The sequence below is a fragment of the Mercurialis annua genome, linkage group LG3 (genome assembly GCF_937616625.2).
Source record: "Mercurialis annua linkage group LG3, ddMerAnnu1.2, whole genome shotgun sequence".
Taxonomy (NCBI): domain Eukaryota; kingdom Viridiplantae; phylum Streptophyta; class Magnoliopsida; order Malpighiales; family Euphorbiaceae; genus Mercurialis; species Mercurialis annua.
In genome coordinates this window covers 31,854,956-31,927,044 of record NC_065572.1, presented here as the reverse complement: position 1 = coordinate 31,927,044, position 72,089 = coordinate 31,854,956, and the positions used below count along the sequence as shown (strand labels likewise).

Below are 72,089 nucleotides of genomic sequence, written 5' to 3'. Positions count from 1 at the left end.
AAGTTGGCGTTGATCGGAAAGTTTTGTTCGTAATGTTTTTCAGTTTTATTCATTATCGACACCTCCGTATTTTGATCCGTTCTCAATCGTTTCAGAATGAAATTCAGAACCGTTTCGTCTCAGTCATTGTAGACTCGATCCCCTACATTTCCAAAGTTTCAGATTCGGATCTGGTAAGTTATCCTCTCTGTATTAGCCGCTGACGTTTTATCATTTTCGAACTATATTCTGTTTTGAATTCTAAAACGATACATTCGTTTTTAGATCCGTTTGCAGCCATTTTTAAATCGAATTCAGAACCGTCTCGTTCCCGTAGAAGTAGACTCATTCTTCTACAACTTTGCTTTCATTTTTTTGCTAATCGGTACATGAATCGCTTCGCTATCGTCGCTGCCGTTTCTTCGTTTGATGCCTATAATTTTCTTTTGTTTTTGAATGGTTTCTGCCGATTGTTGGGTTGGTTTTCTGAGATGATTTTGTGTAAAAAAAGTGATTATAATGTACGGTGTTCTTGATTTCTTGATTTATTGTTATTAATTCATAGTGTTATTTTTTAATGAATTGATGTTTGGTTAAACCTGAGATTATTTTTTGTAGTTCTGCATAAATGCATAATTGGGTTCATTATTGTTGAAGATGAAGATGTGTCATTGGCTTATTGGATGTTTTGATTTCTTATTGTTTAAAGGTTCTTTTAGGTCACTGATTTATTTTGCTTAAAACATATTGATTCCTTAACTTATTTATTAACTGTTTTATAATTGATTTTAAATTTTAAGTTACAGATTTATTTTCGACTATTACTTCGGCGATTTAAATTATTTATTTGGATTATATTCAATGGGAATTGGACATTATTATTTAATTACTATTTTAGAGAATTAAGCTTAGCGTGCCAACGTGACTAAATTTTTAATTTAGCTTTTAATTATTTATTAAATTATTTTATAGAATTAGGCTAGCATGCCAATGTGGTTTATAATTCTTGCATATTGGTTGGGTCGGGTTAGACTTGGGTCGCCCGACATTTGGGTTTAACTTGGTAGTTTTAGAAATTCGGCTAACCCAATTTATTTTAAGTTATCATTTATATATTATTTTAATAATATTTTCGGATTTGATTTTAAAGTGTGAATTCAATAGACTTGAATTGTTTTACGGCATTATAATTTATTTGAGAATTATGTTTCTCGGTGTAACTTTTATCTGTCTTATTATTTGTGCTAGTCCTACGTGATGTCTAGTATTCTTATAGTTAGGGGTTGGAGTGATTTTAACTTATGATTTATTTTTGGACTCTTCGACTATTCACGCTCAGGTGTCGAACCAGGGTTAGCTGCTTGTCAAAGATTCACGTGGATAAGCAAGCAGTGAGTTTGTAGTGCTATTTACCGCTTTATTAAGTACTGCATCTTATTTTAGTATTATAAATGTTTTTGAACTGTTTTAAGCGATTATGGATCTGCATTGAAACAAGCTGCTCGATAGGCTAGTATAGAGACTGTGTGCACCGGTAAGTACTCTTGGATCGGCAAACTAATGTCTTGCTTACACTCGTATATGACGAGGATTTGTTCCCGTCCACTCTGGGTTTATTAGTATGCTATGTTATACTTACGCTGGGATCATTTCAATACTGTTATTCCATAATCATATTATATTAGAATAAAAAGTTTTGATTTAAGGGTTATAAACTTAATTAATGTAAATATTATTGCGAACTCATCTCAGTATATCTGACCCGCTTTTTTCCCAAATTTTACAGGTTTCTGATTTGAAAGCTGGTCCACTCTGATCCTTTTGATTCCTCGGAGGTTTTAGGTTATTTAAATTAGTCACTGTTTTTGAATTCTTAGACCGCGGTAGAACTAGATTATATAGTACTTTGATTATTGCATTTTGGGATTGTCGGTTTGTCCGATTGATTATTATTGGCATGTTTACTCTGTATTATTTTATTATTATATTTATGGCATGCTGTTGAGATTCGGTTCAGTTGAGCATTTCAGATATTTAAGTTATTTATATTAGAACTATGATATAAATTGCTAGACTTAGGTTGGAGTTGTGGTTGCCCCTGAGCAACGTTTCTGCAGGTTTATATGTTTGTTTGCTTTCCGCAAGGCTTGCTAAGGATACTGGTAGAACCATACCTATACCCTAGCGCCGGTCACTATCATGGAATTGGGTCGTGACAACATTTCACCTTTTTAACAATTTAAACCAAATGCTTACAAACATAACGAAACTAATCCAAGCGTTTCACCTTTTTAGCAATGTAAGCCAAACATTTATAAATATTACGAAACAAATCCAAGCGTTTCACCTTTTCAACAATTTAAACCAAACGTTTGCAAACGATATGAAACAAATCCAAACGTTTTACGTTTTTAGCGATTTAAGCCAAACGTTTACAAACGTTTACAAAAGGTACGAAACAAATCCAAACGTTTCATCTTTTTAGCGATTTAAGCCAAACATTTATAAACTCTACGAAACAAATCCAAACGTTTCCCCTTTTTAGCAATTTAAGCCAAACGTTTACAAGCGTTACGCAACAAATCCAAGCGTTTCGCCATTTTAGCAATTTAAGCCAAACGTTTACAAACGGTACGAAACAAATCAAAGCGTTTCCTCTTTTTAGTAATTTAAGCCAAACGTTTACAAAGGTTACGAAACAAATCCAAACATTTCACCTTTTTAGCGATTTAAGCCAAACGTTTACAAACGATACGAAACAAATCCAAATGTTTGATCTTTTTAGCGATTTAAGCCAAACGTTTACAAACGTTACGAAACAAATGTAAACGTTTCGCCCTTTTTAGCGAATTAAGTCAAACGTTTACAAACATTACGAAACAAATCCTAACATTTCTCCTTTTTAGCAATATAAGCCAAACGTCTACAAAGGTTACGAAAAAATCAAAACGTTTCACCTTTTAAGTATTTAAGCCAAACGTTTACAAACGTTACGAAACAAAACCAAACGTTTAAAACGTTACGAAACAAATCCAAACGTTTCATATTTTTAGCGATTAAAGCCAAACATTACAAACGTTACGAAACAAAACCAAGCGTTTCACCTTTTTTAGCAATTTAAGCCAAACATATACAAACGTTACGAAACAAATCCAAACGTTTCACCTTTTTAGCAATTTAAGCCAAACGTTTACAAACGTTCCGAAACAAATCCAAGCGTTTCACCTTTTTAGTAATTTAAGCCAAACGTTTACAAACGCTAAGAAACAAATCTAAGCGTTTTACCTTTTTAGCAATTTAAGTCAAACATTTACAAACCCAAACGTTTCATCTTTTTTGCGATTTAAGTCGAACGTTTACAAACGTTACGAAACAAAACCAAACATTTCACCTTTCCAGCAATTTAATCCAAATGTTTACAAACGCTACGAAAGAAATCCAAACGTTTCACCTTTTTAGCGATTTAAGCCAAACATTTACAAACGCTACGAAACAAATCCAAACGTTTCCCCTTTTTAGCGATTTAAGCCAAACGTTTACAACGTTACGAAACAAATCCAAACATTTCACTTTTTTAGCGATTTATGCCAAACGTATACAAACGTTACGAAACAAATCAAAATGTTTCACTTCTTTAGCGATTGAAGCCAAACGTTTACAAACGTTACGAAACAAATCCAAACATTTCACCTTTTTAGCAATTTAAGCCAAACGTTTATAAACGTTACGAAACAAATCCAAATGTCTCCCCTTTTTAGAAATTTAAGCCAAATGTTTATAAAGGATAAGAAACAAATCCAAATGTTTCACCTTTTTAGCAATTTAAGCCAAACGTTTACAAACGTTGCAAAAATCCAAGCGTTTTACCTTTTTAGAAATTTAAGCCAAACATTTACAAACTTTCCGAAACAAATCCAAGCATTTCACCTTTTTAGTAATTCAAGCCAAAAGTTTACAAACGTTACGAAACAAATCCAAGCATTTAACCTTTTTAGCAATTTAAGCCAAATGTTTACAAACGTTACGAAACAAATCCGAACGTTTACCCTTTTTAGCGATTTAAGCCAAACGTTTACAAACGTTACGAAACAAAACCAAACGTTTAAAACGTTATGAAACCCCAAATGTTTCACATTTTTAGCGATTTAAGCCAAACCCTTTACAAACATTATGAAACAAAACCAAACGTTTAAAACGTTACCAAACAAAACAAAATGTTTCATATTTTTAGCGATTTAAGCCAAACCTTTACAAACTTTGCGAAACAAAACAAAGCGTTTCACCTTTTTAGCAATTTAAGCCAAAAGTTTACAAACGTTACGAGACAAATCCAAGCGTTTCACCATTTTAGCAATTTAAGCCAAACGTTTACAAACATTCTGAAACAAATCCAAGCATTTCACCTTTTTAGCAATTTAAGCCAAACGTTTACAAACAAGACGAAACAAATACAAATGTTTCCACTTTTTAGCGATTTAAGCCAAACGTTTACAAACGTTACCAAACAAATCCAAATGTTACACCTTTTTAGCAATTTAAGCCAAACGTTTATAAACAATACGAAACAAATCCAAACGTTTTATCTTTTTAGCAATTTAAGCCAAACGTTTACAAAAGTTACAAAACAAATCCAAGCGTTTCCCTTTTTTAGCAATTTAAGCCAAATGTTTACAAACGTTACGAAACAAATCAAAGCGTTTCACCTTTTTTGCAATTTAAGCCAAACGTTTATAAAGGTTACGAAACAAATCCAAGTGTTTCACCTTTTCAACAATATAAGCCAAACGTTTACAAACGTTACGAAACTAATCCGAACGTTTCGCCTTTTTACCGATTTAAGCGAAACGTTTACAAACGGTACGAAACAAATCCAAACGTGTCATCTTTTTAGCGATTTATGCCAAATGTTTATAAACGCTACGGAACAAATCCAAACAGTTTCCTTTTTTAGCAATTTAAGCCAAACGTTTACAAACGTTACACAACAAATCCAAGCGTTTCTCCATTTTAGAAATATAAGCCAAACGTTTACAAACTTTACGAAACAAATCAAAGCGTTTCACCTTTTTGGCAATTCAAGCCAAACGTTTACAAAGGTTACGAGACAATCCAAACAAACATTTCACCTTTTTAGCGATTTAAGCCAAACGTTTACAAACGATACGAAGCAAATCCAAACGTTTCACCTTTTTAGTGATTTAAGCCAAACGTTTACAAAACATTACGAAACAAATACAAACGCTTCACCTTTTTAGCGAATTAAGCCAAACGTTTACAAACGTTACGAAACAAATCCAAACATTTTTCCTTTTTAGCAATTTAAGCCAAACGTCTACAAACGTTACGAAACAAATCAAAACGTTTCACCTTTTTAGTATTTAAGCCAAACGTTTACAAACATTATGAAACAAAACCAAACGTTACGAAACAAATCCAAACGTTTCATATTTTTAGTGATTAAAGTCAAACCTTTACAAACGTTACGAAACAAAACCAAGAGTTTCACCTTTTTAGCAATTTAAGTCAAACGTATACAAATGTTACGAAATAAATCCAAGCGCTTCACCTTTTTAGAAATTTAAGCCAAACGTTTACAAACGTTCCGAAACAAATCCAAGTGTTTCACCTTTTTAGTAATTTAAGCCAAATGTTTACAAACGTTAAGGAACAAATCCAAGCGTTTCACCTTTTCAGTAATTTAAGCCAAATGTTTACAAACGTTAAGCAACAAATCCAAGCGTTTCACCTTTTTAGCAATTTTAAGTCAAATGTTTACAAACGTTACGAAACAAATCCAAACGTTTCATCTTTTTAGCTATTTAAGCCGAACGTTTATAAACGTTACGAAACAAAACCAACCATTTAACCTTTTTAGCAATTTAAGCCAAACGCTACGAAAAAAATCCAAGCGTTTCACCTTTTTAGCGATTTAAGGCAAACATTTACAAACGCTATGAAACAAATCCAAACGTTTCAACTTTTTAACGATTTAAGCCAAACGTTTAAAACGTTACGAAACAAATCCAAACATTTCACCTTATTTGCAATTTATGCGAAACGTGTACAAACATTATGAAACAAATCAAAACGTTTCATTTCTTTAGCTATTGAAGCCGAACGTTGACAAACTTAACGAAACTAATCAAACGTTTCACCTTTTTAGCGATTTAAGCCAAACGTTTACAAACATTACAAAACAAATCGAAACGTCTTCCCTTTTTAGCAATTTAAGCCAAACGTTTACAACGGTTAAGAAACAAATCCAAATGTTTCACCTTTTTAGCAATTTAAGCCAAACGTTTACAAACGCTGCGAAACAAATCCAAGCGTTTTTACCTTTTTAGAAATTTAAGCCTAACGTTTATAAACTTTCCGAAACAAATCCAAGCATTTCACCTTTTTAGTAATTTAACCTAAACATTTACAAAAGTTACGAAACAAATCCAAGCGTTGCATCTTTTTAGCAATTTAAGCAAAATGTTCACAAACGTTGCGAAACAAATCCAAACGTTTCCCCTTTTTAGCTATTTAAGACAAACGTTTACAAACGTTGCGAAATAAAACCAAACATTTGAAATGTTACGAAACAAATCCAAACGTTTCACATTTTTATCGATTTAAGCCAAACCTTTACAAACGTTACGAAACAAAACAAAGTGTTTCACCTTTTTAGCAATTTAAGCCAAACGTTTACAAATGTTGCGAAACAAATCTAAAAATTTCACCTTCTTAACAATTTCACCTTTTTAGAAATTTAAGCCAAACGTTTACAAACGTTATTAAATAAAACCAAACGTTTAAGCTTTTTAGCGATTTAAGCCAAACGTTTACTTACGTTACGAAACAAATCCAAATGTTTCACCTTTTTCGCAATTTAAGCCAAACGTTTACAAACATTACCAAACAAATCCAAGCATTTCACCTTTTTAAGCCAAATGTTTACAAACTTTACGAAACAAATCCAAACGTTTCACCTTTTTAGCGATTTAAGCCAAACGTTTACAAACGTTACAGAACAATTCCGAACATTTCACCTTTTTAGCCAAACGTTTACAAACGTTACGAAACAAATCCAAACGTTTCACCTTTTTAGCGATTAAAGCGAAACATTTACAAACGTTACGAAACAAATCGAAAACGTTTTGCCTTTTTAGAAATTTAAGTCAAACGTTTAAAACGTTACGAATCAAATTTCAATGTTTCACATTTTTAGGGATTTAATCTAAATGTTTAAAACGCTACGAAACAAATCGAAACGTTTCACCTTTTTAGCGATATAAGCCAAACGTTTACAAACGCTACAAAACAAATTAAAACGTTTCGCATTTTAAGCGATTTAAGCCAAACGTTTACAAATGTTACCAAACAAATCCAAACATTTCACATTTATAATGATTTATGCCAAACGTGTGCAAACGTTACGAAACAAATCCAAACGTTTCACCTTTTTAGCGATTGAAGACAAACGTTTACAAATGCTACGAAACAAATCAAAAAATTTCACATTTTTAGCAATTTAAGCCAAAAGTTTACAAATGTTACAAAACAAAACCAAACATTTCACATTTTTAGCGAATTAAGCCAAACATTTATAAACGTTACGAAACAAATCCAAGTGTTTCACCTTTTTAGCGATTTAAGCCAAACGTTTACAAAAGTTACGAAACAAATCCAAGCGATTCACCTTTTGAGCTGTTTAAGACAAACATTTACAAACATTACGAAACAAAAATAAATGTTCCATATTTTTAGCAATTTAAGCCAAACGTTACCAAACAAATCCAAACTTTTCACCTTTTTAGCGATTGAAGCCAAACGTTTACAAACGTTACGAAACAAATCCAAACGTTTCCCCATTTTAGCGTTTTAAGTCAAACGTTCATAAATGTTAAGAAACAAAATCAAACGTTTAAAATCGTTAACAAATCCAAACGTTTACAAACGTTATGAAACAAATCCAAACGTTTCCCCATTTTAGCGATTTAGACCAAACGTTTAAAAATAATACGAAACAAATCCAAACGTTTCACCTTTTTAGCGATTTAAGCCAAACGTTTCACCTTTTTAGCGATTTAAGCCAAACGTTTACAAGCATTACGAAAGAAATCCAAACGTTTACAAACATTACGGAACAAAAACAAACTTTTCAAATTTTTAGCAATTTAAGCCAAAAGTTAACAAACGTTACGAAACTAATCCAAATGTTTCCCCCTTTAAACGATTTACGTTTAAAACATTACGAAACAAACTGAAACGTTTCACCTTTTTAGCAATTTAAGCCAAACATTTGCAAATGTTACGAAACAAATCCAAACGTTACTCCTTTTTAGTGATTTAAGAAAAACATTTCTAATCGATACGAAATAAATCCAAACGTATTCCCAATTTAGTAATTTAAGCCAAACGTTTTGGAATTAAACAAAACATTTCAACTATTTAGCGATTTAAGTCAAACGTTTACAAACATTACGGAACAAATTCAAACTTTTCACCTTTTTAGCGATTCAAGCCAAACGTTACGAAACAAATCTAAGAGTTTCACCTTTTTAGCAATATAAGCCAAACGTTTACAAACGTTTCGAAAGAAATCCAAACGTTTCACCTTTTTAGCAATTTAAGTCAAACGTTTACAAACATCATGAAACAAATCCAAATGTTTTACCATTTTAACGATTTACATTTAAAACTTTATGAAACAAACCGAAACGTTTCACCTTTTTAGCAATTTAGGCCAAACGTTTACAAACGTTACACCTTTTCGGCGATTTAAGCAAAACGTTTCTAATCGTTACAAAATAAATCCAAACGTTTTCCAATTTTAGCAATTTAAGCCAAACGTTTTGGAATTAAACCAAACGTTTCACCTATTTAGCGATTTAAGGAAAACGTTTACAAACGTTATGGAACAATAACAAACGTTTCACCTTTTTAGCGATTTAAGCCAAACGTTTAAAACGTTATGAAACAAATCCAAGCGTTTCACCTTTTTAGCAATTTAAGCCAAACGTTTACAAATGTTAAGAAACAAATCCAAACGATTCACCTTTTTAGCGATTTAAGCTAAACGTTTACAAACGTTGCAAAACAAATCCAATCGTTTTCCTATTTTAGGGATTTAAACCAAACGTTTACAAACGTTACGAAACAATCCAAACTTTTCACCTTTTTAGTGATTTACGCCAAACTTTTACAAACGATACGAAACAAAACCAAACGTTTAATAAGTTACGAAACAAATCCAAACGTTTCACATTTTTAGCAATTTAAGCCAAACGTTTACAAGCGTTACGACACACAGCCAATCGTTTACAAACGTTACAAAACAAATCCAAGTGTTTCACCTTTTTAGCAATTTAAGCCAAACCTTTACAAACGTTACGAAACAAATCCAAATGTTTCCCCATTTTAGCGATTTAAGGCAAACGTTTAAAACGTTACGAAGAGAATCCAAACATTTTCCCTTTTTTGCAATTTAAGCCAAACTTTCACAAATGTTACGAAATAAATCCAAACGTTTCCCCTTTTTAGCAATTTAAGCTAAACGTTTACAAATATTACGAAACAAATCCATGCATTTCACCTTTTTAGCATTTTAAGCCAAGCATTTACAAACGTTACGAAACCAATCTAAACGCTTCCCCTTTTTAGCGATTGAAGCCAAATGTTTACAAACGTTACGAAACAAAGTCAAACGTTTACAAACGTTACGAAACAAATTCAAGCGTTTCACCTTTTTAGCAATTTAAGCCAAACGATACGAAACAAATCCAAACATTCAAAAAAAATTAGTAATTGAAGCCAAACGTTTACAAACGTTACCAAACAAATCCAAACGTTTCACCTTTTTAGCAATTTAATCCAAACGTTTACAAACGTTACGAAAAAAATCCAAACGTTTCCCCTTTTTAGCGATTTAAGCCAAAAGTTTACAAACATTAGGAAACAAATCCAAATGTTTCCTCATTTTAGCAATTTAATACAAACGTTTATAAACGTTACGAAACAAATCCAAACGTTTCCCATTTTTTGCGATTGAAACCAAAAGTTTACAAACATTACAAAACAAATCCAAACGTTTCGCCTTTTTAGCGATTTAAGCCAAACGTTATGAAACAAATCTAAGAGTTTCACCTTTTTAGAAATATAAGCCAAACGTTTACAAACGTTACAAAACAAATCCAAACGTTTAACCTTTTTAGCGATTTAAGTCAGACGTTTACAAACATTAAGAAACAAATCCAAATGTTTCCCCATTTTAGCGATTTACGTTTAAAACTTTATGAAACAAACCGAAACGTTTCCCCTTTTTAGCAATTTAAGCCAAACGTTTACAAACGTTACGAAACAAATCCAAACGCTACACCTTTTTAGCGTTTTAAGCAAAACGTTTGTAATCGTTACGAAATAAATCCAAACGTTTTCCAATTTTAGCAATTTAAGTCAAACGTTTTTGAATTAAACCAAACGTTTCACCTATTTAGCGATTTAAGTCAAACGTTTACAAACGTTACGGAACAATAACAAACGTTTCACCTGTTTAGCGATTTAAGCCAAACGTTTAAAACGTTATGAAACAAATCCAAGAGTTTAACCTTTTTATCAATTTAAGCCAAACGTTTACAAACGTTAAGAAACAAATCCAAACGATTAACCTTTTTAGCGATTTAAGCTAAACGTTTACAAACGTTACAAAATAAATCCAAATGTTTTCCCATTTTAGCGATTTAAGCCAAACGTTTACAAACGTTACGAAACAAATCCAAGCGTTTCACCTTTTTAGCGATTTACGCCAAACTTTTACAAACGATACGAAACAAAACCAAACGTTTAAAACGTTACGAAACAAATCCAAACGTTTCACATTATTAGCAATTTAAGCCAAATGTTTTGCAAGCGTTACGAAACACAGCCAATCGTTTACAAACGTTACAAAACAAATCCAAGCGTTTCACCTTTTGAACAATTTAAGCCAAACGTTACGAAACAAATCCAAACGTTTCCCCATTTTAGCGATTTAAGGCAAACGTTTAAAACGTTACGAAAAGAAGCCAAACATTTTCCCTTTTTTGCAATTTAAGCCAAAAGTTCACTAATGTTGCGAAACAAATCCAAATAAATCCCCTTTTTAGCAATTTAAGCTAAATGTTTACAAATATTACGAAATAAATCCAAGCATTTCACCTTTTTAGCATTTTAAGCCAAATGTTTACAGACGTAATGAAACAAATCCATGCGTTTCACCTGTTTAGCAATTTACGCCAAACATTTACAAACACTACGAAACTAATCCAAATGTTTCACCTTTTTAGCGATTGAAGCCAAACGTTTACAAACGTTACGAAACAAAGCCAAACGTTTACAAACACTACGAAACAAATCCAAGCGTTTCACCTTTTTAGCAATTTAAGCCTAACGTTTACAAACGATACGAAACAAATCCAAACGTTTAAAAAAATTTAGTAATTGAAGCCAAACGTTTACAAACGTTACAAAACAAATCCAAACGTTTCACCTTTTTAGCAATTTTATTTTAACGTTTACAAACGTTACGAAAAAATCCAAACGTTTCCCCATTTTAGCGATTTAAGCCAAACGTTTACAAACGTTACAAAACAGATCCAAACGTTTCCCCATTTTAGCGATTTATGCCAAACGTTTACTAACATTAGGAAACAAATCCAAACGTTTCAGCTTTTTAATGATTTAATCCAAACGTTTACAAACATTACAAATCAAATCCAAAAGTTTTCCCATTTTAGTGATTTAAGCGAAACGTTTACAAACGTTACGAAACAAATCTAAATGTTTCACCTTTATAACAATTTAAGTCAAACGTTTACAAACGTTAAGAAAGAAAACCAAAAGTTTAAAACGTTACGAAACAAATCCAAACATTTCATATTTTTAGAGATTTAAGCCAAACGTTTACATACGTTACGGAACAAAACCAAACGTTTCACATTTTTAGCGATTTATGCCAAACATTTACAAACGTTACAAAACAAATCCAAGCGTTTAACATTTTTAGCGATTTAAGCCAAACGTTTCATCTTTTTAGCAATTTAAGCCAAAAGTTTAAAAATGTTACGAAACAAATCAAAACGTTTCGCCTTTTTAGCGATTTAAGCCAAACGTTTACGAACGTTACGAAAAAAAACCAAACGTTTAGCCCTTTTAGCGATTTAAGCCAAATCTTTTAAATGTTACGAAATAAATCCAAATGTTTACAAACATTACGGAACAAAAACAAACGTTTCACATTTTTAGCAATTTATGCCAAACATTTAAAAATGTTAGGAAACAAATCGAAACGTTTCCCCTTTTTAGCGATTTAAGCCAAACGTTTACAAACATTACGAAACAAATCCAAACGTTTTCAAACGTTACGAAACAAATCCAAACGTTTCCCCATTTTAGCGATTTAAACCAAATATTTACAAGCCTTACGAAACAAATCCAAACTTTTCACATTTTTAGCAATATAAGCCAATCGTTTACAAACGTTACGAAACAAATCCAAATGTTTCATCATTTTAACGATTGAAGCCAAACGTTTACAAACGTTAAGATACAAATCCAAACGTTTCCCCGTTTTAGCGATTTAAGCCAAACGTATATAGAAGTTACGAAACAAAACCCAATGTTTACAAACGTTACGAAACAAATTCAAATCTTCATAAACTTTACGAAACAAATCCAAATGTTTTCCCTTTTTAGCGATTTAAGCCAAACGTTTACAAACGTTACGAAACAGATCCAAATGTTTCCCCATTTTAGTGATTTATGCCAAACGTTTTCAAACATTAGGAAACAAATCCAAACGTTTCAGCTTTTTAATGATTTAAGCCAAATATTTACAAATGTTACAAATAAAATCCAAATGTTTCCCCATTTTAGAGATTTAAGCGAAACGTTTACAAACGTTACGACATAAATTTTAAAGTTTCGCCTTTATAACGATTTAAGTCAAACGTTTACAAATATTACGAAACAAATCAAAATGTTTTCCTATTTTAGCGATTGAACCCAAACGTTACGAAACAAATCCAAACGTTTCATCTTTTTAGCAATTGAAGCCAAATGTTTACAAATGTTACGAAACAAATCCAAACGTTGCACCTTTTTTGCAATTTAAATCCAAACGTTTCACCTCTTTAGTGATTTAAGCCATACGTTTCACCTTTTTAGCGATTTAAGCGAAACGTTTACAAACGTTACAAAACAAATCCAAACGTTTCACCTTTCTAGCGATATAAGCCGGACGTTTACAAACATTACGAAACAAAACCAAACGTTTCATCTTTTTTGCGATTTAAGCCAAACATTTTCAAACGTTACGGAACAAATCCAAATGTTTCACCTTTTTAGCGATTTAAGCCAAACGTTTACAAACGTTATGAAACAAATCCAAACGTTTCACCGTTTTAGCGATATAAGCCAAACGTTAACAAATGTTACGAAACGAATCCAAATGTGTCACCTTTTTAGGGATTTAAGCCAAACGTTTACAAACGTTACGAAACAAATCAAAACGTTTCACCTTTTTAGCGATTTAAGCCGAAAGTTTACAAAGGTTATGAAACAAAACCAAACTTTTCACCTTTTTAGCGATTTAAGCCAAATGTTTACAAAGGTCACAAAACAAATCCAAACGTGTCACCTTTTTAGCAATTTAATCTAAATGTTAACAAACGTTACGAAATAAATCCAAACGTTCCACCTTTTTAGCGATTTAAGCCAAACGTTTACAAACGTTACGAAACAAATACAAACGTTTCATATTTTTAGCGATTTAATACGAATGTTTACAAACGCTACAAAACAAAACCAAACGTTTAAACCGTTACGAAACAAATCCAAACGGTTCACCTTTTTAGCAATTTAAGCCAAACGTTTACAAACGTTACGAAACCAATCCAAGCATTTCACCTTTTTAGCAATTTAACTCAAACGTTTACAAACGTTACAAAATTTTGAACGTTTCACCTTTTTTGCGATTTAAGACAAACATTTACAAATGTTACGGTACAAAACCAAACGTGTCAAACGTTACGAAACAAATCCAAACGTTTTATTTTTTTAGCGATTTAAGCCAAACATTTACAAACGTTTTGAAACAAAATCAAACATTTATACGTTACGAAACAAAACCAAGAGTATCAAAACGTTACGAAACCAATACAAACGTTTCACCGTATTAGCGATTGAAGCCAAACGTTTACAAACGTTACGAAACAAAACCAGACGTATACAAACGTTACAAAACAAATCCATGCGTTTTACCTTTTTAGCAATTTAAGCCAAACCTATACAAATGTTACGAAACAAATCCGAATGTTTCACCTTTTTAGCGATTTAATCTAAACATTTACAAACGTTACGAAACAAATTCATACGAAACAAATCCAAACGTTTCACATTTTTTAGCGATTTAAGCCAAACGTTTACAAACGCTACGAAACAAAGCCAAATGTTTACAAATGTTACGAAACAAATCCAAGCGTTTCACCTTTAATCCAAACGTTTATAAACGTTAAGAAACAAATTCAAACGTTTCCCCATTTTAGAGATTAAAGCCAAACGTTTAAAGCTTTACTAAGAAAATCCAAACGAAATAATCCAAACGTTTACAAAGTTACAAAACAAATCCAAACGTTTACAAAGTTACAACGTTTGTATTTGTTTCGTAACGTTTGTAAACGTTTGGTTCCAATCGCTAAAAAGGTGAAACGTTCGATTTTGTGTTGTAATGTTTGTAAACGTTTGGCTTTCCCCATTTTAGCGAATTAGGCCAACCGTTTCCAAACGTTTATACAAATCCGAATGTTTCACAGTTTTAGCGATTTAAGCCAAACGTTTACAAACGTTACGAAACAAAGCCAAACATTTACAAACCTTACGAAACAAAGCCAAACATTTCGCCTTTTTAGTGATTTAAGCCAAACGTTTACAAACGTTACGGAACAAATCCAAGCGTTTCATTTTTTTAGTGATTTAAGCCAAACATTTACAAACGTTACGAAACAAAACCAAACGTTTCACCTTTTTGTTTTGTAACATTTGTCAACGTTTGGCTTAAATTGTTTGGATTTGTTTCATAACATTTTAAACGTTTGGCTTAAATCGCTAAAATGGGGAAATGTTTGGATTTGTTAATAACGTTTGTAAACGTTTGGCTTAAATTGCTAAAAAGGTGAAACATTACGATTTGTTTCGTAGCGTTTGTAAACGTTTGGCTTCAATCACTAAAAAGGTGAAACGTTTGGATTTGTTTCGTAACGTTTACAAACGAATGGCTTCAATCACTAAAAAGGTGAAAAGTTTGGATTTTTTTCGTAACGTTTGTAAACCATTTGGCTTAAATCGCTAAAAAGGTGAAACATTTGGTTTTCTTTCTTAACGTTTGTAAACGTTCGGCTTCAATCACAAAAAAGGTGAAATATTTAGTTTTGTTTCGTAACGTTTGTAAACGTTTGGCTTGGATTTGTTTCGTAACTTTCGTAAACGTTTGGCTTCCATCGCTAAAAAGGTGAAATGTTTGGATTTGTTTCATAACATTTGTAAACGTTTGACTTAAATCGATAAAAAGGGGAAATGTTTGGATTTGTTTCGTAACATTTGTAAACGTTATCTTAAATCGCTTAAAATTTGAAACGTTTGGATTTGTTTCATAATATTTGTAAACGTTTGGCTTACATTGCTAAAAAGGTGAAACACTTGGATTTGTTTCTTAACGTTTGTAAATGTCTGGCTTAAATTTCTAAAAAGGGGAAACATTTGGATTTGTTTCCTAACGTTTGTAAACGTTTGGCTTAAATCGCTAAAAAGGTGAAATATTTGGTTATTTTCGTAACATTTGTAAACGTTCGGCTTAAATCGGTAAAAATGTGAAACTTTTGGTTTTGTTTCATAACCTTTGTAAATGTTTGGCTAAAATAGCTAAAAAGGTGAAACGTTTGGATTTGTTTCATAAAGTTTATAAATGTTTTGTTTAAATTGCTAAAAAGATGAAACGCTTGGATTTATTTCGTAATGTTTGTAAATGTTTGGCTTTGTTTTGTAACATTTGTAAACGTTTAGCTTAATCACTAAAAAAGTAAAACGTTTGGTTTTGTTTCATAACGTTTTAAACGTTTGGATTTGTTTTTTAACGTTTGTAAACGTTTGGCTTAAATCGCTAAAAAGGTGAAACGTTTGTTTTTATTTCATAGCCTTTGTAAACGTTCGGCTTATATCGCTAAAAAGGTGAAACGTTTGGATTTGTTTCGTAACGTTTTAAACGTTTGGCTTAAATCGCTAAAATGGGGAAACATTTGCATTTTTTTCATAACGCTTGGATTTGTTTCGTAAAGTTTTAAACGTTTAGCTTAAATCGCTCGGTTTATAAGCGTTTACGAAACAAATCCAAATGTTTCCCCATTTTAGCGATAGAAGCCAAACGTTTACAAACGTTACCAAAAAAATCCAAGCGTTTCACCTTTTTAGCGATTTAAGCCAAAACGTTCAAACGTTACGAAACAAAACAAAACATTTCACATTTAAATAATCATTTAAACCAAACATTTAAAAAGGTGAAACGTTTGGATTTGCTTCGTAACGCTTTTGAACGTTTGGCTTTGATCGCTAAAATTGGGAAACGTTTGGTTTTGTTTCGTAACATTTGTAAAAGTTTGGCTTAAATCGCTAAAACGGTGAAACATTCGAATTGGTTTCGTAACGTTTGTAAACGTTTCACATTTTTAGCTATTTAAGCCAAACGTTAACAAATGTAACGAAACAAAACCAAACGTTTCACCTTTTTAGCGATTTAAGCCATGTTTACAAACCTTATGAAAAAAATCCAAACATTTGGCTTAAATTTCTAAATGGTGAAACGCTTGGATTTGTTTCGTAGTGTTTGTAGACGTCTGGCTTAAATTTCTAAAAAGGTGAAACGTTTGGTTTTGTTTCGTAAATTTGAAAACATTTGGCTTAATTCGGTAAAAATGTGGCTTAAATCGCTAAAAAGGCGAAATGTTTGGATTTGTTTCGTAATGTTTGTAAACGTTTGGCTTAAATCGCTAAAAATGGGAAACGTTTGGTTTTGTTCCGTAACGTTTGTAAAAGTTTGGCTTAAATTGTTAAAAAGGTGAAACGCTTGAATTTGTTTCGTAATATTTGTAAACGTTTGGCTTAAATTGATAAAAAGGTTGATTAAATTGCTAAAAAGGTGAAACGTTTGGATTTGTTTCGTAATGTTTGTTTGTTTGGCTTAAATCTGTCAAAAGGGGAAACGTTTGGATTTGTTTCGTAAGGTTTGTAAACGTTTGGATTAAATCGCTAAAAATGTGAAACATTTGGATTTGATTTGTAACGTTTGTAAATGTTTCGCTTAAATCGCTAAAAAGGGGAAACGTTTGGATTTGTTTCGTAACGTTTTGTAAACGTTTGGCATAAATAGCAAAAAAGGTGAAACGTTTGGGTTTGTTTGTAACGTTTGTAAAAGTTTGGCTTAAATTGCTAAAATGGGAAAACATTTGGATTTGTTTCGTAACATTTGTAAACATTTTGTTTAATTCGCTAAAATGGGGAAACGCTTGAATTTGTTTAGTAACGTTTGTAAATGTTTGGCTTATATCGCTAAAATAGGGAAACATTTGGATTTGTTTCGTATCGTTTGTAAACGTTTGGCTAAAATCGCTAAAATGTAAAACATTTGATTTTGTTCCGTAACAGTTGTAAATGTTTGCCTTAAACCGCTAAAAAGGTGAAACGTTTGGATTTGTTTCATAACGTATGTAAACGTTTGGCTTAAATTCCTAAAAAGGTGAAACGCTTGGATTCGTTTCATAATGTTTTTACACGTTTGGCTTAAATCGCAAAAATGGGGAAACGTTTGGATTTGTTTCTTGACGTTTGTAAACGTTTGGCTTAAATCGCTAAAAAGGTGAAACGTTTGGATTCGTTTCGTAACGTTTGTAAAAGTTTTTGTCAAATCGCAAAACGTTTGGATTTGCTTCGTTACGTTTGAAAATGTTTGGCTTAAATTGCTAAAAAGGTGAAACGTTTGGATTTATTTCGTAAAATTTGTAAATGTTTGGCTTAAATCGCTAAAAAGGTGAAACGCTTTGATTTGTTTTGTAACTTTTGTAAACGTTTAGCTTAAATCGCTAAAAAGGGGAAACGTTTGAAATCGTTTCTTAGCGTTTATAAACGTTTGGCTTAAATAGCTAAAAAGGTGAAACGTTTGGTTTTGTTTCGTAATGTTTGTAAATGTTTGGCTTAATTTTCTAAAAAGGTGAAACGCGTGGATTTGTTTCGTAACGTTTTAAACATTTGGCTTAAATCGCTAAAATGGGGAAACATTTGGATTTATTTTGTAGCGTTTATAAACGTTTGGCTTAAATTGCTATAAAGGTGAAACAATTGGTTTTGTTTAGCAACGTTTGTAAACGTTTGGCTTAAATCGCTAAAAAGGTGAAACGTTTGGATTTGTTTCGTAACGTTTTTAAACGTTTGGTTTAGTTTCGTAACGTTCGTAAACGTTTGGCTTAAATCGCTAATAAGGTTCAACGTTTGGATTTGTTTCGTATCGTTTGTAAACGTTTGGCTTAAATTTCTAAAAAGGTGAAACCCTTGGATTTGTTTCGTAATGTTTGTAAAAGTTTGACTTCAATCGCTAAAAAGGTGAAACGTTTGGATTTGTTTCGTAACGTTTGTAAATGTATGGCTTAAATCGCTAAAAATGGGAAACGTTTGGATTTGTTTCGTAAAGTTTGTAAACATTTGGCATAAATTTCTAAAAAGGTGAAACGTTTGGATTTGATTCGCAACGTTTGGTTTAAATTGCTAAAAAGGTTAAACGTTTGGTTTTGTTTCATAACGTTTGTAAACGTTCGGCTTCAATCGATAGTAAGGTGAAACGTTTGGATTTATTTCGTAACGTTTGTAAACGTTTGCCTTAAATTGCTAATAAAGGAGAAACATTTGGATTTGTTTTGTAACGTTTTAAACTATTGGTTTAAATCGGCAAAAAGGTGAAACGTTTGGATTTGTTACGTAACGTTTTAAACGTTTGGATTAAATTGCTAATAAGGTAAAACGTTTGGATTTGTTTCGTAACGTTTGCAAACGTTTGGCTTAAATGGCTAAAAAGGTGAAACGCTTGTATTTGTTTCGTAACGTTTACAAATGTTTAGCTTAAATCGCTAAAAAGGGGAAACGTTTCACTTTTTTAGCAATTTAATCCAAATGTTTACAAACGTTCTGAAACAAATCCAAGCGTTTCACCTTTTTAGCAATTTAAGCCAAACGTTTACAAACGTTACGGAATAAAACCAAACGATTCACATTTTTAGCGACCTAAGCCAAACGTTTACAAACATTACGAAACAAATCCAAACGTTTCATGTTTTTAGCAATTTAGGCCAAACGTTTACAAATGTTACGAAAAAAATCCAAGCGTTTCACCTTTTTAGCAATATAAGCCAAACGTTTACAAACGTTACAGAACAGAACCAAACGTATCACATTTTTAGCGATTTAAGCCAACGTTTACAAACGTTATGAAACTAACCCAAACGTTTCACCTTTTTAGCAATTTAAGCCAAATGTTTACAAACGTTAGGAAAGAAATCCAAGTATTTCACATTTTTAGTAATTTAAACCAGACGTTTACAAACTTTACGGAACAAAACCAAATGTTTCACATTTTAGTGATTTAAGCCAAACGTTTGGATTTGTTTCGTAACGTTTATAAACGTTTGGCTAAAATCTCTAAAAAAGTGAAACATTTAAATTTGTTTTGTAACATTTTAAACGTTTGGTTTTGTTTCATAACGTTTGTAAACGTTTGACTTTAATCGCTAAAAAGGTGAAACGTTTGGATTTGTTTCGTAACGTTTGTAAATGTATCACTTAAATCGCTAAAAATGGGAATCATTTGGATTTGTTTTGTAAAGTTTGTAAACGTTTGGCATATATTTCTAAAAAGGTGAAACGTTTGGATTTGTTTCGCAACGTTTGTAAACGTTGGCTTAAATCGCTAAAAATGTGATATATTTGGTTTTGTTCCGCAACGTTTGTAAACGTTTGGCTTAAATTGCTAAAAAGGTGAAACGTTTGGTTTTGTTTCATAACGTTTGTAAACGTTTGGGTTCAATCGATAGAAAGGGGAAACATTTGGATTTGTTTCGTAACGTTTGTAAACGTTTGGCTTAAATCGCTAAAAAAGGTGAAACATTTGGATTTGTTTAGTAACGTTTTAAACGTTTGGTTTAAATAGCAAAAAAGGTGAAACGTTTGGATTTGTTACGTAACGTTTTAAACGTTTGGATTAAATCGCAAATGAGGTAAAACGTTTAGATTTGATTCGTAACGTTTGTAAACGTTTGACTTAAATGGCTAAAAAGGTGAAACGCATGGATTTGTTTCGTAACGTTTACAAATGTTTGGCTTCAATCGTTAAAAAGGGGAAACGTTTCACCTTTTTAGCAAATTAAGCCAAACGTTTACAAACGTTCTGAAACAAATCCAAGCGTTTTACCTTTTTAGCAATATAAGCCAAACGTTTACAAATCGTTATGGAACAAAACCAAACGTTTCACATTTTAGCGTTTTAAGCCAAACGTTTACAAACGTTACGAAATAAATCCACACGTTTCACCTTTTTAGCAATTTAAGCCAAATATTTACAAACGTTACGAAAGAGATCCAAGCGTTTCATATTTTTAGCAATTTAAGCCAAATGTTTACAAACGTTACGGAACAAAACCAAACATATCACATTTTTGGAGATTTAAGCCAACGTTTACAAACGTTACGAAACAAATCCAAACGTTTCACCTTTTTAGCACTTAAAGCCAAACATTTACAAACGTTACAAAAGAAATCCAAGCGTTTCATCTTTTTAGCAATTTAAAGCCAAACGTTTACAAACGTTACGAAACAAAACCAAACATTTCACATTTTTATCGATTTAAGCCAAACGTTTACAAAGGTTAGGAAACAAATCCAAACGTTTCACCTTTTTAGCAATTTAAGGCAAACATTTACAAACGTTACAAAACAAATCCAAACGTTTCACCTTTATACCAATTTAAGCCAAACGTTTACAAACGTTACGAAACAAACATTTGGCTTAAATCGCTAAATTGTGAAACGTTTGGTTTTGTTTCGTAACGTTTGTAAACGTTTGGCTTAAATTGCTAAAAAGGTGAAACGCTTGGATTTCTTTCGTAACGTTTTAAACGTTTAGTTTAAATCGCTAAAATGGGGAAACATTTGGATATGTTTTGTAATGTTTATAAACATTCGGCTAAATCTCTAAAAAGGTGAAACATTTGGTTTTATTTCGTAACATTTGTAAACGTTTGGCTAAAATCGCTATAAATGGAAAACGTTTGGTTTTGTTCCATAACGTTTGTAAACGTTTGGCTTAAATTTCGTAGCGTTCGTAAACGTTTGGCTTCAATCACTAAAAAGGTGAAACGTTTGGATTTCTCTCATAATGTTTGTAAACGTGGGTTAAATCGCTAAAAAAAGTGAAATGTTTGGATTTGTTTTGTAACGTTTTAAACGTTTTGTTTTGTTTCGTAACGTTTGTAAACGTTTGACTTCAATAGATAAAAAGGTGAAACCTTTGGATTTTTTTCATAACGATTGTAAACGTTTGGCTTATATCGTTAAAAAGGTAAAATGTTTGGAATTGTTTCTTATCGTTTGTAAACGTTTGGGTTAAATTGCTAAAAAGGTGAAACGTTTTAATTTGTTTCGTAATGTTTGTAAACGTTTCACTTCAATCGATAAAAAGGTGAAACGTTTTGTTTTGTTTCAAAACGTTTGTAAACGTTTGGCTTAAATCGCTAAAAATTGTGAAACATTTGGATTTGTTTTAAAACATTTGAGAACGTTTGGCTTAAATTTCTAATAGGGTGAAATGCTTGGATTTGTTTTGTAACGTTTGTACACGTTTGGCTTAAGTCGCTAAAATGGGGAAACGTTTGGATTTGTTTCGAAACGTTTGTAAACGTTTGGCATAAATCGTTCAAAAAGTGAAACATTTTGGATTCGTTTCGTAACATTTATAAGCGTTTGTCGTTTTTGCAAAAAAGGTTGAACGTTTGTATTTGTTTCGTAAAGTTTGTAAACGTTTGGCTTAAATTGCTAAAAAGGTGAAACGTTTGGATTTGTTTCGTAACGTTTGTAAACGTTTGCTTTAAATTGCTAAAAAGGTGAAACGTTTGGATTTGTTTTGTAACGTTTTAAACGTTTGGTTTTATTTTGCAACGTTTTAAACGTTTGGTTTTGTTTCGTAACGTTTGTAAACGTTTGTCTTAAATCGCGAAAAAGGTGAAACGTTTGGATTGATTTCGTAATCTTTTGTAACATGTTAAACATTTGGTTTTTGTTTCGTCACGTTTGTTAACGTTGGCTTAAATTGCTGAAAATGTGAAATGTTCTGTTTTGTTTCGTAACATTTGTAAACGTTTCGTTTTGTTTTGTAACGTTTGTAAACGTTTGGCTTAAATCGCTAAAAAGGTGAAACATTTGGATTTGTTTTGTAACGTTTGTAAACATTTGGCTTAAATTGCTAAAAAGGTAAAACGTTTGGATTTGTTTCGTAACGTTTATAAACGTTTGGCTTAAATTGCTAAAAAGGTGAAACGTTTGTAAACGTTTGGCTTAAATTGCTAAAAGGTGAAACGTTTGGTTTTGTTTTGTAACATTTGTAAATGTTTGGTTTACATTATTAGCGATTTAAGCCAAACGTTTAAAACGTTTCACCTTTTTAGCGATTTAAACCAAACGTTTACCTACGTTATAAAACAAATCCAAATGTTTCACATTTTTAGCGATTTAAACCAAACGTTTACAAACGTTACGAAACAAAACCAAACGTTTAAAGCGATACGAAACAAATCCAAATGTTTTACATTTTTAGTGATTTAAGCCAAACATTTACAAACGTTATGAAACAAAACAAAACGTTTCCCCTTTTAGCGATTGAAGCCATACGCTTGTATTTAAAACGATTGAAACTCTTGAATTTGTTTCGTAACGTTTGTTAACGTTTGGTTTTAATCGCTTAAAAGGTTATACGTTTAGATTTGTTTCATAACGTTTGTAAAGGTTCGGCTAAAATTGCTAAAAAGGTGAAAACGCTTGGATTTGTTTCGTAATATTTGTAAACGTTTGGCATAAATCGCTAAAAAAGTGAAACTTTTGGATTTGTTTCGTAACGTTTGTAAACATTTGGCTTACATCGCTAAAAAGGTGAAACGTTTAGATTTGTTTCGTAACGTTTGTAAACGTTTGGCTTCAATCCATAAAAAGTTTAAACGTTTGGATTGTTTCGTAACGTTTGTAAACGTTCGGCTTAAATTGCTAAAAAGGTGGAACGCTTGGATTTGTTCCGTAACATTTGTAAAAGTTTGGCTTAAATCGCTAAAAAGGGGGAAACATTTGGATTTGTTTCGTAACGTTTGTAAATGGTTGGCTTAAATCGCTAAAAAGGTTAAACATTTGCATTTGTTACATAACGTTTTTAAACATTTGGCTGCAATCACTAAAAAGGTGAAACGTTTAGATTTGTTTCATAACGTTTGTAAACGGTCGGCTTAAATTGCTAAAAAGGTGAAACGCTTGGATTTGTTTCATAACTGTGATAACCGCATGCGTTTTTAAGGTCGCATTTTCATTTTTAATGCAGGCTCACACGATTTTGACGAATTCCGTATAATACAAATGAATTGTGAAAAATAAATATGGAGTCGCCACCCGGGGTTAACCGGGAAGGAAAAGACGGTTAAAGCATTATAACCATCTTCACCTCTTCAAAGATTCGGGTTCGGAAATACTATTTTATTCAATCCATCGTTTGCTTACTGATATTTACGAGTTAACTTTTTGATTTCCAATTCTAAGACAAAGGGGTCTCAAAACCAATATACCCTCACTGCTAATCGTATCCGAATTTAACAGGAGTTAGTTTTGAGTGAAAACTTTCGCAGAGCTCCGGGCTTCCCTCGAAGATGATGGTACTCATTTTCGTCTATCCTAAAACAGGGTGAATGGATCATCCGTTCCATTTTGTGATTGTGTGTAAATAGTGAAGTTAAAAATAAATAAATAAACTAAATTAAACTAAATCCATAAATAAAAGTACACATATTGTATTACGAATCTAATTGCAAAAATAAAATAAATTATAACTTTACTGCTAAAACAAAATTAAATAAAAAAAGGACTATATTTGAGCATATACAAATAAACACAAAAATATATTAAACATGGAACTAAAACTAACGTCAATTATAATAAGAATCCGTATAATAAATGACAGATAAAAAAAATATGATAAAAAAATCTAGATTTAAATCTGTATAAAAATAAATTTAAAAATAAATTAAATACAGACAAAATCAAAATAAATTATAATATGAATCCGTATTATAAGTGAGATAAAATGAAGATATAAAAAGTCAGAATGGAACTCATATATAAATTAATGCAAAAATATATTGAACACTGAAATAAAATTACCCTCAATTATAATACGAATCCATATTATATAAATGAGATGAAATAAATTATAATTTTTATTGAAATAAAATAAAGTTTGAAAAGGCGAGACTTGGATCTAGGTCTCCAGATGCCTACGTATCCGGTGTGCCGGAATCAAAGTCGACGTAGTTCGAATGAGAATTTTTATATAAAAAAAGACAAGTGTTTGAAAATTCGATTTGAGTCCCGGTTTGTGTGCCGAGATGCCTACGTACCCAGCGTACCGGGATCAAAACCCACGTAGTTCGTGTGAACTGTATTTTAGAAAAATGGAAATATTTTTAGAAAAGTGGGTTTGAATCTCGGTTTGTGTTCCGAGACGCCTACGTATCCGGTGTGTCGGAATCAAAACCCACGTAGTTCGTTTGAACTGTAAAACATAAATTTTTAGAAAAATGGATTTGAGTCGGTGTTTGTGTTCCGAGATGCCTACGTATCCAGTGTGTCGGAATCAAAACCCACGTAATTCGTTTGAACTGTAAATGGATTAAACAGTTTGGTTTTTATTTATTCATTTTTTTAAAAAATAAAAATTAAAAGTTTATTAATTTCGATATCTTATCCAAGATACCGTTAAAATTATTTATTTATATTAAACGGAAAATGAAATTCGGAATCCTAGATTTCGTTTTAATAATAATAATAATAATAATAATAATAAAAAAAAGCAAATGAAATGATAGATAAAAATCAATCATCTTGCAAAGGAGGTTGGCCATTAATGGTGTTATGTGCTGAACGCATTTTTATTTACTGAGTCCACTTAATTAACTAATATATAAGCCAATTTATTAAAGTAAAAGAAAATCATTTTTTTATTTAATTAGCAAGACACACGTATATGATAATAAAGCCAACAATTATAAAACAAACTCAAATGTGGTAATAAGCCCAACTAAGCCATTTTTCAAATTCACTTTCTCCTTCATCTCCTTCTCAATTCAATACCTTCACTCTGTTCTTATTATTATTTTTTTTGTCTTACCACCCACCACTTATTTAGATCACTAATCTCTCTCCAATTTCAAGTTCAGGATTTTCTTTTAGCCAAATAAAGAGATCAAAAGAAAAAGATGGTAAGCCATGAACAACGAAGCATAAGAAATCTATAATCTTTTGTTTTTATTTATTATTTTCTTCTATGCTTAATCTTTGATTCCTGATTTCTTTTATTAATTTAACTTTCAAGATTGGACTGATCCAATCAAATCGAGGTGATCAAATTTGATGGTAGCGATTGTGCCGTGGCTCAGTGATATCGATTAGATATGATCAAGACCGTATGGACGAGGACTAAAACCTACAAGACGGGTTCGAGGCACTAGAAGCAGAATTGGGAAGATGGAGGTACAGAGAGGATGAGCTAAGTAGTTATGTCTTTTTTTTATTTTTACTCTGGACTGTATTGTGATGCAATTATATTGCGTTTTAGTATCTTTTGAACTCTAATTCATTTTGCAACTCATTCATTTTTAATAGGGTATCCACCCAGTTTGCTTGTTTAGAATAACTATACGAAAATGGGTATCCACCCATTTGAAGTCACAACAACAAATATTCGATGAAAATGATACGAATTTATGCTAATAACCATTCATAGAGAAGAAAATAAGAGCATAATGTTATTGCATTAAAGAAAATGATAAGACATTGATTTTTAGAAGAACAATATACCTCTTTTCCTTATTTTTTTATGTCTGTTTTTGGCGTTGAAATGGAAATTCCAAGTGAGTGTGTGGTGTGGTTGGTTTCGATTCTATTTTGTGATGGATGCCCTATCACCTTTGTGTCTTGATAAGCTCTTTCTTCTAGTTGCTGCTTCAACTATTACTGAATAACTATGCCTATTTTTAACTCTGTTTTTTCCTATCTATGTTTCAGCAGCTTTTTGCTCTCTTTTTGTTATGTATTTTTCTTGTTATTTCTGCAGAGTTCCTCCCTCTTTTTAGCGTATTTTTCTTGGTGTCCATTTTTGCAATTGGCTGTGCTCCTTATATATAGGAATGATTATTAACGTCTCATTGGATGCTGAGTGAGGTTCATTTACTTGCAGATTAAGGAGCTAAAGGGAGAGAGGATTAGGTGTTGGCTGGTGTATACATGAAAGGGGTGTTTCAGGGCTGGAGTAAAACTGTAGCAGACTTGAAATTGGATTGGGGCATGAAGAGGATGTGATTATGGATATTGGCCAAGACTTGTTGGGTCCAAAGTTTATTTCTTTGTATTTTAGATTTTTTTTTATTCATTATTATATTATTAATTGTAATTTGAAACTGAAATTGATTAAATGACCAATGCATTTTGGCTCACTCTTTTATTTCAAATTTTATTAAATAGTTTTTTTAAAAAAAAATAAAATAAAAGACAATAAATATGTAAATTAATAAAAAATAAAATTTTATAAATAATGTGAAAGTAAATCCTAATTGGTAAAGAAATTAAATCGGTCTTTGAAACTCAAATTTAATTGACTAAGAGTTCAATAGTTATATTAATTTTATAATTCAAGCCTGAAAATCGAACGCTTACAGTTTGCCCCCTGCTTTGGAGAAATTTATGAACAATGAAGAACTATGCGATAAAGTTTTTTCTTTTTCTTTGAACGGTTTAATTCATAAATTACGACAAAGCAATGAGTAAGCATGTTAGCATAGATTTTTATAGGAATTATAAAATTAAGAAAAGTAAAGAATAAAAGTCTGAATTTAAAATGGGTTTTTAAAGGTTTATGCAACATTTACCCTTTAAAGCTGTAAAGTTAGCAAAATTTGAACTACTGAATAGCCAATGTTCAGGCTACGCGATACTCAAAGGTTAGTAAATACCTGATGTGCCATCCACGAGCAAAAAAAATATGTTAGTGATAACTGATGTGTTAGCTACGGGAAAGTGAAAAATTAGTTAATAGCTGATGTGCGAGCCATGCAGTTGTGAAGAGTCCGTAAATAGCTGATGTGCCAGCTACATGCATGTTAAGGGAAAGTAAAGAGTTAGTGATGATTTAGTAAATAGCCGGTGCACAGGCTATAAGTTAGTGAAGATTTAAGATAGCCATTGTGTAAGCTACCTAATTCGTAACCGTTGCGTAGGTTTTGAATAATGTGGACCGTTGTGTGGGTCAACGAACAAGACCATTATGTAGGACGAAAAGATTATCATGGCCGTTGTGTAGGCTATCCAATTCATAACTGTTGCGTAAGTTACGAGCTTCATAGACCCTTGTGTAGGTCAATGAATATGACCGTTGTGTTGGTCAAAAAGATTTTCGTAGCCGTTACGTAAGCTATCCAATTTCATAACCGTTGTGTAAGTTATAAGCTTCGTAGACCGTTGCATAGGTCAACGAATATGATCATTATGTTAGTCAAAGAGATTTTTTAGCCGTTGCGTAGGCCATCCAATTTCATAACTGTTGTGTAAGTTATGAGTACCATTGACTTTTGTATGAGCCGATGAATACGACCATTAAGTAGGTCATAATATTTCAATATACAGATTTTCCATATTATTTTGTATGATTCGGAATGTTCCAAAAGTAAATCAAAAGATGTCGTGTATATGAATGCCCCTAATTATTTAGAGACGACATGTATGCATGGATATGTGTGAGTGTAAGAACATTGCCCCCAATAGGTTGTCGTTGATGATTCAAATGATCTTTCATTTAGTCTTTTTTTTTCTTACTTCAAAAGTCTTGACAAATTATCTTCATGCCACATATATCATTTACTTGCCATGAAATCTTTATTGGTAGTTCAAAGTAAGAAATGATATAATTCTTTAAAGTAAAACGGCACGATAATAGATCTTTCAATGTTGTTTCACCTTATTGTCTTGGGCAAAGTTTTTGTATTGATCTTTATCTAAGCCGCCCTTTTACGGGTTTTCAGCTTAGTCAATTTGTGTGCTCTAATTTTTGCCCGAGTTGCCCTTTGCGGGTTTTCAACTTGACGAGCTGCTCTAATTTTTGCTCGAGCCGCCCTTTGCTGGTTTTCGGCTCGACAAGCTTTTGTTTCATTTTATTTTTGTTCACTCTTTTTTTTTGCTTGAGCTGCCTACAGAGGTTTTTGACTCAACGGGATTTGCTCTAATTTTCGCTTGAGCCGCCCTCTTTGGGTTTTCAACTCAACGAGCTGCTCTAATTTTTGCTCGAGTCGCCCTTTGCGGATTTTCAACTCGACGAGCGTTTATTTTATTAATTTTTTTCTTTTTATTAATGAGGAAAAATATGCTCAATGATGAAATTTATGATGTAACGGATGACAAAGGAAAAAAATCAGGTTTGGCAAGATTTTGAATGAAGTAAGTTTAAATTAGATTTTTGGAGGGTGTGGATATTTCATAAGGTAAATTTGTTAGGATAGATGAATGTATGAAAATTATTATTTTTTAATTAACTAGACTTGAACTCAATGATTTGAGTGCCTACGTACCTGCTGTGGCAGGATCAAAGTTAGCGTAGTTCGGCAATAGACTTCCAAAATTTATTTTCAATCGTAGGTTGCGAAAGAAATGGACATATTCTTTTTGTGATTGGACTTGAACTCAATGGTTTGAGTGCCTACGTACCTGCTTTTGCAGGATCAAAGTCCACGTAGTTCGACCACTTTGTGGATAGGGTGGGTGACTTATTTGTTCTAATTCTTCCCTGATTAATGCATAATACAATACTAAATTAAATGCACTCATATTTAAATATCAATTTGATATGTTTATTTCATTTAATAAGGGTACAATGTTTTAGCAATTTGCACAACCTGTTATTAGTTTGCCCATAAGGGTTTGCAAACTAAATATTTTCTCTCAATCCCTAACTTTTGCCTAAGTTGTTGTTGGATGTAGCAGCCTAGCGGGATAAAGCACACTCTCACTTAAACATAGTATTTCTTCAACCTATCCAGGTTGATTGGTTCAGTGAATTCATTGCCTTCCACATACATAGCTTGATAGCTCCTTTTGAGAGGATCTTTTTGACTAAGTATGGACCTTCCCAGTTAGGTCGAAATTTTCCTCTTGGGTCAAATGGAATTGGTCTCGATTGCTTCAACACCAAATAGCCTGTTTTTATTTTGCTTATTTTGACCTTCTTGTTGAAAGTTCTGGCAATTCGCCTTTGGTACATGTGGTTATTGAACATTGCTCGCGTTCTTTTCTCGTCAAATGCAGCCAATTGTTCATATCTTGCTCTAGCCCATTCGTATTCTGGGACTTGAGCCTCCAACACCACCCTAAGTGATTGTAATTCAACCTCAACAGGCAAGACAACCTCCATTCCATATACTAAGGAGTATGGGGTTGCACCAGTTGACGTTCTTGCTGTTCTTCTGTACCCGTTTACAAACGTTATGGAACAAAACCAAACGTTTTCCATTTATAGCGATTTTAGCCAAACGTTTACAAATGTTACGAAATAAAACCAAATGTTTCACCTTTTTAGAGATTTAGCCGAATGTTTATAAACATTACAAAACATATCCAAATGTTTCCCCATTTTAGCGATTTAAACTAAACGTTTAAAACGTTACGAAAGAAATCCAAGCGTTTCACCTTTTTAGCAATTTAAGCCAAACGTTTACAAACGTTACGAAACAAAACCAAACGTTTCACAATTTAGCGATTTAAGCCAAATGTTTGTTTCGTAACGTTTGTAAACGTTTGGCTTAAATTGGTATAAAGGTGAAACGTTTGGATTTGTTTTGTAACGTTTGTAAATGTTTGGCTTAAATTGCTAAAAAGGTGAAACGCTTGGATTTCTTTCGTAACGTTTTAAACGTTTAGTTTAAATCGCTAAAATGGGGAAACATTTGGATATGTTTTGTAATGTTTATAAACATTCGGCTAAATCTCTAAAAAGGTGAAACATTTGGTTTTATTTCGTAACATTTGTAAACGTTTGGCTAAAATCGCTATAAATGGAAAACGTTTGGTTTTGTTCCATAACGTTTGTAAACGTTTGGCTTAAATTTCGTAGCGTTCGTAAACGTTTGGCTTCAATCACTAAAAAGGTGAAACGTTTGGATTTCTCTCATAATGTTTGTAAACGTGGGTTAAATCGCTAAAAAAAGTGAAATGTTTGGATTTGTTTTGTAACGTTTTAAACGTTTTGTTTTGTTTCGTAACGTTTGTAAACGTTTGACTTCAATAGATAAAAAGGTGAAACCTTTGGATTTTTTTCATAACGATTGTAAACGTTTGGCTTATATCGTTAAAAAGGTAAAATGTTTGGAATTGTTTCTTATCGTTTGTAAACGTTTGGGTTAAATTGCTAAAAAGGTGAAACGTTTTAATTTGTTTCGTAATGTTTGTAAACGTTTCACTTCAATCGATAAAAAGGTGAAACGATTTGTTTTGTTTCAAAACGTTTGTAAACGTTTGGCTTAAATCGCTAAAAATTGTGAAACATTTGGATTTGTTTTAAAATATTTGAGAACGTTTGGCTTAAATTTCTAATAGGGTGAAATGCTTGGATTTGTTTTGTAACGTTTGTACACGTTTGGCTTAAGTCGCTAAAATGGGGAAACGTTTGGATTTGTTTCGAAACGTTTGTAAACGTTTGGCATAAATCGTTCAAAAAGTGAAACATTTTGGATTCGTTTCGTAACATTTATAAGCGTTTGGCGTTTTCGCAAAAAAGGTTGAACGTTTGTATTTGTTTCGTAAAGTTTGTAAACGTTTGGCTTAAATTGCTAAAAAGGTGAAACGTTTGGATTTGTTTCGTAACGTTTGTAAACGTTTGCTTTAAATTGCTAAAAAGGTGAAACGTTTGGATTTGTTTTGTAACGTTTTAAACGTTTGGTTTTATTTTGCAACGTTTTAAACGTTTGGTTTTGTTTCGTAACGTTTGTAAACGTTTGTCTTAAATCGCGAAAAAGGTGAAACGTTTGGATTGATTTCGTAATCTTTTGTAACATGTTAAACATTTGGTTTTTGTTTCGTCACGTTTGTTAACGTTGGCTTAAATTGCTGAAAATGTGAAATGTTCTGTTTTGTTTCGTAACATTTGTAAACGTTTCGTTTTGTTTTGTAACGTTTGTAAACGTTTGGCTTAAATCGCTAAAAAGGTGAAACGTTTGGATTTGTTTTGTAACGTTTGTAAACATTTGGCTTAAATTGCTTAAAAGGTAAAACGTTTGGATTTGTTTCGTAACGTTTATAAACGTTTGGCTTAAATTGCTAAAAAGGTGAAACGTTTGTAAACGTTTGGCTTAAATTGCTAAAAGGTGAAACGTTTGGTTTTGTTTTGTAACATTTGTAAATGTTTGGTTTACATTATTAGCGATTTAAGCCAAACGTTTAAAACGTTTCACCTTTTTAGCGATTTAAACCAAACGTTTACCTACGTTATAAAACAAATCCAAATGTTTCACATTTTTAGCGATTTAAACCAAACGTTTACAAACGTTACGAAACAAAACCAAACGTTTAAAGCGATACGAAACAAATCCAAACGTTTTACATTTTTAGTGATTTAAGCCAAACATTTACAAACGTTATGAAACAAAACAAAACGTTTCCCCTTTTAGCGATTGAAGCCATACGCTTGTATTTAAAACGATTGAAACTCTTGAATTTGTTTCGTAACGTTTGTTAACGTTTGGTTTTAATCGCTTAAAAGGTTATACGTTTAGATTTGTTTCATAACGTTTGTAAAGGTTCGGCTAAAATTGCTAAAAAGGTGAAAACGCTTGGATTTGTTTCGTAATATTTGTAAACGTTTGGCATAAATCGCTAAAAAAGTGAAACTTTTGGATTTGTTTCGTAACGTTTGTAAACATTTGGCTTACATCGCTAAAAAGGTGAAACGTTTAGATTTGTTTCGTAACGTTTGTAAACGTTTGGCTTCAATCCATAAAAAGTTTAAACGTTTGGATTGTTTCGTAACGTTTGTAAACGTTCGGCTTAAATTGCTAAAAAGGTGGAACGCTTGGATTTGTTCCGTAACATTTGTAAAAGTTTGGCTTAAATCGCTAAAAAGGGGGAAACATTTGGATTTGTTTCGTAACGTTTGTAAATGGTTGGCTTAAATCGCTAAAAAGGTTAAACATTTGCATTTGTTACATAACGTTTTTAAACATTTGGCTGCAATCACTAAAAAGGTGAAACGTTTAGATTTGTTTCATAACGTTTGTAAACGGTCGGCTTAAATTGCTAAAAAGGTGAAACGCTTGGATTTGTTTCATAACTGTGATAACCGCGTGCGTTTTTAAGGTCGCATTTTCATTTTTAATGCAGGCTCACACGATTTTGACGAATTCCGTATAATACAAATGAATTGTGAAAAATAAATATGGAGTCGCCACCCGGGGTTAACCGGGAAGGAAAAGACGGTTAAAGCATTATAACCATCTTCACCTCTTCAAAGATTCGGGTTCGGAAATACTATTTTATTCAATCCATCGTTTGCTTACTGATATTTACGAGTTAACTTTTTGATTTCCAATTCTAAGACAAAGGGGTCTCAAAACCAATATACCCTCACTGCTAATCGTATCCGAATTTAACAGGAGTTAGTTTTGAGTGAAAACTTTCGCAGAGCTCCGGGCTTCCCTCGAAGATGATGGTACTCATTTTCGTCTATCCTAAAACAGGGTGAATGGATCATCCGTTCCATTTTGTGATTGTGTGTAAATAGTGAAGTTAAAAATAAATAAATAAACTAAATTAAACTAAATCCATAAATAAAAGTACACATAATGTATTACGAATCTAATTGCAAAAATAAAATAAATTATAACTTTACTGCTAAAAAAAAATTAAATAAAAAAAGGACTATATTTGAGCATATACAAATAAACACAAAAATATATTAAACATGGAACTAAAACTAACGTCAATTATAATAAGAATCCGTATAATAAATGACAGATAAAAAAAATATGATAAAAAAATCTAGATTTAAATCTGTATAAAAATAAATATAAAAATAAATTAAATACAGACAAAATCAAAATAAATTATAATATGAATCCGTATTATAAGTGAGATAAAATGAAGATATAAAAAGTCAGAATGGAACTCATATATAAATTAATGCAAAAATATATTGAACACTGAAATAAAATTACCCTCAATTATAATACGAATCCATATTATATAAATGAGATGAAATAAATTATAATTTTTATTGAAATAAAATAAAGTTTAAAAAGGCGAGACTTGGATCTAGGTCTCCAGATGCCTACGTATCCGGTGTGCCGGAATCAAAGTCGACGTAGTTCGAATGAGAATTTTTATATAAAAAAAGACAAGTGTTTGAAAATTCGATTTGAGTCCCGGTTTGTGTGCCGAGATGCCTACGTACCCAGCGTACCGGGATCAAAACCCACGTAGTTCGTGTGAACTGTATTTTAGAAAAATGGAAATATTTTTAGAAAAGTGGGTTTGAATCTCGGTTTGTGTTCCGAGACGCCTACGTATCCGGTGTGTCGGAATCAAAACCCACGTAGTTCGTTTGAACTGTAAAACATAAATTTTTAGAAAAATGGATTTGAGTCGGTGTTTGTGTTCCGAGATGCCTACGTATCCAGTGTGTCGGAATCAAAACCCACGTAATTCGTTTGAACTGTAAATGGATTAAACAGTTTGGTTTTTATTTATTCATTTTTTTAAAAAATAAAAATTAAAAGTTTATTAATTTCGATATCTTATCCAAGATACCGTTAAAATTATTTATTTATATTAAACGGAAAATGAAATTCGGAATCCTAGATTTCGTTTTAATAATAATAATAATAATAATAAAAAAAAGCAAATGAAATGATAGATAAAAATCAATCATCTTGCAAAGGAGGTTGGCCATTAATGGTGTTATGTGCTGAACACATTTTTATTTACTGAGTCCACTTAATTAACTAATATATAAGCCAATTTATTAAAGTAAAAGAAAATCATTTTTTTATTTAATTAGCAAGACACCCGTATATGATAATAAAGCCAACAATTATAAAACAAACTCAAATGTGGTAATAAGCCCAACTAAGCCATTTTTCAAATTCACTTTCTCCTTCATCTCCTTCTCAATTCAATACCTTCACTCTGTTCTTATTATTATTTTTTTTGTCTTACCACCCACCACTTATTTAGATCACTAATCTCTCTCCAATTTCAAGTTCAGGATTTTCTTTTAGCCAAATAAAGAGATCAAAAGAAAAAGATGGTAAGCCATGAACAACGAAGCATAAGAAATCTATAATCTTTTGTTTTTATTTATTATTTTCTTCTATGCTTAATCTTTGATTCCTGATTTCTTTTATTAATTTAACTTTCAAGATTGGACTGATCCAATCAAATCGAGGTGATCAAATTTGATGGTAGCGATTGTGCCGTGGCTCAGTGATATCGATTAGATATGATCAAGACCGTATGGACGAGGACTAAAACCTACAAGACGGGTTCGAGGCACTAGAAGCAGAATTGGGAAGATGGAGGTACAGAGAGCATGAGCTAAGTAGTTATGTCTTTTTTTTATTTTTACTCTGGACTGTATTGTGATGCAATTATATTGCGTTTTAGTATCTTTTGAACTCTAATTCATTTTGCAACTCATTCATTTTTAATAGGGTATCCACCCAGTTTGCTTGTTTAGAATAACTATACGAAAATGGGTATCCACCCATTTGAAGTCACAACAACAAATATTCGATGAAAATGATATGAATTTATGCTAATAACCATTCATAGAGAAGAAAATAAGAGCATAATGTTATTGCATTAAAGAAAATGATAAGACATTGATTTTTAGAAGAACAATATACCTCTTTTCCTTATTTTTTTATGTCTGTTTTTGGCGTTGAAATGGAAATTCCAAGTGAGTGTGTGGTGTGGTTGGTTTCGATTCTATTTTGTGATGGATGCCCTATCACCTTTGTGTCTTGATAAGCTCTTTCTTCTAGTTGCTGCTTCAACTATTACTGAATAACTATGCCTATTTTTAACTCTGTTTTTTCCTATCTATGTTTCAGCAGCTTTTTGCTCTCTTTTTGTTATGTATTTTTCTTGTTATTTCTGCAGAGTTCCTCCCTCTTTTTAGCGTATTTTTCTTGGTGTCCATTTTTGCAATTGGCTGTGCTCCTTATATATAGGAATGATTATTAACGTCTCATTGGATGCTGAGTGAGGTTCATTTACTTGCAGATTAAGGAGCTAAAGGGAGAGAGGATTAGGTGTTGGCTGGTGTATACATGAAAGGGGTGTTTCAGGGCTGGAGTAAAACTGTAGCAGGCTTGAAATTGGGTTGGGGCATGAAGAGGATGTGATTATGGATATTGGCCAAGACTTGTTGGGTCCAAAGTTTATTTCTTTGTATTTTAGATTTTTTTTTATTCATTATTATATTATTAATTGTAATTTGAAACTGAAATTGATTAAATGACCAATGCATTTTGGCTCACTCTTTTATTTCAAATTTTATTAAATAGTTTTTTTTTTAAAAATAAAATAAAAGACAATAAATATGTAAATCAATAAAAAAATAAAATTTTATAAATAATGTGAAAGTAAATCCTAATTGGTAAAGAAATTAAATCGGTCTTTGAAACTCAAATTTAATTGACTAAGAGTTCAATAGTTATATTAATTTTATAATTCAAGCCTGAAAATCGAACGCTTACAGTTTGCCCCCTGCTTTGGAGAAATTTATGAACAATGAAGAACTATGCGATAAAGTTTTTTCTTTTTCTTTGAACGGTTTAATTCATAAATTACGACAAAGCAATGAGTAAGCATGTTAGCATAGATTTTTATAGGAATTATAAAATTAAGAAAAGTAAAGAATAAAAGTCTGAATTTAAAATGGGTTTTTAAAGGTTTATGCAACATTTACCCTTTAAAGCTGTAAAGTTAGCAAAATTTGAACTACTGAATAGCCAATGTTCAGGCTACGCGATACTCAAAGGTTAGTAAATACCTGATGTGCCATCCACGAGCAAAAAAAATATGTTAGTGATAACTGATGTGTTAGCTACGGGAAAGTGAAAAATTAGTTAATAGCTGATGTGCGAGCCATGCAGTTGTGAAGAGTCCGTAAATAGCTGATGTGCCAGCTACATGCATGTTAAGGGAAAGTAAAGAGTTAGTGATGATTTAGTAAATAGCCGGTGCACAGGCTATAAGTTAGTGAAGATTTAAGATAGCCATTGTGTAAGCTACCTAATTCGTAACCGTTGCGTAGGTTTTGAATAATGTGGACCGTTGTGTGGGTCAACGAACAAGACCATTATGTAGGACGAAAAGATTATCATGGCCGTTGTGTAGGCTATCCAATTCATAACTGTTGCGTAAGTTACGAGCTTCATAGACCCTTGTGTAGGTCAATGAATATGACCGTTGTGTTGGTCAAAAAGATTTTCGTAGCCGTTACGTAAGCTATCCAATTTCATAACCGTTGTGTAAGTTATAAGCTTCGTAGACCGTTGCATAGGTCAACGAATATGATCATTATGTTAGTCAAAGAGATTTTTTAGCCGTTGCGTAGGCCATCCAATTTCATAACTGTTGTGTAAGTTATGAGTACCATTGACTTTTGTATGAGCCGATGAATACGACCATTAAGTAGGTCATAATATTTCAATATACAGATTTTCCATATTATTTTGTATGATTCGGAATGTTCCAAAAGTAAATCAAAAGATGTCGTGTATATGAATGCCCCTAATTATTTAGAGACGACATGTATGCATGGATATGTGTGAGTGTAAGAACATTGCCCCCAATAGGTTGTCGTTGATGATTCAAATGATCTTTCATTCAGTCTTTTTTTTTCTTACTTCAAAAGTCTTGACAAATTATCTTCATGCCACATATATCATTTACTTGCCATGAAATCTTTATTGGTAGCTCAAAGTAAGAAATGATATAATTCTTTAAAGTAAAACGGCACGATAATAGATCTTTCAATGTTGTTTCACCTTATTGTCTTGGGCAAAGTTTTTGTATTGATCTTTATCTAAGCCGCCCTTTTACGGGTTTTCAGCTTAGTCAATTTGTGTGCTCTAATTTTTGCCCGAGTTGCCCTTTGCGGGTTTTCAACTTGACGAGCTGCTCTAATTTTTGCTCGAGCCGCCCTTTGCTGGTTTTCGGCTCGACAAGCTTTTGTTTCATTTTATTTTTGTTCACTCTTTTTTTTTGCTTGAGCTGCCTACAGAGGTTTTTGACTCAACGGGATTTGCTCTAATTTTCACTTGAGCCGCCCTCTTTGGGTTTTCAACTCAACGAGCTGCTCTAATTTTTGCTCGAGTCGCCCTTTGCGGATTTTCAACTCGACGAGCGTTTATTTTATTAATTTTTTTCTTTTTATTAATGAGGAAAAATATGCTCAATGATGAAATTTATGATGTAACGGATGACAAAGGAAAAAAATCAGGTTTGGCAAGATTTTGAATGAAGTAAGTTTAAATTAGATTTTTGGAGGGTGTGGATATTTCATGAGGTAAATTTGTTAGGATAGATGAATGTATGAAAATTATTATTTTTTAATTAACTAGACTTGAACTCAATGATTTGAGTGCCTACGTACCTGCTGTGGCAGGATCAAAGTTAGCGTAGTTCGGCAATAGACTTCCAAAATTTATTTTCAATCGTAGGTTGCGAAAGAAATGGACATATTCTTTTTGTGATTGGACTTGAACTCAATGGTTTGAGTGCCTACGTACCTGCTTTTGCAGGATCAAAGTCCACGTAGTTCGACCACTTTGTGGATAGGGTGGGTGACTTATTTGTTCTAAGTCTTCCCTGATTAATGCATAATACAATACTAAATTAAATGCACTCATATTTAAATATCAATTTGATATGTTTATTTCATTTAATAAGGGTACAATGTTTTAGCAATTTGCACAACCTGTTATTAGTTTGCCCATAAGGGTTTTCAAACTAAATATTTTCTCTCAATCCCTAACTTTTGCCTAAGTTGTTGTTGGATGTAGCAGCCTAGCGGGATAAAGCACACTCTCACTTAAACATAGTATTTCTTCAACCTATCCAGGTTGATTGGTTCAGTGAATTCATTGCCTTCCACATACATAGCTTGATAGCTCCTTTTGAGAGGATCTTTTTGACTAAGTATGGACCTTCCCAGTTAGGTCGAAATTTTCCTCTTGGGTCAAATGGAATTGGTCTCGATTGCTTCAACACCAAATAGCCTGTTTTTATTTTGCTTATTTTGACCTTCTTGTTGAAAGTTCTGGCAATTCGCCTTTGGTACATGTGGTTATTGAACATTGCTCGCGTTTTTTTCTCGTCAAATGCAGCCAATTGTTCATATCTTGCTCTAGCCCATTCGTATTCTGGGACTTGAGCCTCCAACACCACCCTAAGTGATTGTAATTCAACCTCAACAGGCAAGACAACCTCCATTCCATATACTAAGGAGTATGGGGTTGCACCAGTTGACGTTCTTGCTGTTCTTCTGTACCCGTGTAAGGCGTATGGTAATTTATTTGACCAATCTCTGTATGTCTCCACCATTTTAGCGAGAATCTTTTTAACATTTTTATTCGCCGCTTCCACTGCTCCATTAGCCTGAGGCCTATACGGTGAAGACTTATGGTGCTCGATCCCATTTTCACGCAATAGTTGTTTCACTTCTGCTTGGAATTGTACTCCATTGTCGCTCACAATATGGTGTGGAATCCCATATCTACATATTAAGTGAGTTTCAATGAATTCAGCCATTTGTTTTGCCCCCAATGTCTTGTAGGATTCAGCTTCCACCCATCTTGTAAAGTAATCTATGGCAACCGCGATGAATTCGTGACCATTTGATGCGGTCGGGTGAATTTTTCCAATAATATCGATTCCCCAAGCAGAGAAGGGCCATGGCGAAGTAAGACTATGCAATTCTGATGGCGGAATATGGCTTAGATCCCCATGAATTTGACAGTTATGGCACCTTCGAACGAAATGGATGCAATCGGCTTCCATCGTCAACCAAAAATATCCTTATCGCATGATTTTACGAGATAATTCCTTACCGTTCAAATGAGGTCCACAAACACCCGAATGAACTTCCTCCATAAGTTGTTTGGTTGTTTCTTCATCTATGCACAACAGGTGTAAGTCATGATGACGTTTATATAGTTTTCCATGTAATAAGAAAAATTGTTGAGCCAATTTCTGAATCAAATTTCTATCCTTTGTGGTAGCATCTACTGGATAATGTTTATCTTGCATGAACCTCAAAATATCATGAAACCAAGGCTTTTCATCTTGCGTGATGTCTAATATTCGTGCACCTTGAAAGCATGGAACCTTACTCCTTACCATTACTAGTGGCTTGACAAACAATCTTCCAGGATCGTCCCATACTGAAGCTAATCCAGCTAAAGCATCAGCTATCTGGTTTTCTTCCCTAGGGATATATTTGAATTCAGCTACATCAAAATGTGTCTTGAGAACTTCAATATATTGGAGATAGGGTTTTAATTTTTCTTCTTTTATTTCCCACTCCTTTCTCACTTGTTTTATTACTAGACTGGAATCTCCAAAAATTTCTGCATGTTTGATTCTAATTGATATCAATGATTCCAATCCAAAAATACAAGCTTCGTATTCAGACATGTTGTTGGTGGCCCAAAATAGCCTTTTGGATAATGGCATCCATTCACCTTCTGGGGAAACCAAAATGACGCCAATACCAGCTCCACTTTTATTTGCTGCACCATCGAAGTACATTTTCCACTTTCCAATATCTATTAGTCTAATGTCTTCATCTCGGAAGGAAAAGTCAATTACTTCACTATCATCTACTGGATTTTGCGCTAGGAAGTCAGCTACAGCTCTCCCCTTAATTACCTTCTTGGGTATGTATTGTATATCAAATTCGGACAGTAGAAGTAACCACCTCCCAAGCTTTCCTATCAGGGATGGAGTTCAGTATAAATATCGCATTGGATCAATTTTTGACACCACATCAATTTGGTAATTCATAAAATAGTGTCTTAATTTTTTAGTGAGCCACACCATTGCCAGACACATTTTCTCCATCATTGTATATCTCTATTCATTTTCACTTAGTTTTTTACTGAGATAATATACGGCATGCTCCACATATCCCACGTCTTCTTGTCCTAGCATAGCTCCCATTTCTTGATCCTCTATAGAAAGATACAACGTCAAAGGTTTTCGTGATTTAGGAGGCTTTAGGATCGGAGGATTAGACAAATAGTCTTTGATCTTGTCGAATGCTTCTTGACACTGTTTTGTCCATATCATTGGCTGATTCTTTCTTAGCAATTTGAAAATTGGACCACACACGGTTGTTAATTTGGCTATAAATCTGCTGATATATTGCAATCTTCCTAGAAATCCTCTAACCTCAGTTTCCGTCTTTGGGGCCGGCATTTCTTTTATAGCTTTTTCTTTATCGGGATCAATCTTTATTCCTCTTTGGCTCACCACATATCCCAATAATTTACAAGATCCCACACCAAAAATACACTTTTTGGGATTTAGTCTAAGGTTGTATTTGATAACCCTATCTAAAAACTTTTCAAGGGCTTCAAAGTATTCCTCTTCAGACTTTGCTTTTACTACCATATCATCGACATAAATCTCCACTTCTTTATGCATCATATCATGAAATAGAGTCGTCACAGCCTGTTGGTCAGTGGCTCCTGTATTCTTTAATCCAAACGACATAACTTTGTAGCAAAATGTTCCCCATTCAGTAATGAATGATGTCTTGGCTTTATGGATTTGGGCAGTTAGTATTTGATTGTAACCTGAAAAACCATCACAACAAGCGTACCACAACATTTCTGCAGCTGAGTCAACCAGAACATCAATGTGAGGCAATGGAAAATCATCCTTTGGAGAGGCTTTATTGAGGTCCCTATAATCCACACACATCCTAACTTTTCCATTCTTTTTAGGTACCAGAACAATATTGGCTAGCCACTCTGGATAATCGATCACTTCAAGAAAACCTTCTTTTATTTGTTTTTCTACTTCATTTTTAACTTTTTGTGCCCACTCTGGTTTCATACGCCTAATCTTTTGTTTGACTGGTTTAACATGGTCATGTGTTGGAATGTAATGTTGAGCAATATCTCGATCTATTCCTGGCATATCTTCATAAGTCCATGCAAAAGCTATTTCTTTTTCTTTTAAAATTCTCTCATGTCTCTCTCTAAATTCAGGAGTGCAATTGCCACCTAAGAGTATTTCCCTAGGATTTTCAATTGTACCCAAATTAAATGAAATGTGTTCCATAGAATTGATATGAAATATGCTATGAAAATAATCTAATGCGCAAATGCTTCCATCAGGAAAAACATCAAACAAATAAACGAAGTTTGCGTTTATTGCATTAAACTTGGAAAGGAATACATCATTGTCATCCATTACATCAGAAAGAAAAACATCATCCTCTAAATCAATAGTCTTGAACTTATTATGCAGTCCTCCATGGAGATGGTCCCAACTTCATCTTGGATCTCGAGAGCATGGTCTAGACCAATTAACATCTTGTTAATATTCCACTTTTTCTTGGTGCAAACATCCTTGACCGCATCGTTGAAGGTTTCCCATCTGGGACACTCCTTTCGCGGTATCATGTTTGCATAATTTTTTCCAGTTCCTTCTTTCACGAATATGCCTTTCTCAGTTTGCATCGCACTTTTGTGAGCATTTCTTTGGTCATAACCGAGTTCATCCTTAGTGTTTTGTCCTCAAAAATCAGGAATTGTGGGAATGCCTTGTTGATTCTTGCCTAATCCAAGGCCAGGGAAGAATTTCATATTCTTCATCATCATGGCAACTTGTGGGTCCATATAGTCTTCATATATCCCACCAACCAAATTAAAACCAGTGATTGGAGGGATTTCTGCTCCTAAATCCACTTTCGAGCATACTGTATCTTCCTCAGCCGAGATGGTAATAACTTCATCATTAAATGGAAATTTAATTTTCTGATGAAGGGTGGAAGGAATCCCTCCCAGAGCATGAAACCATGGTCGCCCAAGCAATAATGCGTAGCTGATTGGTATATCCACCACCATAAACTCCACTACAGATTCAATGGGTCTTACTTTAATGACTATCTTGAAGGTTCCTTCTACTTGTCTCCTAGACTCATCATATCCCCTTATGATTAACTCCGTTTTCTGTAAGTCATCTTTTGTCATTCCAAACTTTGGTAGTACTTTCAATGGACATACATTTAATGCTGAACCATCATCCACCATGACTCTAGGAACGATTCTCCCTTTTGTTTCCACTTGAATGTGCAAAGCTCGAGTGTGATTTCTACCTTCAGATGTAAGGTCTTTATCAGAAAAGGTTACATCTTTGCTTTCTTTTACTAAGTGGACCATGTCTTGCAGAGTAGAGTTGACATCTATTTTCATACATGCAAGTGCTTCGAACATTGCATCTCTTTGAGTCTTAGACGCGACCAACAAATCCCATACAGTAGCATTTGCTTTAGTGTGTCTTAGTTGTCTCAACACTGAATCTTCCTCAGACTCTTTTGTTGTATCTCCCGCAAGCTCTTTTTCTTTGCCTTTTTCTTCGTTATAGAAGCGGCCACTACGAGTGATTGGTTTCACAGTTTCAGTCCATAAATCTTCAATTTGTTCCAAACATTCAAATTATGGTGATATATTTTCACACTCATTTTCTAACGTTTCCCAAAAATCAGAAGGTACAAGATATCCAGAATCAGGTGTTCCTCTAACCATGTTAACAACTAGATTTTGATCATCTTTCATAATTTGAAAAGATGGCTTCTTTCCATGTTGGTCCTTGTTCGGAGAGCACCACCTCCTTTTAAAAGCCTCATATGATTCATCCCGACCAATTACGGACATCGGAAGGGGTTTATATGGTGTGACTCTAATGGAGCTTAAGATGGTCTTCTCGTTCGGGACATCAGTTGAGAGCATATAAATGCCCGGCACAGCCTGATGATTTCCATTATTGTTATTTTGGTGGTTGGGCAAAGGATTGTGTCTAGTTGAAGGTCTGTTTGGGTCATCGGGGTTAGGAATCTTGCCAGAATCGATGAGATCCTGTAAGGCGTCTCGAAGCTTGTAACAGGTGTTTGTGTCATGTCCGATTTGTTGGTGGTACAAACATTTCAAGTTTGGATTGAAACTTGGTGACACTTTGGGTGGTAAAGGTTTCAGGTCTAAGGGTTTAATGAGATTTCTCTTTTTAAGATCCTCAAAGAATTTTGACATGGGAAGCTTAAAGTTAGAGTACCTTCGAGATGGATTGTTTAGTGCTTTTACATCGGAAAATTTTGGATGAGGTGTTTGGATTTGAGGTAATATTGGTACCCTTTCTATTATTATTATTGAAGCCCCCGTATACCTTATTTCTTTCCTTTATTACCTTTTCAGCCTGAAGTGCAGAATCACAAAGGTCCCTAAAATTTTTAAAGGGAAAACATGCTATCTCTTTCTTGATAGCAGGTAACGATCCGTTTATCATAAGGTGGATTTGATCTTTTTCACCAATTTGATTTTTGAGCTGGGATGCTTTTTGTAACCATCTTCTGAAATGATTCATGAATGATTCATCAGCCTTTTGGGTTGTTGCTTGCAAATCCATTAAAGTAACTTCGATGTAGGAGGTATAATCATACCTCTTCACAAATTGAGCTATCATTTCTCTCCAATCGCTTCTCACGGCCCGACTCAGTCCGTAATACCATTCCAAAACTGGTCCTTCTATAGACAGAGAAAAATAAACTCCATATGGTATCTTCATCAGCACTTGTAGTATCCATATGAGTTTTGAAATATTTGAGATGGCTAATGCAGCAACCGACCCCATTATATTTTTTTTATGTCGGGATACTTGAATTTTGCCGGTAATTAACTCGGAGGGACTAAGCTTAGATCATCAAGGTCAAAAGCTTCTTTCTTTTTGCCTGCCATATGAGTCTTCAATTTTTCAAGCTCCTTCGTGATCTTTTCTATCTCAGGATTGGCTTGGACTGGATTAACGACTACTTCAACAGGTCGTTTTTCTCCAAATATTTGTTCCCAAACATCTCCTTTGTCAGCCATGACATCTTGGTTCATTGTTTTAGAAGGATTTGAATTAGCTGCCGGAGATGATTCAACAGTTACAGTGGAAGGTTCGACATGAGCTTTTCCCTTTATTAGCCTTAAAGCCTCTAAAATTGGAGCTAACTCAGCATCAAGAGTATTCTCAATTATCTTTTCCAGTTCTTCCCATAACATAGGTTCAGTTTCATGGCTAAGATATGATTGTACTCCTTGCGATTGTGGATTTTGAGCCATTTGTGCTTGTTTGACTGGCGTTTCGAAATTGATTTCAATGGGTTCAGATAATCTGTCTAGACGCTTTCCGTGTCTAGACCAAGCAACTCATTTTGGTGACTGTTTGCTTCTTTTATACTGAGTAGTGCGAGGCAACTTTGGGGGCGCAATGATGGTTCCTAAATAAATATGATGCATGATTAGAACATTGCAATGACGTGCTCATTATACTAGATGCATGAATAGGATACTGAACATAAATGGGTGATATGCCAAATATGATATGCCAATGCATGAGGTGCATGATGTATCGACTTTGGCATTCCGAAACAATCATACAAAAGAATGTCTATACTCGGTTCGGTTAGCACTTATGTTCCCCTTTTATCCTTACCATAAAAGGACATAAGGATAAGACTCTAAAGGAAAGTGTCTAGTTATTCCTATGTGAATTTAGGGCATAAAAAGGTTAACTCGTATATATTCAAATAGAAAACGATGGATATTTTTAAAATTATTTCCAATTTCCCCAGTGGAGTCTCCACTGTGATGACCGCATGCGTTTTTAAGGTCGCATTTTCATTTTTAATGCAGGCTCACACGATTTTGGCGAATTTCGTATAATACAAATGAATTGTGAAAAATAAATATGGAGTCGCCACCCGGGGTTAACTGGGAAGGAAAAGACGGTTAAAGCATTATAACCATCTTCACTTCTTCAGAGATTCGGGTTCGGAAATACTATTTTATTCAATCCATCATTTGCTTACTGATATTTACGAGTTAACTTTTTGATTTCTAATTCTAAGACAAAGGGGTCTCAAAACCAATATACCCTCACTGCTAATCGTATCTGAATTTAACAGGAGTTAGTTTTGAGTGAAAACTTTCGCGCGGAGGTCCGGGCTTCCCTCGAAGATGACGGTACTCATTTTCGTCTTTCCTAAAACAGGGTGAATAGATCATCCGTTCCATTTTGTGAGTGTGTGTAACTAGTTAAAAACTAATAAATAAACTAAATAAAACTAAATCCATAAATAAAAGTACACATATTGTATTAGGAATCTAATTGCAAAAATAAAATAAATTATAACTTTACTGCTAAAACAAAATTAAATAAAAAAAAGACTATATTTGAGCATATATAAATAAACACAAAAATATATTAAACATGGAACTAAAAGTAACGTCAATTATAATACGAATCCGTATTATAAATGACAGATAAAAAAAATATGATAAAAAAAAATCTAAATTTAAATCTGTATAAAAATAGATTTAAAAATAAATTAAATACAGACAAAATCAAAATAAATTATAATATGAATCCGTATTATAAGTGTAAGATAAAATAAAGTTATAAGAAGTCAGAATGGAACCCATATATAAATTAACGCAAAAATATACTGAACACTGAAATAAAATTACCCTCAATTATAATACAAATCCATATTATAAATGAGATGAAATAAATTATAATTTTTATTGAAATAAAATAAAGTTTAAAAAGGCGAGACTTGGATCTGGGTCCCCAGATGCCTACGTATCCGGTGTGCCGGAATCAAAGTCGACGTACTTCGAATGAGAATTATTATATAAAAAAAGCGAGTGTTTGAAAATTGGATTTGAGTCTCGGTTTGTGTGCCGAGATGCCTACGTACCCAGTGTACCGGGATCAAAACCCACGTAGTTCGTTTAAACTGTATTTTAGAAAATGGAAATATTTTTAGAAAAGTGGGTTCGAATCTCGGTTTGTGTTCCGAGACGCCTACGTATCCGGTGTGTCGGAATCAAAACCCACGTAGTTCGTTTGAACTGTAAAACATAAATTTTTAGAAAAATGGATTTGAGTCTCGATTTGTGTTCCGAGATGCCTACGTATCCAGTGTGTCGGAATCAAAACCCACGTAATTCGTTTGAACTGTAAATGGATTAAACAGTTTGTTTTTTTTTTTTTAAATAAAATTTAAAAGTTTATTAATTTTGATATCTTATCCAAGATACAGTTAAAATTATTTATTTATATTAAACGAAAAATGAAATCCGGAATCCTATATTTCGTTTTAATAATAATAATAATAATAATAATAATAATAATAATAATAATAATAATAATAATAATAATAAAAAGCAAATGAAATTATAGATAAAAAATCAATCATCTTGCAAAGGAGGTTGGCCATTGATGGTGTTATGTGTTGAACGCATTTTTATTTACTGAGTCCACTTAATTAACTAATATATAAGCCAATTTATTAAAGCAAAAGAAAATCATGTTTTTTATTTAATTAGCAAGACAGCGTATATGATAATAAAGCCAACAATTATAAAACAAACTCAAATGTGGTAATAAGCCCAACTAAGCCATTTTTCAAATTCACTTTCTCCTTCATCTCTTGACCTAGCCGACTCTGATATTTCCATTTTTGCCATCTCCTTCTCAATTCAATACCTTCACTCTGTTCTTATTATTATTTTTTGTCTTAGCACCCACCACTTATTTAAATCACTAATCTCTCTCCAATTTCAAGTTCAGGATTTTCTTTTAGCCAAATAAAGAGATTAAAAGAAAAAGATGGTAAGCCATGAACAACGAAGCATAAGAAATTTTTAATCTTTTGTTTTTATTTATTATTTTCTTCTATGCTTAATCTTTGATTCCTGGTTTCTTTTATTAATTTAACTTTCAAGTTTGGACCGATCTAATCAAATCGAGGTGAGCAAATTTGATGGCAGCGATTGTGCCGTGCCTCAGTGATATCGATTAGATATGAGCAAGACCGTATGGACGAGCGACTAAAACCTACAAGACGGGTTCGAGGCACTAGAACCAGAATTGGGAAGATGGAGGTACAGAGAGGATGAGGTAAGTAGTTATGTCTTTTTTTTTATCTTTACTCTGGACTGTGTTGTGATGCAATTATATTGAGTTTTAGTATCTTTTGAACTCTAATTCATTTTGCAACTCATTCATTTTTAATAGGGTATCCACCCAGTTTGCTTGTTTAGAATAACTAAACGAAAACGGGTATCCACCCATTTGAAGTCACAACAACAAATATTCGATGAAAATGATATGAATTTATCCTAATAACCATTCACAGAGAAGAAAATAAGAGCATAATGTTATCTTGATGCATTAAAGAAAATGATAAGACATTGATTTTTAGAAGAACAATATACCTCTTTTCCTTTTTTTTATGTCTGTTTTTGGCGTTGAAATGGAAATTCCAAGTGAGTGTGTGGTGTGGTTGGTTTCGATTCTATTCTGTGATGGATGCCCTATCACCTTTGTGTCTTGATAAGCTGTTTCTTCTAGTTGCTGCTTCAACTATTACTGAATAACTATGCCTATTTTTAACTCTTTTTTTCCTATCTGTGTTTCAGCAGCTTTCTGCTCTCTCTTTTTTTTATGTATTTTTCTTGCTATTTCTGCAATGTTCCTCCCTCTTTTTAGCGTATTTTCTTAGTGTCCTTTTTTGCAATTGGCTGTGCTCCTTATATATAGGAATAGGAGATTGCCGATTGGTTATAGGAACAGTTATTAACGTCTGATTGGATGCTGAGTGAGATTCATTTACTTGCAGATTAAGGAGCTAAAGGGAGAGAGGATTAGGTGTTGGCTGGTTGTCACGACCCATTTTCATGAATCGCGACCGGCGCTAGGGTATGGGTAATGTAGTACCAAAACCCGTAGCTAGCCTTTCAATTAACAAATAAACACATAAACCTGCAGAAAATCAATGCTCGGGGGCAACCGAGACTTCAGCCTAAATCTAACAGTTATAATATTCAACAGTTAATATAACATGCTTATCCAATTCCGAGTCTAAAATAGATTTATCATAAACCAATGTAAATAATATAATATGCCAAAGCAATATAACCAGTCGAACCAATCCGAAAAAATAAATAATAATAATAAAGACGTCTAGTTACTACAGCGGTATAAGAATAAAATAGTTTTACAGTTTATCAAAAATAAATGGAACCTCCGAGAAAAAGTAAATGCGGAGATAACCAGACTCTCTCAGATCATAACCCTGGCTTAAATCGCAAAAAAGGTGAAACGTTTGGATTTGTTTTGTAACGTTTGTAAACTTTGGCTTAAATCGCTAAAAAGGTGACACGTTTGGTTTTGTTTCGAAACGTTTGGAACTGTTTAGTAACGCTTGTAACGTTTAGCTTAAATAGCTAAGAAGGTGAAACGTTTGGATTTGTTTTGCAACGTTTGTAAACTTTTGGCTTAAATTGCTAAAAAGGTGAAACGTTTGGATTTTTTTGTAACGTTTGTAAACATTTGACTTAAATTGCTAAATAGGTGAAACGCTTGGATTTGTTTCGTAATGTTTGTAAACGTTTGGCTTAAATTGCTAAAAAGGTGAAACGTAGCTCACCTGCTGGTCTCTAACGAGACATGTTCTGTTAAAGTGTTGGTCTCGTTGGAGACCTGCTGGTCTCTAATGAGACCTCATGAATTTACAGCTGATCTCGTTCAAGACCAGCAGGTGAGCTGCGTATCAGACGTGTAGTGGCACGCTATTTCTCCTCTAACCTAATTCTACCCTAATTCTTATATATCAATATCGTTTTCGAAACCCTAAAACGCTTCTCTACACATTCTTTAAACTCTAGCCGTCTTCCCTACTCCATAACTTCTGGAAATTCCTAAGCAAATCATCAACCAAAGTTGGCGTTGATCGGAAAGTTTTGTTCGTAATGTTTTCAGTTTTATTCATTATCGACACCTCCGTATTTTGATCCGTTCTCAATCGTTTCAGAATGAAATTCAGAACCGTTTCGTCTCAGTCATTGTAGACTCGATCCCCTACATTTCCAAAGTTTCAGATTCGGATCTGGTAAGTTATCCTCTCTGTATTAGCCGCTGACGTTTTACCGTTTTCGAATTATATTCTGTTTTAAATTCTAAAACGATACATTCGTTTTTAGATCCGTTTGCAGCCGTTTTTAAATCGAATTCAAAACCGTCTCGTTCCCGTAGAAGTAGACTCATTATTCTACAACTTTGCTTTCATTTTTTCGCTAATCGGTCCATGATTCGCTTCGCTATCGTCGCTGCCGTTGCTTCGTTTGATGCCTATAATTTTCTTTTGTTTTTGAATGGTTTCTGCCAATTGTTGGGTTGGTTTTCTGAGATGATTTTGTGTAAAAAAAATGATTATAATGTACGGTGTTCTTGATTTCTTGATTTGTTGTTATTAATTCGTAGTGTTATTTGTTAATGAATTGATGTTTGGTTAAACCTGAGATTATTTTTTGTAGTTCTGCATAAATGCATAATTGGGTTCATTGTTGTTGAAGATGAAAATGTGTCATTGGCTTATTGGATGTTTTGATTTTTTATTGGTTAAAGGTTCTTTTAGGTCACTGATTTATTTTGCTTAAAACATATTGATTCCTTAACTTATTTATTAACTGTTTTATAATTGATTTTAAATTTTAAGTTACGGATTTAGTTTCGACTATTACTTCGGCGATTTAAATTATTTATTTGGATTATATTCAATGGGAATTGGACATTATTATTTAATTACTATTTTAGAGAATTAAGCTTAGCGTGCCAACGTGACTAAATTTTTAATTTAGCTTTTAATTATTTATTAAATTATTTTATAGAATTAGGCTAGCATGCCAATGTGGTTTATAATTCTTGCATATTGGTTGGGTCGGGTTAGACTTGGGTCGCCTGACATTTGGGTTTAGCTTGGTAGTTTTAGAAATTCAGCTAACCCAATTTATTTTAAGTTATCATTTATATATTATTTTAATAATATTTTCGGATTTGATTTTAAAGTGTGAATTCAATAGACTTGAATTGTTTTACGGCATTATAATTTATTTGAGAATTATGTTTCTCGGTGTAACTTTTATCTGTCTTATTATTTGTGCTAGTCCTACGTGATGCCGACATTTGGGTTGGAGTGATTTTAACTTATTATTTATTTTTAGACTCTTCGACTATTCGCGCTCAGGTGTCGAACCAGGGTTAGCTGCTTGTCAAAGTTTCACGTGAATAAGCAAGCAGTGAGTTTGTATTGCTATTTACCGCTTTATTAATTACTGCATCTTATTTTAGTATTATAAATGTTTTTGAACTGTTTTAAGCGATTATGGATCTGGATTGAAACAAGCTGCTCGATAGGCTAGTATAGGGACTGTGTGCACCGGTAAGTACTCTTGGATCGGCAAACTAATGTCTTGCTTACGCTGGTATATGACGAGGGTTTGTTCCCGTCCACTCTGGGTTTATTAGTATGCTATATCATACTTACGCTGGGATCATTTCAATAATGTTATTCCATAATCATATTATATTAGAATAAAAGGTTTTGATTTAAGGGTTATAAACTTAATTAATGTAAATATTATTGCGAACTCATCTCAGTATATCTGACCCGCTGTTTTCCCAAATTTTACAAGTTTCTGATTTGAAAGCTGGTCCACTCCGATCCTTTTGATTCCTCGGAGGTTTTAGGTTATTTAAATTAGTCACTGTTTTCAAATTCTTAGACTGCGGTAGAACTAGATTATATAGTACTTTGGTTATTGCATTTTGAGATTGTCGGTTTGTCCGATTGATTATTTCTAAAAAGGTGAAACGTTTGGTTTTGTTTCGTAAATTTGTAAACATTTGGCTTAATTCGGTAAAAAGGTGGCTTAAATTGCTAAAAAGGCGAAATGTTTGGATTTGTTTCGTAATGTTTGTAAACGTTTGGCTTAAATCGCTAAAAATGGGAAACGTTTGGTTTTGTTCCGTAACGTTTGTAAACGTTTGGCTTAAATTGTTAAAAAGGTGAAACGCTTGAATTTGTTTCGTAATATTTGTAAACGTTTGGCTTAAATTGCTAAAAAGGTTGATTAAATTGCTAAAAAGGTGAAACGTCTGGATTTGTTTCATAATGTTTGTTTGTTTAGCTTAAATCTGTTAAAAGGGGAAACGTTTGGATTTGTTTCGTAAGGTTTGTAAACGTTTGGATTAAATCGCTAAAAATGTGAAACAATTGGATTTGATTTGCAACGTTTGTAAATGTTTTGCTTAAATCGCTAAAAAGGAGAAACGTTTGGATTTGTTTTGTAACGTTTGTAAACGTTTGGCATAAATAGAAAAAAAGGTGAAACATTTGGGTTTGTTTCTAACGTTTGTAAACGTTTGGCTTAAATTGCTAAAATGGGAAAACATTTGGATTTGTTTCGTAACGTTTGTAAATATTTTGCTTAAATCGCTAAAATGGGGAAACGCTTGAATTTGTTTACTAACGTTTGTAAACGTTTGGCTTATATCGCTAAAATAGGGAAACGTTTGGATTTGTTTCGTATCGTTTATAAACGTTTGGCCAAAATCGCTAAAATGTGAAACATTTGATTTTGTTCCGTAACATTTGTAAATGTTTGCCTTAAACCGCTAAAAAGGTGAAACGTTTGGATTTATTTCATAACGTATGTAAACGTTTGGCTTAAATTGCTAAAAAGGTGAAACGCTTGGATTTGTTTCATAACGTTTTTACACGTTTGGCTTAAATCGCAAAAATGGGGAAACGTTTGGATTTGTTTGTTGACGTTTGTAAACGTTTGGCTTAAATCGCTAAAAAGGGAAAACGTTTGGATTCGTTTCGTAACGTTTGTAAAAGTTTTGGTGAAATCGCTAAAAAGGAAAAACGTTTGGATTTGCTTCATTACGTTTGATAATGTTTGGCTTAAATTGCTAAAAAGGTAAAACGTTTGGATTTATTTCGTAAAATTTGTAAATGTTTGGCTTAAATCGCTAAAAAGGTGAAACACTTTGATTTGTTTCGTAACTTTTATAAACGTTTAGCTTAAATCGCTAAAAAGGGGAAACGTTTGGAATCAATTCTTAGCGTTTATAAACGTTTGGCTTAAATCGCTAAAAAGGTGAAACGTTTGGTTTTGTTTCGTAATGTTTGTACACGTTTGGCTTAAATTTCTAAAAAGGTGAAACGCTTGGATTTGTTTCGTAACGTTTTAAACATTTGGCATAAATCGCTAAAATGGGGAAACATTTGGATTTATTTTGTAGCGTTTATAAACGTTTGGCTTAAATTGCTATAAAGGTGAAACGATTGGTTTTCTTTAGCAACGTTTGTAAACGTTTGGCTTAAATCGCTAAAAAGGGGAAACGTTTGGATTTGTTTCGTAACATTTATAAACGTTTGGTTTAGTTTCGTAACGTTCGTAAACGTTTGGCTTAAATCACTAAAAAGGTTTAACGTTTGGATTTGTTTCGTATGGTTTGTAAACGTTTGGCTTAAATTTCAAAAAAGGTGAAACGCTTGGATTTGTTTCGTAACGTTTGTAAAAGTTTGACTTCAATCGCTAAAAAGGTGAAACGTTTGGATTTGTTTCGTAACGTTTGTAAATGTATGGCTTAAATCGCTAAAAATTGGAAACGTTTGGATTTGTTTCGTAAAGTTTGTAAACATTTGGCATAAATTTCTAAAAAGGTGAAACGTTTAGATTTGATTCGCAACGTTTGGTTTAAATTGCTAAAAAGGTGAAACGTTTGGTTTTGTTTCATAACGTCTGTAAACGTTCGGCTTCAATCGATAGAAAGGTGAAACGTTTGGATATATTTCGTAACATTTGTAAACGTTTGCCTTAAATCGCTAATAAAGGTGAAACATTTGGATTTGTTTCGTAACGTTTTAAACGTTTGGTTTAAATCGGTAAAAAGGTGAAACGTTTGGATTTGTTACGTAACGTTTTAAACGTTTGGATTAAATTTCTAATAAGGTAAAACGTTTGGATTTGTTTCGTAACGTTTGCAAACGTTTGGCTTAAATGGCTAAAAAGGTGAAACACTTGTATTTGTTTCGTAACGTTTACAAATGTTTAGCTTAAATCGTTAAAAAGGGGAAACGTTTCACTTTTTTAGCAATTTAATCCAAACGTTTACAAACGTTCTGAAACAAATCCAAGCGTTTTACCTTTTTAGCAATTTAAGCCAAACGTTTACAAACGTTACGGAACAAAACCAAACGATTCACATTTTTAGCGATTTAAGCCAAACGTTTACAAACGTTACGAAACAAATCCAAACGTTTCACGTTTTTAGCAATTTAAGCCAAACGTTTACAAACATTACGAAAGAAATCCAAGCGTTTAACCTTTTTAGCAATTTAAGCCAAACGTTTACAAACGTTACAGAACAGAACCAAACGTATCACATTTTTAGCGATTTAAGCCAACGTTTACAAACGTTATGAAACTAACCCAAACGTTTCACCTTTTTAGCAATTTAAGCCAAACGTTTACAAACGTTACGAAAGAAATCCAAGTATTTCACATTTTTAGTAATTTAAGCCAGACGTTTACAAACTTTACGGAACAAAACTAAATGTTTCACATTTTAGTGATTTAAGCCTAACGTTTGGATTTGTTTCGTAACGTTTATAAACGTTTGGCTAAAATCGCTAAAAAAGTGTAACATTTAGATTTGTTTTGTAACATTTTAAACGTTTGGTTTTGTTTCGTAACGTTTGTAAACGTTTGACTTCAATCGCTAAAAAGGTGAAACGTTTGGATTTGTTTCGTAACGTTTGTAAATGTATCACTTAAATCGCTAAAAATGGGAATCATTTGGATTTGTTTTGTAAAGTTTGTAAACGTTTGGCATATATTTCTAAAAATGTGAAACGTTTGGATTTGTTTCGCAACGTTTGTAAACGTTGGCTTAAATCGCTAAAAATGTGATATATTTGGTTTTGTTCCGCAACGTTTGTAAACGTTTGGCTTAAATTGCTAAAAAGGTGAAACGTTTGGTTTTGTTTCATAACGTTTGTAAACGTTTGGGTTCAATCGATAGAAAGGGGAAACGTTTGGATTTCTTTCGTAACGTTTGTAAACGTTTGGCTTAAATCGCTAAAAAAGGTGAAACATTTGGATTTGTTTAGTAATGTTTTAAACGTTTGGCTTAAATCGCTAAAAAGGTGAAACGTTTGGATTTGTTACGTAACATTTTAAACTTTTGGATTAAATCGCAAATAAGGTAAAACGTTTAGATTTGATTTGTAACGTTTGTAAACGTTTGACTTAAATGTCTAAAAAGGTGAAACGCATGGATTTGTTTCGTAACGTTTACAAATGTTTGGCTTCAATCGTTAAAAAGGGGAAACGTTTCGCCTTTTTAGCAATTTAAGCCAAACGTTTACAAACGTTCTGAAACAAATCCAAGCGTTTCACCTTTTTGGCAATTCTAAGCCAAACGTTTACAAACCGTTATGGAACAAAACCAAACGTTTCACATTTTAGCGTTTTAAGCCAAACGTTTACAAACGTTACGAAATAAATCCACACGTTTCACCTTTTTAGCAATTTAAGCCAAACGTTTACAAACGTTATGAAAGATATCCAAGCGTTTCATATTTTTAGCAATTTAAGCCAAACGTTTACAAACGTTACGGAACAAAACCAAACATATCACATTTTTGGCGATTTAAGCCAACGTTTACAAACGTTACGAAACAAATCCAAACGTTTCCCCTTTTTAGCACTTAAAGCCAAACATTTACAAACGTTACGAAATAAATCCAAGCGTTTCACCTTTTTAGCAATTTACGCCAAACGTTTACAAACGTTACGGAACAAAACCAAACATTTCACATTTTTATCGATTTAAGCCAAACGTTTACAAATGTTACGAAACAAATCCAAACGTTTCACCTTTTTAGCAATTTAAGGCAAACGTTTACAAACGTTACAAAACAAATCCAAACGTTTCACCTTTATACCAATTTAAGCCAAACGTTTACAAACGTTACGAAAAAAAAGGTTTGGCTTAAATCGCTAAAATGTGAAACGTTTGGTTTTGTTTCGTAACGTTTGTAAACGTTTGGCTTAAATTGCTAAAAAGGTGACACGCTTGGATTTCTTTCGTAACGTTTTAAACGTTTAGTTTAAATCGCTAAAATGGGGAAACATTTGGATATGTTTTGTAACGTTTATAAACATTCGGCTAAATCTCTAAAAAGGTGAAACATTTGGTTTTGTTTCGTAACATTTGTAAACGTTTGGCTAAAATCGCTAAAAATGGAAAACGTTTGGTTTTGTTCCATAACGTTTGTACACGTTTGGCTTAAATTTCGTAGCGTTCGTAAACGTTTGGCTTCAATCACTAAAAAGGTGAAACGTTTGGATTTGTCTCGTAATGTTTGCAAACGTGGGTTAAATCGCTAAAAAGGTGAAATGTTTGGATTTGTTTTGTAACGTTTTAAACGTTTTGTTTTGTTTCGTAACGTTTGTAAACGTTTGACTTCAATAGATAAAAAGGTGAAACCTTTGGATTTTTTTCATAACGATTGTAAACGTTTGGCTTAAATCGTTAAAAAGGTAAAACGTTTGGATTTGTTTCTTATCGTTTGTAAACGTTTGGGTTAAATTGCTAAAAAGGTGAAACGTTTTAATTTGTTTCGTAATGTTTGTAAACGTTTCACTTCAATCGATAAAAAGGTGAAACGTTTTGTTTTATTTCAAAACGTTTGTAAACGTTTGGCTTAAATCGCTAAAAATTGTTAAACGTTTGGATTTGTTTTAAAACATTTGAGAACGTTTGGCTTAAATTTCTAATAAGGTGAAATGCTTGGATTTGTTTTGTAACGTTTGTACACGTTTGGCTTAAGTCGCTAAAATGGGGAAACGTTTGGATTTGTTTCGAAACGTTTGTAAACGTTTGGCATAAATCGTTTAAAAGGGAAACGTTTGGATTCGTTTCGTAACATTTATAAGCGTTTGGCTTTTTCGCAAAAAAGGTTAAACGTTTGTATTTTTTCGTAAAGTTTGTAAACATTTGGCTTAAATTGCTAAAAAGGTGAAACGTTTGGATTTGTTTCGTAACGTTTGTAAACGTTTGGCTTAAATTGCTAAAAAGGTGAAACGTTTGGATTTGTTTTATAACGTTTTAAACGTTTGGTTTTATTTTGCAACGTTTTAAACGTTTGGTTTTGTTTTGTAACATTTGTAAACGTTTGTCTTAAATCGCGAAAAAGGTTAAACGTTTGTTTTTTGTTTCGTCACGTTTGTTAACGTTGGCTTAAATTGTTGAAAATGTGAAACCTTTTGTTTTGTTTCGTAACGTTTGTAAACGTTTCGTTTTGTTTTGTAACGTTTGGAAACGTTTGGCTTAAATCGCTAAAAAGGTGAAACGTTTGGATTTGTTTTGTAATGTTTGTAAACATTTGGCTTAAATTGCTAAAAAGGTAAAACGTTTGGATTTGTTTCGTAACGTTTATAAATGTTTGGCTTAAATTGCTAAAAAGGTGAAACGTTTGGTTTTGTTTCGTAACGTTTGTAAATGTTTGGCTTAAATTGCTAAAAGGGGAAACGTTTGTAAATGTTTGGCTTACATTATTAGCGATTTAAGTCAAACGTTTAAAACATTTCACCTTTTTAGCGATTTAAACCAAACGTTTACCAACGTTATGAAACAAATCCAAATGTTTCACATTTTTAGCGATTTAAACCAAACGTTTACAAACGTTACGGAACAAAACCAAACGTTTAAAGCGATACGAAACAAATCCAAACGTTTTATATTTTTAGTGATTTAAGCCAAACATTTACAAACGTTATGAAACAAAACAAAACATTTCCCCTTTTTAGCGATTGAAGTCATACGCTTGTATTTAAAACAATTGAAACTCTTGGATTTGTTTCGTAACGTTTGTTAACGTTTGGTTTTAATCGCTTATAAGGTTATACGTTTAGATTTGTTTCATAACGTTTGTAAAGGTTCGGCTAAAATTGCTAAAAAGGTGAAAACGCTTGGATTTTTTTCGTAATATTTGTAAACGTTTGGCATAAATCGCTAAAAAGGTGAAACGTTTAGATTTGTTTCGTAACATTTGGCTTACATCGCTAAAAAGGTGAAACGTTTAGATTTGTTTCGTAACGTTTGTAAACGTTTGGCTTCAATCCTTAAAAAGTTTAAACGTTTGGCTTCAATCCTTAAAAAGTTTAAACGTTTGGATTATTTCGTAACGTTTGTAAACGTTCGGCTTAAATTGCTAAAAAAAGGTGGAACGCTTGGATTTGTTCCGTAACATTTGTAAAAGTTTGGCTTAAATCGCTAAAAAGGGGGAAACATTTGGATTTGTTTCGTAACGTTTGTAAATGGTTGGCTTAAATCGCTAGAAAGGTTAAACATTTGCATTTGTTACATAACGTTTTTAAACATTTGGCTGCAATCACTAAAAAGGTGAAACGTTTAGATTTGTTTCATAACGTTTGTAAACGGTCGGCTTAAATTGCTAAAAAGGTGAAACGCTTGGATTTGTTTCATAACTGTGATAACCGCATGCGTTTTTAAGGTCGCATTTTCATTTTTAATGCAGGCTCACACGATTTTGACGAATTCCGTATAATACAAATAAATTGTGAAAAATAAATATGGAGTCGCCACCCGGGGTTAACCGGGAAGGAAAAGACGGTTAAAGCATTATAACCATCTTCACCTCTTCAAAGATTCGGGTTCGGAAATACTATTTTATTCAATCCATCGTTTGCTTACTGATATTTACGAGTTAACTTTTTGATTTCCAATTCTAAGACAAAGGGGTCTCAAAACCAATATACCCTCACTGCTAATCGTATCCGAATTTAACAGGAGTTAGTTTTGAGTGAAAACTTTCGCAGAGCTCCGGGCTTTCCTCGAAGATGATGGTACTCATTTTCGTCTATCCTAAAACAGGGTGAATGGATCATCCGTTCCATTTTGTGATTGTGTGTAAATAGTGAAGTTAAAAATAAATAAATAAACTAAATTAAACTAAATCCATAAATAAAAGTACACATATTGTATTACGAATCTAATTGCAAAAATAAAATAAATTATAACTTTACTGCTAAAACAAAATTAAATAAAAAAAAGGACTATATTTGAGCATATACAAATAAACACAAAAATATATTAAACATGGAACTAAAACTAACGTCAATTATAATAAGAATCCGTATAATAAATGACAGATAAAAAAAATATGATAAAAAAATCTAGATTTAAATCTGTATAAAAATAGATTTAAAAATAAATTAAATACAGACAAAATCAAAATAAATTATAATATGAATCCGTATTATAAGTGAGATAAAATGAAGATATAAAAAGTCAGAATGGAACTCATATATAAATTAATGCAAAAATATATTGAACACTGAAATAAAATTACCCTCAATTATAATACGAATCCATATTATATAAATGAGATGAAATAAATTATAATTTTTATTGAAATAAAATAAAGTTTAAAAAGGCGAGACTTGGATCTGGGTCTCCAGATGCCTACGTATCCGGTGTGCCGGAATCAAAGTCGACGTAGTTCGAATGAGAATTTTTATATAAAAAAAGACAAGTGTTTGAAAATTGGATTTGAGTCCCGGTTTGTGTGCCGAGATGCCTACGTACCCAGCGTACCGGGATCAAAACCCACGTAGTTCGTGTGAACTGTATTTTAGAAAAATGGAAATATTTTTAGAAAAGTGGGTTTGAATCTCAGTTTGTGTTCCGAGACGCCTACGTATCCGGTGTGTCGGAATCAAAACCCACGTAGTTCGTTTGAACTGTAAAACATAAATTTTTAGAAAAATGGATTTGAGTCTCAGTTTGTGTTCCGAGATGCCTACGTATCCAGTGTGTCGGAATCAAAACCCACGTAATTCGTTTGAACTGTAAATGGATTAAACAGTTTGGTTTTTATTTATTCATTTTTTTAAAAAATAAAATTTAAAAGTTTATTAATTTCGATATCTTATCCAAGATACAGTTAAAATTATTTATTTATATTAAACGGAAAATGAAATTCGGAATCCTAGATTTCGTTTTAATAATAATAATAATAAAAAAAAAAAAAGCAAATGAAATGATAGATAAAAATCAATCATCTTGCAAAGGAGGTTGGCCATTAATGGTGTTATGTGCTGAACGCATTTTTATTTACTGAGTCCACTTAATTAACTAATATATAAGCCAATTTATTAAAGTAAAAGAAAATCATTTTTTTTTTATTAGCAAGACACCCGTATATGATAATAAAGCCAACAATTATAAAACAAACTCAAATGTGGTAATAAGCCCAACTAAGCCATTTTTCAAATTCACTTTCTCCTTCATCTCCTTCTCAATTCAATACCTTCACTCTGTTCTTATTATTATTTTTTTTGTCTTAACACCCACCACTAATTTAAGTCACTAATCTCTCTCCAATTTCAAGTTCAGGATTTTCTTTTAGCCAAATAAAGAGATCAAAAGAAAAAGATGGTAAGCCATGAACAACGAAGCATAAGAAATCTCTAATCTATAATCTTTTGTTTTTATTTATTATTTTCTTCTATGCTTAATCTTTGATTCCTGATTTCTTTTATTAATTTAACTTTCAAGTTTGGACCGATCCAATCAAATCGAGGTGATCAAATTTGATGGCAGCGATTGTGCCGTGGCTCAGTGATATCAATTAGATATGATCAAGACCGTATGGACGAGCGACTAAAACCTACAAGACGGGTTCGAGGCACTAGAAGCAGAATTGGGAAGATGGAGGTACAGAGAGGATGAGCTAAGTAGTTATGTCTTTTTTTTATCTTTACTCTGGACTGTGTTGTGATGCAATTATATTGAGTTTTAGTATCTTTTGAACTCTAATTCATTTTTAATAGGGTATCCACCCAGTTTGCTTGTTTAGAATAACTATACGAAAATGGATATCCACCCATTTGAAGTCACAACAACAAATATTCGATGAAAATGATATGAATTTATGCTAATAACCATTCACAGAGAAGAAAATAAGAGCATAATGTTATTGCATTAAAGAAAATGATAAGACATTGATTTTTAGAAGAACAATATACCTCTTTTCCTTGTTTTTTTATGTCTGTTTTTGGCGTTGAAATGGAAATTCCAAGTGAGTGTGTGGTGTGGTTGGTTTCGATTCTATTCTGTGATGGATGCCTTATCACCTTTGTGTCTTGATAAGCTCTTTCTTCTAGTTGCTACTTCAAGTATTACTGAATAACTATGCCTATTTTTAACTCTGTTTTTTCCTATCTGTGTTTCAGCAGCTTTCTGCTCTCTTTTTGTTATGTATTTTTCTTGCTATTTCTGCAGTGTTCCTCCCTCTTTTTAGCGTATTTTTTTTGGTGTCCTTTTTTGCAATTGGTTGTACTCCTTATATATAGGAACGGTTATTAACGTCTGATTGGATGCTGAGTGAGGTTCATTTACTTGCAGATTAAGGAGCTAAAAGGAGAGAGGATTAGGTGTTGGCTGGTGTATACAGGAAAGGGGTGTTTCAGGGCTAGAGTAAAACTGTAGCAGGCTTGAAATTGGGTTGGGGCATGAAGAGGATGTGATTATGGATATTGGCAAAGACTTGTTGGGTCCAAAGTTTATTTCTTTGTATTTTAGATTTTTTTATTTATTATTATATTATTAATTGTAATTTGAAACTGAAATTGATTAAATGACCAATGCATTTAGGCTCACCCTTTTATTTCAAATTTTATTAAATAATTTTTTTTTAAAATAAAATAAAAGACAATAAATATGTAAATTAATAAAAAAATAAAATTTTATAAATAATGTGAAAGTAAATCCTAATTGGTAAAGAAATTAAATCGGTCTTTGAAACTCAAATTTAATTGACTAAGAGTTCAATAGTTATATTAATTTTATAATTCAAGCCTGAAAATCGAACGCTTACAGTTTGCCCCCTGCTTTGGAGAAATTTATGAACAATGAAGAACTATGCGATAAAGTTTTTTCTTTTTCTTTGAACGGTTTAATTCATAAATTACGACAAAGCAACGAGTAAGCATAGATTTTTATAGGAATTATAAAATTAAGAAAAGTAAAGAACAGAAGTCTGAATTTAAAATGGGTTTCTAAAGGTTTATGCAACATTTACCCTTTAAAGCTGTAAAGTTAGCAAAATTTGAACTACCGAATAGCCAATGTTCAGGCTACGCGATACTCAAAGGTTAGTAAATAGCTGATGTGCCAGCCACGAGCAAAAAAAAATATGTTAGTGATAACTGATGTGCTAGCTACGGGAAAGTGAAAAATTAGTTAATAGCTGATGTGCGAGCCATGCAGTTGTGAAGAGTCCGTAAATAGCTGATGTGCCAGCTACATGCATGTTAAGGGAAAGTAAAGAGTTAGTGATGATTTAGTAAATAGCCGGTGCACAGGCTATAAGTTAGTGAAGATTTAAGATAGCCATTGTGTAAGCTACCTAATTCGTAACCGTTGCGTAGGTTTTGAATAATGTGGACCGTTGTGTGGGTCAACGAACAAGACCATTGTGTAGGACGAAAATATTATCATGGCCGTTGTGTAGGCTATCCAATTCATAACTGTTGCGTAAGTTACGAGCTTCATAGACCCTTATGTAGGTCAACGAATATGACCGTTGTGTTGGTCAAAAAGATTTTCATAGCCGTTACGTAAGCTATCCAATTTCATAACCGTTGTGTAAGTTATAAGCTTCGTAGACCGTTGCATAGGTCAACAAATATGATCATTATGTTAGTCAAAGATATTTTTTAGCCGTTGCGTAGGCTATCCAATTTCATAACCGTTGTGTAAGTTATGAGTACCATTGACTTTTGTATGAGCCAATGAATAAGACCATTAAGTAGGTCATAATATTTCCATATACAGATTTTCCATATTATTTTGTATGATTCGGAATGTTCCAAAAGTAAATCAAAAGATGTCGTGTATATGGATGCCCCTAATTATTTAGAGACAACATGTATGCATGGATATGTGTGAGTGTAAGAACATTGCCCCCAATAGGTTGTCGTTGATGATTCAAATGATCTTTCATTCAGTTTTTTTTTTCTTACTTCAAAAGTCTTGACAGATTATCTTCACGCCGCATATATCATTTACTTGCCATGAAATCTTTATTGGTAGCTCAAAATAAGAAATGATATAATTCTTTAAAGTAAAATTGCGCGATAATAGATCTTTCAATGTTGTTTCACCTCATTGTCTTGGGCAAATTTTTTATATTGATCTTTATCTAAGCCGCCCTTTTGCGGGTTTTCAGCTAGTCAATTTGTGTGCTCTAATTTTTGCCCGAGTCGCCCTTTGCGGGTTTTCAACTTGACGAGCTGCTCTAATTTTTGCTCGAGCCGCCCTTTGCTGGTTTTCGGCTCGATGAGCTTTTGTTTCATTTTATTTTTATTCACTCTTTTTTTTTGCTTGAGCCGCCTACAGAGGTTTTCGACTCAACAGGATTTGCTCTAATTTTTGCTTGAGCCGCCCTCTTTGGGTTTTCAACTCAACGAGCTGCTCTAATTTTTGCTCGAGTCGCCCTTTGCGGATTTTCAACTCGACGAGCGTTTATTTTATTAATTTTTTTTTCTTTTTATTAATGAGGGAAAATATGCTCAATGATGAAATTTATGATGTAACGGATGACAAAGGAAAAAAAATCAGGTTTGGCAAGATTTTGAATGAAGTAAGTTTAAATTAGAAATTTGGAGGGGGTGGATATTTCATGAGGTAAATTTGTTAGGATAGATGAATGTATGAAAATGATTTTTTTTTTTAATTAACTAGACTTGAACTCAATGATTTGAGTGCCTACGTACCTGCTGTGGCAGGATCAAAGTTAGCGTAGTTCGGCAATAGACTTCCAAAATTTATTTTCAATGGTAGGTTGCGAAAGAAATGGACATATTTGTTTTGTGATTGGACTTGAACTCAATGGTTTGAGTGCCTACGTACCTGCTTTTGCAGGATCAAAGTCCACGTAGTTTGACCACTTTGTGGATAGGGTGGGTGACTTATTTGTTCTAAGTCTTCACTGATTAATGCATAATACAATACTAAATTAAATGCACTCATATTTAAATATCAATTTGATATGTTTATGTCATTTAATAAGGGTACAATGTTTTAGCAATTTGCACAACCTACTATTAGTTTGCCCAAAAGGGTTTTCAAACTAAATATTTTCTCTCAATCCCTAACTTTTGCCTAAGTTGCTGTTGGATGTAGCAGCCTAGCGGGATAAAGCACACTCTCACTTAAACATAGTATTTCTTCAACCTATCCAGGTTGATTGGTACAGTGAATTCATTGCCTTCCACATATGATAGCTTGACAGCTCCTTTTGAGAGGATCTTTTTGAATAAGTATGGACCTTCCTAGTTAGGTCGAAATTTTCCTCTTGGGTCAAATGGAATTGGTCTCGATTGCTTCAACACCTAATCGCCTGTTTTTATTTTGTTTATTTTGACCTTCTTGTTCAAAGTTCTGGCAATTCGCCTTTGGTACATGTGGTTATTGAACATTGCTCGCGTTCTTTTCTCGTCCAATGCAGCCAATTGTTCATATCTTGCTCTAGCCCATTCGTATTCTGGGACTTGAGCCTCCAACACCACCCTAAGTGATTGTAATTCAACCTCAACAGGCAAGACAGCCTCCATTCCATATACTAAGGAGTATGGGGTTGCACCAGTTGACGTGCTTGCTGTTCTTCTGTACCCGTGTAAGGCGTATGGTTATTTCTTTGACCAATCTCTGTATGTCTCCACCATTTTAGCGAGAATCTTTTTAACATTTTTATTCGCCGCTTCCACTGCTCCATTAGCTTGAGGCCTACACGGTGAAGACTTATGGTGCTCGATCCTATTTTCACGCAATAGTTGTTACACTTCTGCTTGAAATTGTACTCCATTGTCGCTCACAATATGGTGTGGAATCCCATATCTACATATTAAGTGAGTTTCAATGAATTCAGCCATTTGTTTTGCCCCCAATATCTTGTAGGATTCAGCTTCCACCCATCTTGTAAAGTAATCTATGGCAACCGCGATGAATTCGTGACCATTTGATGCGGTCGGGTGAATTTTTCCAATAATATCGATTCCCCAAGCAGAGAAGGGCCATGGCGAAGTAAGACTATGCAATTCTGATGGCGGAATATGGCTTAGATCCCCATGAATTTGACAGTTATGGCACCTTCGAACGAAATGGATGCAATCGGCTTCCATCGTCAACCAAAAATATCCTTATCACATGATTTTACGAGATAATTCCTTACCGTTCATATGAGGTCCACAAACACCCGAATGAACTTCCTCCATAAGTTGTTTGGCTTTTTCTTCATCTATGCACAACAGGTGTAAGTCATGATGACGTTTATATAGTTTTCCATGTAATAAGAAAAATTGTTGAGCCAATTTCTGAATCAAATTTCTATCCTTTGTGGTAGCATCTACTGGATAATGTTTATCTTGCATGAACCTCAAAATATCATGAAACCAAGGCTTTTCATCTTGCGTGATGTCTAATATTCGTGCACCTTGAAAGCATGGAACCTTACTCCTTACCATTACTAGTGGCTTGACAAACAATCTTCCAAGATCGTCCCATACTGAAGCTAATCCAGCTAAAAGCATCAGCTATCTGGTTTTCTTCCCTAGGGATATATTTGAATTCAGCTACATCAAAATGTGTCTTGAGAACTTCAGTATATTGGAGATAGGGTTTTAATTTTTCTTCTTTTATTTCCCACTCCTTTCCCACTTGTTTTATTACTAGACTGGAATCTCCAAAAAATTCTGCATGTTTGATTCCTATTGATATCAATGATTCCAATCCAAAAATAAAAGCTTCGTATTCAGACATGTTGTTGGTGGCCCAAAAATCAAGCCTTTTGGATAATGGCATCCATTCACCTTCTGGGGAAACCAAAATGACGCCAATACCAGCTCCACTTTTATTTGCAGCACCATCGAAGTACATTTTCCACTTTCCAATATCTATTTGTCTAATGTCTTCATCTGGGAAGGAAAAGTCAATTACTTCACTATCATCTACTGGATTTTGTGCTAGGAAGTCAGCCACAGCTCTCCCCTTAATTACCTTCTTGGGTATGTATTGTATATCAAATTCCGACAGTAGAAGTAACCACCTCCCAAGCTTTCCTATCAGGGGTGGAGTTCTGTATAAATATCGCATGGGATCAATTTTTAACACCACATCAATTTGGTAATTCATAAAATAGTGTCTTAATTTTTTAGTGAGCCACACCATTGCCAGACACATTTTCTCCATCATTGTATATCTCTATTCATTTTCACTTAGTTTTTTACTGAGATAGTATACGGCATGCTCCACATATCCCACGTCTTCTTGTGCTAGCATAGCTCCCATTGCTTGATCCTCTATAGAAAGATACAATGTCAAAGGTTTTCGTGATTTGGGAGGCTTTAGGATCGGAGGATTAGACAAATAGTCTTTGATCTTATCGAATGCTTCTTGACACTGTTTTGTCCATGTCATTGGCTGATTCTTTCTTAGCAATTTGAAAATTGGACCACACACGGTTGTTAATTTGGCTATAAATCTGCTGATATATTGCAATCTTCCTAGAAATCCTCTAACCTCAGTTTCCGTCTTTGGGGCCGGCATTTCTTTTATAGCTTTTTCTTTATCGGGATCAATCTTTATTCTTCTTTGGCTCACCACATATCCCAGTAATTTACAAGATCCCACACCAAAAATACACTTTTTTTGGATTTAGTCTAAGGTTGTATTTGATAACCCTATCTAAAAACTTTTCAAGGGCTTCAAAGTATTCCTCTTCAGACTTTGCTTTTACTACCATATCATCGACATAAATCTCCACTTCTTTATGCATCATATCATGAAATAGAGTCGTCACAGCCCGTTGGTAAGTGGCTCCTGCATTCTTTAATCCAAACGGCATAACTTTGTAGCAAAATGTTCCCCATTCAGTAATGAATGATGTCTTGGCTTTATGGATTTGGGCAGTTAGTATTTGATTGTAACCTGAAAAACCATCACAACAAGCGTACCACAACATTTCTGCAGCTGAGTCAACCAGAACATCAATGTGAGGCAATGGAAAATCATCCTTTGGAGAGGCTTTATTGAGGTCCCTATAATCCACACACATCCTAACTTTTCAATTCTTTTTAGGTACCGGAACAATATTGGCTAGCCACTCTGGATAATTGATCACTTCAAGAAAACCTTCTTTTATTTGTTTTTCTACTTCATTTTTAACTTTTTGTGCCCATTCTGGTTTCATACGCCTAAGCTTTTGTTTGACTGGTTTAACATGGTCATGTGTTGGAATGTAATGTTGAGCAATATCTCGATCTATTCCTGGCATATCTTCATAAGTCCATGCAAAAGCTATTTCTTTTTCTTTTAAAATTCTCTCATGTCTCTCTCTAAATTCAGGAGTGCAATTGCCACCTAAGAGTATTTCCCTAGGATTTTCAATTGTACCCAAATTAAATGAAATGTGTTCCATAGAATTGATATGAAATATGCTATGCAAATAATCTAATGCGCAAATGCTTCCATCAGGAAAAACATCAAACAAATAAACGAAGTTTGCGTTTATTGCATTAAACTTGAAAAGGAATACATCATTGTCATCCATTACATCAAAAAGAAAAACATCATCCTCTAAATCAAGAGGCTTGAACTTATTCATAAAGCAGTCCTCCATGGAGATGGTCCCAACTTCATCTTGGATCTCGAGAGCATGGTCTAGACCAATTAACATCTTGTTAATATTCCACTTTTTGTTGGTGCACACATCCTTGACCGCATCGTTGAAGATTTCCCATCCGGGACACTCCTTTTGCGGTATCATGTTTGTATAATTTTTTCCAGTTCCTTCTTTCACGAATATGCCTTTCTCAGGTTGCATCGCACTTTTGTGAGCATTTCTTTGGTCATAACCGAGTTCATCCTTAGTGTTTTGTCCTCAAAAATCAGGAATTATGGGAATGCCTTGCTGATTCTTGCCTAATCCAAGGCCAGGGAAGAATTTCATATTCTTCATCATCATGGCAACTTGTGGGTCCATATAGTCTTCATATATCCCACCAACCAAATTAAAACCAGTGATTGGAGGGATTTCTGCTCCTAAATCCACTTTCGAGCATACTGTATCTTCCTCAGCCGAGATGGTAATAACTTCATCATTAAATGGAAATTTAATTTTCTGATGAAGGGTGGAAGGAATCCCTCCCAGAGCATGAAACCATGGTCGCCCAAGCAATAATGCGTAGCTGATTGGTATATCCACCACCATAAACTCCACTACAGATTCAATGGGTCTTACTTTAATGACTGTCTTGAAGGTTCCTTCTACTTGTCTCCTAGACTCATCATATCCCCTTATGATTAACTCCGTTTTCTGTAAGTCATCTTTGGTCATTCCCAACTTTGGTAGTACTTTCAATGGACATACATTTAATGCTGAACTATCATCCACCATGACTCTAGGAACGATTCTCCCTTTTGTTTCCACTTGAATGTGCAAAGCTCGAGTGTGATTTCTACCTTCAGATGTAATGTCTTTATCAGAAAAGATTACATCTTTGCTTTCTTTTACTAAGTGGACCATATCTTGCAGAGTAGAGTTGACATCTATCTTCATACTTGCAAGTGCTTCGAACATTGCATCTCTTTGAGTCTTAGACGCGACCAACAAATCCCATACAGTAGCATTTGCTTTAGTGTGTCTTAGTTGTCTCAACACTGAATCTTCCTCAGACTCTTTTGTTGTATCTCCCGCAAGCTCTTTTTCTTTGCCTTTTTCTTCGTTATAGAAGCGGCCACTGCGAGTGATTGGTTTCACAGTTTCAGTCCATAAATCTTCAATTTGTTCCAAACATTCAAATTATGGTGATATATTTTCACACTCATTTTCTAACGTTTCCCAAAAATCGGAAGGTACAAGATATCCAGAATCAGGTGTTCCTCTAACCATGTTAACAACTAGATTTTGATCATCTTTCATAATTTGAAAAGATGGCTTCTTTCCATGTTGGTCCTTGTTTGGAGAGCACCACCTCCTTTTAAAAGCCTCATATGCTTCATCCCGACCAATTACGGACATCGGAAGGGGTTTATATGGTGTGACTCTGATGGAGCTTAAGATGGTCTTCTCGTTCGTGACATCAGTTGAGAGCATATAAATGCCCGGCACAGCCTGATGATTTCCATTATTGTTATTTTGGTGGTTGGGCAAAGGATTGTGTCTAGTTGAAGGTCTGTTTGGGTCATCGGGGTTAGGAATCTTCCCAGAATCGATGAGATCCTGTACGGCGTCTCGAAGCTTGTAACAGGTGTTTGTGTCATGTCCGATTTGTTGGTGGTACAAACATTTCAAGTTTGGATTGAAACTTGGTGACAATTTGGGTGGTAAAGGTTTCAGGTCTAAGGGTTTAATGAGATTCCTCTTTTTAAGATCCTCAAAGACTTTTGACATGGGAAGCTTAAAGTTAGAGTACCTTCGAGATGGATTGTTTAGTGCTTTTACATCGGAAAATTTTGGATGAGGTGTTTGGATTTGAGGTAATATTCACTACTAGAAAACACTGTTTTAGCGACGGATTTTAGTGACGGACTCTAAATCCGTCGCTAAAACAGTAATTTTGCGACAGATTTTGCGACATAATTTCAATTGGTCGTTATTGTGCTTAGAGGTAAGGCGGGAATGATCCCGCAAAATTGGCGACGGATTATCTGTCATTAATCCGTCGCCAATTTGGCGGGCTTTGGAGGGAAAATATTTTCAGCCAAAATTAGCAACGGATTTTAACATCCGTCGCTAATGTTGGCTGATTTAGAAACGAATCGTTTCATTTGTTGATTTAGCGACGGATATTGTCATCCGTCGCTAAATATTTGCGACGGAGGCTTTAGTCCGTCGCTAAATCAACAGATGAAACGAATCGTTTCATTTAGTTCTAATTTAGCGACGGAAAATCCGTCGCTAAATTAGAACTATATCTTCTCCAGCAGAGCCCTTTCTTTTCCATTTTCTTTCTTTTATAACAAAACTGTTCCCGCCGCCGCACCCCTCCTCTCTGCAAATTCTGACCGCCGCCGCCGCTCCCCTCTACTCCTCTTCCTATTTTCACGTTGGGTCATCAGTGGGTTCGTTTCCCTCCGTTTTTTGGCGTTTTTTGTGCGTTTTTTTGGCTGCCCTCCACTGGTGTCCGCTGCCGTCCGCCCACTACCACCACCATTGCCGGCGCCAATCTCTTGTGCTGCTCCTCCGGTTAGTAATTGTTTTTCTTTATTTAATATGTTAATTGCTGGATTCTAAATTAGTTTAGCTAATTATTAAATTAGATTTGATTATATATTAGATTATAAACTAGGTTAGTGGATTGTAAAATTAGAATATTAGGTTAATCTAATTAGATTTTAGATAATTTAATTAGGTTAATTCAGTTTATTAGATTATTATTTAATGTAGGTTAAATTAATTTAAAATTATGTTAGTTAATTAGTGTAATTACAATTAGGGTTTATATTAATTAGAATAAATATAATTGTTAATATAATTTTAGTTTAAATAATATATATATATATATATATATTAATTGATAGTATTTAGGTTAATTGTTAGGTTAAATTAATTTATTAAATATTTTATAATTGTGTAATTAGTATTAATTGTAAGCATTTTTATTAATTGTTAGATAAATTAGATTATTAATTAGTTAATTGTTTTAGTTTAATTTAAAATATATCAGTTCATTAATTTATTAGATGATATTAGTTAAATAGCGTAATTAACGTATTAAATGTTAATTTCAGTGTAATTGTATTGTGGTTTTGGTTTGCACGTTTTGTAAATTGCTTACAGGACTTCCCTGAAAAATGGGTGATGCTCATTTTTAGGGAAAGTGCTGCCCAATGTTTTTTAGAAAATGAATGTTTTTATTAATTATATAATAACAAAATAGTGAAACTAATTGCGTGATAGGTTTGCTAGCTTTTGTTGGTTGCATCGGTCCGATATTCCACATCGATTATTTTTATCTTTTGCGGTTCCGCTCTGCAACAAGTAAGTACTGTTATTATTTCAATTTTTGTTTTAATTTATAATCAGTTAATTTATAAGCTGTTTAAACCTAAAATGACCTCGATTTTATTCCCACCGAATAAAATCGTAAACCTAGCCGTAGAGTTCCCGTCCCGTGTGTTCAAGCGATTGAATGACACGGGATTGTACTGTTTGTACAGTTCGCAAAACTGGTCCTCCCGTAACTCGATCACGAAAATTATATATGTCTAGTAGCGGTAGAAAAATATTCGGTTGTTTTCCAGCGTTTGTTCTCCGGGTGGATGTATAGTATATGTTATGTAACGCTTATTCCTCGCGGAATATATAATTAGCGTTACACCACATATGCTAAATATCGCACTGAAGGAGAACGACGCCGGGAGGGCTGCCGAATATTTTTTCCGTTGCTAGGCATATATTGTGGCCGAGTTAAGGGGCGCCAGTTTTGCGAATGGGATAGGTCCATACCTTTAAAGCAGTCAATTACATTGACTTTGCTATTTACGAGCGAAAACCCCTCCTAATTATCCGTGCTACAGAAATGGATACAGACCGAAGTTGGATGTATAGACGGCTCCAGGGCGGGTTGCTATACCCAGGCTTTACCGAGCGCGTGCAAGAGTTTGTTAATTTCGCTTTACACCATCCCGCGTGTATGAGTGGGCCCCAGATTAAATGCCCTTGCCCTAAGACAAGATGTAAAAATACGAGTTATCGAGACGTCGAAACGGTGAAACTACACATTCTGCAGAAAGGGTTTGTGGCAGATTATCAAGTGTGGGTTTTTCATGGGGAGGGAAATGTTTTAAATCCCCGTCCCGTTGCACAGCTACCGGAGTATGACGTTGACATGGAAAATGAGGGGGGAGACGACTTCAGCTCCGTTCAGAGAATGGTTATCGATGCTACAGGTAGGGGTGTAAATGAACTGAGCCGAGCCGAGATTTGGAGTGTTCATGTTCGGCTCGTTTAGCGAACAAGGTGTTCATGTTCGGTTCATGTTCAGTCGAGCTTTGAACAAAGTGTTCATGTTCGGTTCGTTTAAATTTTATAGTGTTCATGTTCGGTTCGTGTTCAGCTCGTGTTCGTTCGTTTAGCCGCTAAACGAACAAGTTCACGAACGAGCTCACGAACGAGCTCGATAAGTACTAAACGAGCTCGCTCACGAACGAGCTCGCTCACGAACAAGCTCGCGAACGAACTCGATAAGTACTAAACGAGCTCGTTCGTGAGCCCGCTCGTTTAGTGGATAAACGAATGAACACGAACTTTTAAACGAACAAACACGAATATGAGCTGAATAAATTAAAAACAATCTAATCGAACTCGTTCACGAATATGAGCTAAATAAATTAGAAACATAATTATACAAATTAATCTAGATTTGAATTAGTTCACGAACACCTAATCGAGTTTCTAAACGAGCTTGTTCGTGAACTATATACGA

At 33.5% G+C, this 72,089-nt stretch overlaps 3 protein-coding genes and 2 long non-coding RNA genes across 5 annotated transcripts in view; 3 read left to right on the top strand and 2 right to left on the bottom strand.

Moving 5' to 3' along the window:
• The first annotated feature begins 25,413 nt into the window (after positions 1 to 25,413).
• On the top strand, positions 25,414 to 26,711 carry LOC130014626 (uncharacterized). The gene is made up of 3 exons (XR_007639581.2): positions 25,414 to 25,598; positions 25,712 to 25,869; positions 26,576 to 26,711. It is a non-coding gene; the product is annotated as an uncharacterized LOC130014626 (long non-coding RNA).
• A 7,751-nt stretch (positions 26,712 to 34,462) lies between these two features.
• Positions 34,463 to 35,816, top strand: LOC126674644 (uncharacterized). The gene is made up of 3 exons (XR_007639582.2): positions 34,463 to 34,678; positions 34,792 to 34,949; positions 35,656 to 35,816. It is a non-coding gene; the product is annotated as an uncharacterized LOC126674644 (long non-coding RNA).
• A 3,643-nt stretch (positions 35,817 to 39,459) lies between these two features.
• LOC126672495 (uncharacterized) lies at positions 39,460 to 41,862 on the bottom strand. Its single transcript, XM_050366445.1, has 2 exons — positions 40,542 to 41,862; positions 39,460 to 40,373 (listed from the first exon to the last, which is right to left on the bottom strand). The coding sequence occupies exons 1-2, from the start codon at positions 41,860 to 41,862 to the stop codon at positions 39,460 to 39,462; spliced, it is 2,235 nt and encodes a 744-aa protein (XP_050222402.1).
• A 22,943-nt stretch (positions 41,863 to 64,805) lies between these two features.
• LOC126672494 (uncharacterized) lies at positions 64,806 to 65,850 on the bottom strand. Its single transcript, XM_050366444.1, has 2 exons — positions 65,124 to 65,850; positions 64,806 to 65,026 (listed from the first exon to the last, which is right to left on the bottom strand). Exons 1-2 carry the CDS (start codon positions 65,848 to 65,850, stop codon positions 64,806 to 64,808), a joined length of 948 nt encoding a protein of 315 aa, XP_050222401.1.
• Positions 65,851 to 71,183: 5,333 nt separating this feature from the next.
• The window catches only part of LOC126672493 (uncharacterized), a 2,663-nt gene continuing 1,757 nt past the window's right edge, over positions 71,184 to 72,089 (top strand). The window contains exon 1 of the mRNA XM_050366443.1: positions 71,184 to 71,553. Coding sequence (XP_050222400.1) covers positions 71,184 to 71,553 — 370 coding nt within the window. The remainder of the gene's footprint in view (positions 71,554 to 72,089) is intronic.

Coding starts and splice junctions, on each gene's coding strand:
- LOC126672495 (XM_050366445.1), bottom strand. CDS start 41,862: ATGGATGACAATGATGTATTCCTTTCCAAGTTTAATGCAATAAACGCA. Junction 40,374..40,541: donor GCATGCCGTATATTATCTCA/GTAAAAAACTAA, acceptor CATCCCTGATAG/GAAAGCTTGGGAGGTGGTTA.
- LOC126672494 (XM_050366444.1), bottom strand. CDS start 65,850: ATGGAGAAAATGTGTCTGGCAATGGTGTGGCTCACTAAAAAATTAAGA. Junction 65,027..65,123: donor TTGTCAAGCCACTAGTAATG/GTAAGGAGTAAG, acceptor GGTTCATGCAAG/ATAAACATTATCCAGTAGAT.